At 49.5% G+C, this 66,228-nt stretch overlaps 1 protein-coding gene across 1 annotated transcript; it reads left to right on the top strand.

Moving 5' to 3' along the window:
* Positions 1–5,983: 5,983 nt before the first annotated feature.
* On the top strand, positions 5,984–35,384 carry LRRC74A (leucine rich repeat containing 74A). The gene is made up of 14 exons (XM_070378576.1): positions 5,984–6,020; positions 7,519–7,647; positions 10,502–10,674; positions 13,751–13,858; positions 14,893–14,989; positions 18,294–18,343; positions 18,698–18,779; positions 23,054–23,139; positions 23,608–23,802; positions 26,541–26,636; positions 29,100–29,246; positions 32,981–33,088; positions 33,962–34,185; positions 35,372–35,384. The coding sequence occupies exons 1-14, from the start codon at positions 5,984–5,986 to the stop codon at positions 35,382–35,384; spliced, it is 1,545 nt and encodes a 514-aa protein (XP_070234677.1).
* The last annotated feature ends 30,844 nt before the right edge of the window (positions 35,385–66,228 follow it).

The following is a 66,228-nucleotide window of genomic DNA, read 5'->3' as shown; positions in this document are numbered from 1 at the left end:
GTAGAGCCAGTTTACTGCCTACCCACTGAGTGCCTTAGACCCACCTCCCAGCACCATAGCGGCTTATCTCACAAACTAGTAGCTTAAAGTACATTCTGGTTAGATGCTGATTATGTGGTTTTGGTTTGTCAATTGATTTTTGACAGTGGTATAAAGATAATAAATCCTTGCCGGGGTTGGAAAGGATTGAGGGGAGGAATAGTTAGGGAGTTTGGGGTGGACATGTACACACGGCTATATTTAAAATGGATAACCAACAAGGACCTACTGTATAGCACATGGAACTCTGCTCAGTGGAATCCTAGATGGGAGGGAGCTTGGGGGAAAATGGATACATGTATATGCATGACTGAGCCCCTTTGCTGTCCATCTGAAACCATCACATTATTAACTGGCTATACGCCAATACCAGTAATGCTGAAGAAGCTGAAGTTGAACGGTTCTATAAAGACCTACAAGACCTTTTAGAACTAACACCCAAAAAAGATGTCCTTTTCATTATAGGGGACTGGAATGCAAAAGTAGGAAGTCAAGAAACACCTGGAGTAACAGGCAAATTTGGCCTTGGAATACGGAATGAAGCAGGGCAAAGACTAATAGAGTTTTGCCAAGAAAATGCACTGGTCATAGCAAACACCCTCTTCCAATAACACAAGAGAAGACTCTACACATGGACATCACCAGATGGTCAACACCGAAATCAGATTGATTATATTCTTTGCAGCCAAAGATGGAGAAGATCTATACAGTCAACAAAAACAGGACCAGGAGCTGACTGTGGCTCAGATCATAAACTCCTTATTGCCAAATTCAGACTTAAATTGAAGAAAGTGGGGAAAACCACTAGACCATTCAGGGTATGACCTAAATCAAATCCCTTATGATTATACAGTGGAAGTGAGAAATAGATTTAAGGGACTAGATCTGATAGATAGAGTGCCTGATGAACTATGAAATGAGGTTCGTGACATTATACAGGAGACAGGGATCAAGACCGTCCCCATGGAAAAGAAATGCAAAAAAGCAAAATGGCTGAGGAGGCCTTACAAATAGCTATGAAAAGAAGAGAAGTGAAAAGCAAAGGAGAAAAGGAAAGATATAAGCATCTGAATGCAGAGTTCCAAAGAAGAGCAAGGAGAGATAAGAAAGCCTTCCTCAGCGACCAATGCAAATAAAGAGGAAAACAACAAAATGGGAAAGACTAGAGATCTCTTCAAGAAAATTAGAGATACCAAGGGAAGATTTCATGCAAAGATGGGCTCAATAAAGGACAGAGATGGTATGGACCTAACAGAAGCAGAAGATATTAAGAAGAGGTGGCAGGAATACGCAGAAGAACTGTACAAAAAAGATCTTCACGACCCAGATAATCATGATGGTGTGATCACTGACCTAGAGCCAGACATCCTGGAATGTGAAGTCAAGTGGGCCTTAGAAAGCATCACTACGAACAAAGCTAGTGGAGGTGATAGAATTCCAGTTGAGCTATTCCAAATCCTGAAAGATGATACTGTGAAAGTGCTGCACTCAATATGCCAGAAAATTTGGAAAACTCAGCAGTGGCCACAGGACTGGAAAAGGTCCGTTTTCATTCCAATCCCAAAGAAAGGCAATGCCAAAGAATGCTCAAACTACCGCACAATTGCACTCATCTTACACGCTAGTAAAGTAATGCTCAAAATTCTCCAAGCCAGGTTTCAGCAACATGTGAACTGTGAACTTCCTGATGTGCAAGCTGGTTTTAGAAAAGGCAGAGGAACCAGAGATCAAATTGCCAACATCCGCTGGATCATGGAAAAAGCAAGAGAGTTCCAGAAAAACATCTATTTCTGCTTTATTGACTATGCCAAAGCCTTTGACTGTGTGGATCACAATAAACTGTAGAAAATTCTGAAAGAGATGGAAATACCAGACCACCTGACCTGCCTCTTGAGAAACCTGTATGTAGGTCAGGAAGCAACAGTTAGAACTGGACATTGAACAACAGACTGGTTCCAAATAGGAAAAGGAGTAAGTCAAGGCTGTATATTGTCACCTTGCTTATTTAACTTATATGCAGAGTACACCATGAGAAACACTGGGCTGGAAGAAGCACAAGCTGGAATTAAGATTGCCGGGAGAAGTATCAATAACCTCAGATATGCAGATGACACCACCCTTATGGCAGAAAGTGAAGAGGAACTAAAAAGCCTCTTGATGAATGTGAAAGAGAAGAGTGAAAAAGTTGGCTTAAAGCTCAACATTCAGCAAACGAAGATCATGGCATCTGGTCCCATCACTTCATGGGAAATAGATGGGGAAACAGTGGAAACAGTGTCAGACTTTATCTTTTTGGGCTCCAAAATCACTGCAGATGGTGACTGCAGCCATGAAATTAAAAGATGCTTACTCCTTGGAAGAAAAGTATAACCAACCTAGATAGCATATTGAAAAGCAGAGACATTACTTTGCCAACAAAGGTCCATCTAGTCAAGGCTATGGTTTTTCCAGTAGTCATGTATGGATGTGAGAGTTGGACTGTGAAGAAAGCTGAGCGCTGAAGAATTGATGCTTTTGGACTGTGGTGTTGGAGAAGACTCTTGAGAGTCCCTTGGACTGCAAAGAGATCCAACCAGTCCATTTTAAAGGAGATCAGCCCTGGGTGTTCTTTGGAAGGAATGATGCTAAAGCTGAAACTCCAGTACTTTGGCCACCTCATGCGAAGAGTTGACTCATTGGAAAAGACTGTGATGCTGGGAGGGATTGGGGGCAGGAGGAGAAGGGGATGGCAGAGGATGAGAAGGCTGGATGGCATCACTGACTCGATGGACATGAGTCTGAGTGAACTTCAGGAGTTGGTGATGGACAGGGAGGCCTGGCATGCTGCTATTCATGGAGTCGAAAAAAGTTGGACACAACTGAGTGACTGAACTGAACTGAACTGATACGCCAATACAAAATAAACAGGGTTTTTTTGGTTAAAAAAAAATTCTCCAATAAATGGAAAAAGGACAGGCTTTTCAACAAATAGTGCTGGGACATGTAACATCCGCATGCATTTATATGTATATTGTATACTTCACACCTTATCTAAAGATTAACTCAAAGTGGATCATAGAAAAAGTTCTGGAAATGGATAGTGGTGATGGTTATGAAACATTGTAAGTAAAATTAATGTCTCTGGATTGTACACTTAAAAGTGTTAAAATGGCAAATTTTATGTTAGTATATTTTATCATGATAAAAAAATTAATGAATCATAGGCCTAAATGTAAAAGCTAAAACTATAAAACTAATAACAGGAAACAGGAAAAAATCTACTTGAACTTGAGCTAGGTAGAGAGTTTAGATATGACACTGAAAGCATGATCCATAAAAGAAAAAAATTGATAATTTTGATACGATTTGACTTCATCAAAATTAAAATTTGTATACTCTGTGAAAGACACTGTTAAGAGTAAGAAACTAAACCACAGACTGAGAGAAAAAATATTTGCAAATCGCATTTCTGACAAAGCACTTATATCTAGAACACATTGACACTCAATGAAAAATTAAACAGTCCAATCTTAAATGGGCGAAAGATCTGAACAAATAGCAAGAAGATAAAGGAATGGCCAATAAACATATGAAAGGATGCTCAACGTCATTAGTCATTAAGGAAATGCAAATGAAAACCACCGTGAAATGCCACTACACACTTCTTAGAATGACACTCAAAAGCAAAACTGGCAATATCAAGTATTGGTGCAAATTTGAAGCAAGTGATGCTCATATATTCCTTGTGGGAATTCAAAATGATACAGCTGCTTTGAATGACAACTTGACTCACCCAGTGCCCTTTCCCTCCCCTCTGTTTGCTCAGAGCCCATGAATAATATGGGCTTGTAGATGTTTATTTTATCCTTTGGGTCACAGCACAATACTATCATTTATTTTGCTCTTCAAATTCCAATTCTGGCTATGGGAGCTCGTTCAGGTTGGCTCCTGTGCGCTTTCTACATGCCCCTTTTTTTTTACTTTTGTTTTTGATCCCTTCCTTCTTTGCTGGCACCACAGAAATTACCCACCTTTCCAAGAAAAATAGAAACCTAGATCTGGGCACTGGCATGCTCGTCACTGCTAAGCTGTCTCTGCTTCTGGTCCCTTCCAGTGCGTAAAGTTAGAAAATATATGTATGTATAATAATCTCGGCATAACACATGTCTATATTTATATCCATCTATCTGTATACATATATTAGGCAAAACCCCTGAATCCACTTGTAAACCTCTGACCCCATTCCAGCATCACTCTTTGTGAGGCCATGATGCCCCCCAGCACAACCTTTATCAATTGCCAGTACTACCTTTAGAGTCAGATAAGTGGTGTCTCTGTTCAGTTGCTATTTGAGATGCCTTCCTTCAAATTTTCTAATTCACCTGTGGTACCTTAGACCACATGGCACCGTTCAGGCAGAGCACCCAGAGCTTAGACCAGGATCTAAATACTTTCTGGTCACCATTTTTCTCTTTTAAGAGAGAAATACCTCACTTTCTTATCCTCTGCTCCAGTATGGGGGTTGACCAGATATCCCTAGGGTCTTCTGGACTCATGCCTACCAAGTTATCCTAGGAGGTGCCCATTTCTTCTGGCCTGTTCAGTTTCTTTCACAGAACCACAGGAGATTGGACCGCTAGAAATGTTGTCATGCTGATTTAGGATGACTCAAGTTGTTTATTTGAACAGAAGCTCTGCCAAAAGTATTTGCCCAGGACCCTCACAACCTAGGAGAGGCCATGTTGATTTCTATCTTGTATTATACACGCGCTGGAAGACCCAAGTCTTAATCATGTCTGCATTCCCCTCCCCACTGTGGTGCTTATCTTAGTGCCTTGTATGTAACAGATGCTCCATAAATTTTCAGAATGAATGCCTGGAGGAATGAGTCATGTCTCAGATTTACATATTTCTTTTGATTCAAGGTTCTAACTATGTTTTCCCTACATGCATCCCCAGATCTTCATCATTCTTCTGAGTGGCAAAGAGGGATTCTCACATCCCCAAGCCCTCCAGTCACTGACCTGCCCGTTGATGTGCTGATAGTTTATCAAGAAGGAACAAACACGCCTCCAGATTCTCTTGACAGTAAAACGCAAGTGAGCTTCAACTCCAAGGCATGTGAAAACAGCCAGGCGTGGGAATGATGGTTGAATGGTTTCAAGTTAGGCAGCCCAGCAGTTTGAACAGTGCTTTGGCTGCACCCAATTGTAGTGATAGAACATATGTTTGTCGTGCTTTGCTTTTGATCTTCTGCTCCAAGGTTGAGGATACTCTCCCAAGGGGGAAAGAAAAAAGCAAGAAGAACTGAGAAGAAGAAAACTGACCTCACCCATCACTGAAATATTTCGTACCTGAAGCACAACCACCTTGAGAGAAGAACATGGCGGTGGCTCTTCACGGTCACTTTTTTAAGGGGCTTGGGTTTGGTCCTGACTCAGAGGGAAATACAACTCCACTGAGAGGCACCTCCCCACACCTGCACACTTACAACCAAGCCTGGGCTTGGCCCCAGTGGACATAAAAGATGACTGCCAGGGTCACCAAGAGGTGGGAGGCTCGCTGTTACCAGGTCTACCCACATGGATCACAATGACTGCATGAGGTCATGGAATGCTGAAGATGAAATGAAAGTGGGTCCTAAGTCATAAAGTTGCAGGTGGTGGGCATCCTTTCAACAGGGCTCCCAGGAATAGAGCTATATCTCTCTCCCTGATGATCCTAGGAAGTAGCTCCCTCTCCCAGACAGAGTTGGGGTCAAATCCAGGCACATCCCACCAAACCCCACTCTCCCCAGGGCTTGCTGGGATGGAACGATAACTACAGGCTCCCTGCCTAAGATCTGTCTGGGTGAGGGCAGAGTACATAAATTTTGAGACAGAGGTGGATGGACCGGTAGCTTCTTAGGGAAGCAGAAGAAGGGTGGCAAGAAGCTGGCAGCAGCCCCCGAGAGGGCCCTGGCACCATGGACAATGACGAACCTCTTGAGCCTGAGACAAAAGGTGAAAATGCGTCCCATGTCTCACCACTCAGGCCCTTCCGGCTGCCTCAAGTGTAATGCCTAGTGACCGTGCAGACCCAGAAGCCCTCTTCCCTCTTCTCCTGGGACCCTATAGATTTGGGATAATGTGTGATGACTGCAGGGCTGGCCAAACAGGGAGCGAGAGAGTTTCATGCAATGCTGGGCTAGAACTAGCTCATACCAGCTCTGGATGACTTTAATTTTCATTCTGTGAGCTGGTTAATATCATGTTGGTAGTTGGGAATCTGCCATGTTGGGAATATTTACATCACTACATTGGCTAACAAATCAGGATTTTCTTTTTTTCTGGATAGCCAGTTCAACAGTTAGCAACATTCCACTGGTTGGATGGAATTCCAACATTGTGTAATGAAGAAATTAGGACACCATCACTTTTCGATGGCTATGTTTGATGGCTAAGCTGCTGTATGTCTTCTAAGTGTCAGACCACTGCTATTAATATTTCTACCCCTTGTCACACAGACCTTGACTTACAGACTGGGAAATAAATGTTGGAGCTTGGGTCTGTGGACATGGGCTGAGAAAGACACAGATCTCCATTGAGCTTATTTGGAACCCTACTCTCTAAGAACCTGGGTGGCCAAAACTTGCGACCCCTGCCATGAATGCTCAGCCCACCTAAAAGAGTAGATTGGTTGAGTTCTGACAGGGCACCTGGTGGTGCAACCTGGCTTCCCTAGACCTTTGCATCCTGCTGACATGGCATGACTAGCCCTACCTTTGTGTGTGGCTTGTAGGAAAGAGCCCAGGACTGGTTTCAGATCAGAGGCCCAGTGACAGAAAAGTCCCATCTAGCAAGTGCAGGGGCCTGGTGTGAGGAAATCCCAGGACTCATGTATTTAATCATAGCAATTAGTCTCAACCCCTCAACCCAGGGAGAGTGGCAAGCTCTTCCTTCTGCATGGTCATAAATTTGGATTGGAAGGAAGAGAAACTTTAGGTCAAATCCTTAGGAATCAAGTTAGCCCTCTGGTTCCCTGAGACTGCTTCTGTTCCATTTTATTTTACATTTGACCCAAGTCACCTGCCCTGCCCCTTGCCCTCTGTGCCTGCCAATGAGGAAGCCTCTGCATCCATACATGTCCTTTCTCTGAACGAGTAAAGCAGACCCTGAACCCCACCCAAGCCACAAAGAAGGAAAAGAGGAAGCAAGTAGTCGACATCCAAGGCTGGCCCAACCCAGGGGCTGGGACAGGGGCAAGCCTCCTGGAAACACGGAGGGCAGTTAGCACAGGAGGCTGCCCGGTGTCAGCGAAGGGAGGGCTCATAGGGTGAGGACCCCCCAAGAGGGCTGAGGGCACGCTTGAGCCATATAAGGCTGGGGTCAGTGGCTGCAGCCAAGACCCAGGTCGTTGACTAGTGAAACAGAGGGGCAGGAACGCCAGTTCTGGCCTCCATGGGAAAGGCCGGTTGATGGCTTTTGTTTCCAGAATTTAGGAGCTGAGTTTTTCTTCCAGATGAGAGCGACAGTGTGTCTGCACTGCAGAGCAGTAACGAAACACTCTACTGTGAGGCTGAAGCCCCCGTGGCTGTTGAGAAAGAGAAACCAGCCCGGGAGAGCTCAGAGACAGATCTTGAGATCGAAGGTGAGTGTAGGCCTTTGAGGGGTGAGGAGTGGCTCGCCTGCCTGCTCAGAAGCTGCAGAAATCGGTCCCTGCTGTCGACCCAGGGTCTGCCTGGAGGGACATGCTGTGGAGGGAATGTGGCTGTGCTCCGTGTTATCCCTCATCCTCCTCGAGACCGGCCTGGGGGTGGCGGTCGCCGCTACCCCATGCCCATTGCATCAGCTTGTCGAAAGCTGGACCAATAAAAGGGCAGGGGCTTCCGGTTTTCTGAATGTTTCCGCAAGTGGCCTCTATACCACCTTTGTACCAGTTCCAGGAGGTAGGCATTATTTACCTGCCTTTTATAGGGGAGGAAACTGAGGTTTAGAAAGACTGTGCAAGTGGCCGAGAAGTCTGCCAGCGTCTGCTGACTCCATGTTCACCCCACCTGGTCCATCTGCCCTCCGTATGCCATATCCCAGGGGCCCCTGGAGGATTTGGGGCCCATCTGGCATGCTGGCGACTTTCCTCTTCTCACAGGAGAGTTCTTGTTACCCCCGGTCGAGGGCCCCATATTTTCCTTCAACAAATCCAAGGGTGTCTGGGCAATGGGAGGGGGCTCTGGCTGAGGGTTATTGCAAACGTCACCTCCACCCTTTCCTCCCTCCCGGTCCCCTCAAGGAAGGAGGTGCGGAAAAAGGACACAGGAAGCAGAGCCAGAACAATGCTGGCCCCGCCTGATGCACTGGCCTTAGACTCCCCAGACTGAACCCCTTCCTCTCCTGTGTTCTGGAGCTGGGGGGGTGCAGTGTGATCAGTGGCTGCAGACACATGGGCGAGGCTGTTCTGCCGAATTCAGCTGTGTGGCTCCCCTGCGCAGTCACCTCCCCCTCATAGTCAACCTGCAACCTCACCCTCGACACAGACCTCCTCCTGCCACCCCCCGGGAATCCTGCTGTCCCTTTTCTAACTTCTTTCCCACTTCAAGGTTGCTGCTGACGCTGATCGCAACACCCAATTTTACAAGGTCAGAGGGGTGTCAGATAGAAACAATGGAGGTTGTATCCCAGTTTCCGGCTTCTATCTCTTTCCCCCTCCCCACACCCATGGCCGGCAAGTGATAAGACTGTTGCAAACGGCCTCGAAAATATAACTAAAGTGAATACAGCTAGAAGTGGTCAGCGGACTGCAAACAGAGTGAGTTCCAAGGACAAAGCTGGGGGTTACCTATCCTGCTTGGGCAAACAGGAACCTCTAAGGAGTGAATCTGGGCCCCACAGTTCTGTGTTGGATGGAAACTCAGGGCTCAGCTCCTCCAGTTTCTAGCGCCCCAGCAGCGGTGCTGAGATACTGAGGATGGTGCGGGAAGTCTCCCATGATGGCCCGAGACAGGAGCCTGGGCAGGAATAGCAAGCTGGTGGAGAGGCAACAGAAGCGAGAGAAGACGGATGTTACTTCTGCTCTTTCTGTACACCAGGCTATTTTGCACCCCAAGGGCCACTTGGCAAACTGGAGGTGGGGTGAGGGGGCAGATGCTACTTGAATCTCACGGGTAGAGACCAAGAATCTTGCTCAGGGATTTCCCTGGTGGTCCAGTGGTTAAGACTCCACGCTCCCTGACCAGGGTTCGATCCCCGGTTGGGAAAGATCCCCCAAGTTGCATGGCATAGCCAAAAAGAAATATATGAAGAAAAGCATCCTGCTAAATATTTTACATTGCACGTAACAGTCCCTCACAGAAGAGAATGATCCAATTCAAAATGTCCATAGTGCTGAAGCTCGAAAAACCCCCTGGTCTACAATCATCTGGAAAAGAAGGCCAATTTGTAGCTGTGCCTATAAAATCAACTTGCTTGCAAAGACTTTGTCTTTCCACCAACAAAGCTTTCGTTGTCCGTCTTAGAAATGTTTAGGGTGGGTTGGCCAAAGGCCCAGGGATGTGAAGGGAAAACAGATGCTGGCTTAGACCCCAGGTGGCCCTGGGAAGCTCAGCATCAGTGGAGCTTGTTCAATGAGGACAGGGTCGTGGGGCATCCCCACCGCCTGCTGCCCACTAGCCAGGCTAGTCTAAAGTCCAAGGAACTGAGCCCCCAGCCCCCAAGTGTATTTGTTTCCAATGGATTTGGGAGTCTTTTCATTCTTGCACATATAGAAGCCCACTGCATCCTACTTGGGCTTTTCCTAGTTGGGAGTTCTCTAAATCTTTCATAAATCTTTGTGGCTCACATTTTAACAGTGGCAATGAAACTAAAGGCTTTCCAGGTGGCACTAGTGGTAAAGAATCCACCTGCCGATACAGGAGACACAGAGATGCAGGTTTGATCCCTGGGTCGGGACGATCCCCTGGAGGAGGAAATGGCAACCCACTCCAGTGTTCTTGCCTGGAAAATTCCATGGACAGAGGACCTTGGTGGGCTACAGCCCATGGGGTCACAGAAGAGTCGGACACGACTGAGCACAGTGAAACTAAAACTGCGGTGGAAACTCCCTCAACTGTCAACAAACCACCAGCTTTTTGTCTGGCTGGCCTTTCAAAGGTGTCCCCAGGTGGGCACAGACGGGCTCACACATCCTTAAGGTCACCCTTACACACCCTTTCGCAGTCAACCTGGGAAGATGGGAGTGAAGCACATCGTTTCTTCCAGGTAGTTTGGAATCTAAAACCAGGGACCTTCTCTCTTACCAAAGGGAAACGTCCCCACGGGGTTTTCTGGAGTCAGAGTCTCCCACCACAGGCTGACCTTCCAGTTGGAGGAACATACACGCATAGGATCAGACCCTCAGGCAGAGAGGACACCAGTCAGAATCAAATGTGGTCTGGGTTAGCAGGAAGATAAGGCAAAGGAAGAAGAGAAACTCCGCTTCTTCCTCTGGCATCTTTTTTTTTTTTTTGCAGATACCGAGAAATTTTTCACCACTGGACAAAAGGAGCTGTACCTGGAGGCCTGCAAACTGGTGGGCGTAGTGCCCGTCTCCTACTTCATCCGGAACATGGAGGAGTCCTACATAAACCTCAACCACCATGGGCTGGGCCCCAACGGAACCAAGGCTATTGCTATAGCCCTGGTGGTGAGCATGCCAGTGCGGGCACATGAAGCCTGGCAGAGTTGGGGCTTGACAGGGTGGTGGGCCCAAGAGTCAGAGAGCCCTACTGTGGGACCTGAGTTGCCACCTCCTTGCCCACCTTGCCCTAGGCTCTGCATGGTATTGTTTAGCTGCTTAGTCATCTCCAACTCATTTATGACCCCATGGACTTCAGCCTGCCAGGCTCCTCTGTCCATGGAATTTTCTAGCAAGAATACAGGAGTGGGTTCCATTTCCTTCTCCAGGGGATCTTCCCAATCCAGGGATCAAACCTTCATTTCCTGCAGGGCAGGCCAGTTGTTTACCACTGAACCACCTGGAATCCCAGACTCTGCATCACTATCAGCTGTTTCCCCAATAGGCATGGATGCCCATTAGCTCCTAAGAAAGAGGTTACTAGAGACCCAGACCTTGAAAGTCTGTGTTCTTTCATATCCAGGAAGCAAAGGCACAAGGCTGTGGACACTGGAAAAGCAACTGATCTGGGCAAGGGCCCAAATGCTAGTGCGAAAACACAAGACAAAATATCAGCCAGGTCTCCATTCCAAGACCTCCATCTCCATTATCCTTTTCGATAAATGAGTTCACTACTGAGCCATTCAATTCTATGTCTGCCTTTGGCAACATTAGGTGTAATTCTTCAAGATCACACTGCAGAGTGAATCCTGTTTTCCCACAGGAATAATGTTCTCACTCAGCCCGGCATGAGTGAACAAGGACTTGACCTTGAACTTACTATATAGCGTTCCGCACGCACAACTGACTCCACCTCAGGAAAACAGACAATGTAGCAGGTGTATGTCAGTATAACGCTGTTGGTTCACTTAGGACAGTAAAGAAAAAGTTTGATTTAAAAAAAAACACTCATTTTTGAATCTATAACAGCATTTACACTTAGTGCGTGCTCGTTAAGAAGTCACTGAACGTGACCCTCAGAAGGAGGAGGGAAGGGAGGGAAGAGCAGAGAAAGAACAAAGCCATCTTGAAATTTATGGAGCGTTGAAAGACTGATTAATGAAGTGTTAGGAATGCACCATTACCTCATGAGCTTCATGGGGAAAAAAAAATAGAATATAATGAAATCCACTCAGGACTTGGGCCGCTTGGCTCTCAGGAACAGCAGTTTCTGTTTAGGGGGAGTTTTTCTTCTCTCTGTATCACCCCTTTGACAATTAATCATTGTGACATTCCCATGGACTGAACGTTTAATTATTACTGATATCTCTGGTACAGTTGAACTTCTCACATGTCATGCTCTCCCCTGGCTGAGATGAAGAGCGCCCCGATAGGAGGGGTCATTTTCATACTTCCTGGGATCTATCCCTCCTCCGCCGATCTCCATGCCCCTGGACTTAGTGGGCTGTGGACCCCCTGCAGAGGAGGGATGATTTCTGTTTATCCCTGTTTCCTGGGCAGCTGGCACAGAGGGTGACAAATAGATACTCGTCCTTGTGAAATGAATGTGGATGGACTTGGCGATCGGGCCCACCCGCCGCACCACACGCTGTGCTGGCCCCCAGGACGACTCTGAAAGTGGCCCTTCAGTCCCAGTTTCTGCTAAATGACGCCTAGACTGGGAGGGCCCCTGAGCTTTGCCACCACCACCCCCTCCCCGCAGAGAGCTGAGGCCAGAGGACACTTCCTGAAGGCCCCGGAGGACCTCCCTGCGTGGCTGTAATTCGCTCTGTGACACTCTCCCTTTGCTTGAGACGAGAGCTCCTACCACATTCTACTTCTCTCGTGGCTTTGTGGGCTTCGAAAGTGCTCAGATCCAAAGATTAATCTGTTCTCTCTGCCTTTCTGCACAGGGAACGAGGTGGGGAAGGGAAGGACAGAAGTTGTGGTTAGAGCTAACCCCAGTCCCTCTTGCTGCAATGCTAGTCATTTCCACTTGCCTTGTTCCCTATGGAAATGCAGACTAGCTTGCATGTAGATATTGATTTAAGATTTAGGTTCTAATACGTATCAGTACCAAAGGAGAAGGGCGGGCAAGAATTGGGAGATTGGCATTGCAATACATACACTATTGATACCATGTGTAAAATAGATAGCTAATGAGACCATATGCTATTGCACAGGGGGTCTACTGAATGCTCTGTAGTGACCTGCATGGGAAGGAACTCCAAAAAAGAGGGGGTATTGCTGACTCACTTTGCTGTACAGCACGCACTAACACAACATTGTAAAGCAATTATACTCCCATAAAAATCAATTAGGAAAGTATTTAAGCTCCAGTTCCCTCCAAACAGCCTTGAGGCAACATCCTGACTGTCAGAGAGTCCAGATAAACCTTAAGCCTAGACTAGAAGAGACGCCTCTGAGCAAGATGGCACAGGAGATGCGTTAGGCTTGAATACCGTTCTTAAATGTATCAGAGAGGCCCTGCGAGCTACGGTCCATGGGGTCACAAAGAGTCGGACACGACTGAGTGACTGAACTGAACTGAAATGTATCACTTTCTCCTTAATCCTGGAGTAGGTCACAGGCCTCTCTCCTCAAGGCTAAATGGTTAAAATCTGTTCCCCTCACCCTTGCGCCTTCCCCTTTGCAGGACTCTGTTGTCATGTCCCCCTTCTAAATCCCCTCTGGGAATCCCTTGTTGGGAAAGGAGGTGCCCAGAAGAAGCATGTCCTAGCAAAACTTCCCTGGTGGGTCAGTGGTGAAGAACCACCTGCCAATGCAGGAGACACGGGTTCAATCCCTGGGTTGAGAAGATCCCCTGCAGTAGGGAAATGGCAACCCACTCCAGTACTCTTACCTGGGAAATCCCGTGGACAGAGGAGCCTGGCAGGCTGCGGTCCACCAGGGGTCTCAAAGAGTCGGACGTGACTTAGTGACGAAGCAACAACCACGAAACAAAACTCATGGGGATGGCAGTAGCCCTGCCTTATTCCCCTGTTGCTAGCCACTCCTCCACTCCAGAACTGCTAGCCCGCACCTCCATACCCTCTGACACAGCCAGGATGTTCAAGAGGGCTGATGGGTTCTGGGCAAAGGCAGGGAACTGACTCTGTCACCATCCATCTTTCTCTCTCTCCCCCTCCCCTTGTGGTGGCTGAAGTCTAACACGACCGTCCTCACGCTGGAGCTGGCGGACAACTGCATCACGGAGGAGGGCATCCTGAGCCTGGTGGAGATGCTGCAGGAAAACTACTACCTTCAGGAGATGGTGCTGTGCCCGGTCCTGCCTGTTCCTACCTCCACACTCAGGGCCTCAGAATCCACTCGAGACAAGCCAGAGACCCCTACCCGAGCCCAGCCTCCAGGCTTTCTGCTCTCAATCTGGGGGCTCCTCCCCACTAGAAGTGACTTCTCAGAGGAAGTTCCACCCCTAAGAGGCTGACCAGGTTCCCCATGGGCATAGGAAACCCTGAGAACCTATTTCCATCTGACCTCACAAGTCCCTAAATGGACAAACTTCTTTAGAGTTGCCTTAACGTGAACTTTCTTAAAGAAAATAAAGTCACGAGATAATTTCATAAAATACAATGCATCCAGAGATAGATGATTGGCGATGGTTGGACACCAGCATGAGTGTACTTCAGCCCACTGAGCTGTACCCTTCAAAATGGTTAGGATGGCAAACGTGTGTACGTCTATTTTACTACAGTTTTAAAACTTGGAAAAAGAAGGGGGAAAAACGACCAAGATCATAATGGCAAAGTTATGTAAAGTCCCTCCCATTCGCCTGAATGGACTGTGTCCATTTATACCCCAGTTTCTTCCGAGCACAGTAATTCATGCTTCAGGAACCAGTGAAGGGAATTACAATAATTGCTTACTCTTAATTTGTTTATCAGTTGTTTCATACTAAACCCTCCAAATAGTTATCTTGGGTTTCCAAAAAAAAAATGCAATGTGCTTATCTAAAATACCAGGGTGAAACTGGGGAGGGTGGGGGGAGTCTTTGAGGTCAGCTTCAGAGAATTGAGACCAGCCTAGGGCCTCGCCATGAAACATCAGAAAAACCAGGGGTCCTCTCCTCCTCCTCTACCTCTTTCTCCTCCTCGTCCTCCTCTTTCTCTTCCTCCTCCTCTTTTTAATCTCCCTAACCCTTCCAGTCCTTCGACCTAACACCTGCTCTCTCTACCCCAACCTTATGTCCTTAGGACAGGCCTCAAGTAAGCCCCCACCCCCCATCATTTGTTAACCAGGGCCCTTTGGTGGGATTTTTACGTACAGAAGTGTTCTCTTGCCTTTTAGAATGTTTCCGACAATGATCTCGGCTTGGAGGGGGCCAGAATCCTCTCCGAGTTCCTCCAGAATAACACCTCCTCGCTTTTCAGTCTTCAGCTTTCAGGTGAGCCTATGAAGGGCTTCCCACGTGGTACTAGTGGTTAAGAAACTGCCTGCCAATACAGGAGACTCAAGAGACACAGGTTCAGTCCCAGAGTGGGGAAGACCCCCTGGAGAAGGAAATGGCAACCCCCTCCAGTATTTTTGCCTGGAGAATTCCATGGACAGAGGAGCCTGGTGGGCTGCAGTCCCTGGGGCAGCAAAGACTCAGACTCCACAGAAGCGACTTAGCACTCACGCCTGGCGCTTTCTTATATAAAAGTTTGTATATTTACTGTTGTCAAGTTCATCAGTCTTTTCTTTTACGGTTTTGATTTTTGTAGTCTTGCTTAAAAACTGTTTCCTACTTCAGATTTTAAAGTATTTTATTTTATTTTCTTCAAATATTTTTGTAATTTTTCCCACATAGATCTTTAATATATCTGGAATTTATTTTTGTTCATGGCATTAGGTAGAAATCCTATGTGTTATTTTCACCTGGCTAAAATTCATAGCCAAGTGCCCAGCTTCGTTAATTGAATAACTTATCCTTTACTGACTAACTTGAATGCCATTTTAACATATATTAAAGTGTGTGTTAGTCAGTTATGTGTGACTCTTTGCGACCCCATGGACTGTAACCCACCATGCTCCTGTGACCATGGAATTCTCCAGGCAAGAATACTAGAGTGGGCTGCCATTCCCTTCTCCAGGGGAGCTTCCCGACCCAGAGATCGATCCTGGGTCTCCTGCGTTACGGGTGGATTCCTTACCATCTGAGCCACCAGAGAAGTCCATCATATGTTAAATTGCCATATAAATATAGATTCCTTTCTAGAATCTCTATCCCATTTCATTTAGCTATTTCTATGTCAACATTGTACTGTTTTAGTATTTGTTTAAAATATTAAAATTATAATATGTTATAATTAGTTGAAATTTATAAAATATATCAAGTATGTAACATTCAATATATTAGTTTTATACTTATATGCTTATATTAGATATTTTAATATGTTTGAGCTTCCCCAGCGGCTCTGCAGTGCAAGAATCCACCTGCAATGCAGGAGACACAGGTTCTGATCCCTGGGTTGAGAAAATACCCTGGAGAAGGAAACAGCAACCCACTCCAGTATTCCAACCTGGGAAATCCCACTGACAGAACCTGGCAGGCTGCAGTCCATGGGATTGCAAAAGAGTCATACATGACTTAGTGACTAAACAACAACAATAATGTGTTTAATATTTGAGTGGACAAAGTTTGACCTTTTTCAAAGTAATCTTGGCTATTCCTGGACAGTTTCTCCTCCAGGTGAATTTTTAAATCATTTTGTCAAGTTCTATTAAAAAAACTTATTGGGATTTTGGTTGGAGTTATATTTAATATTCTAGGTTAATTCAGGAAATATCAGACATATTCAAAATATTGAATAGCTTCATTTAAGAACTTGGTTTCATCAGGTTTTTTTATGTTCTTCAATAAATTGTTATAGTTTTATTTCATTATTAGTCATGCATATTTCATATTAGCTTTATGTCTAGGTCTTTATCATTTCATTCTTATGAGAATAGAATGTTTTTTCTACCACTTTTTCTAATTACTTTATTCTTGGTATCAGAGAAGGCAATGGCACCCCACTCCAGTACTCTTGCCTGGAAAATCCCATGAACAGAGGAGCCTGGTGGGCTACAGTCCATGGGGTTGCTAAGAGTCGGACACAACTGAGGGACTTCCCTTTCACTTTTCACTTTCATGCATTGAAGGAAATGGCAACCCACTCCAGTACTCTTGCCTGGAGAATCCTAGGGACGGGGAAGCCTGGTGGGCTGCCGTCTATGGGGTCGCACAGAGTTGGATACAACTGAAGCGACTTAGCAGCAGCAGCATGAGAGCTATTAATTTTTGTACATTGAGCCTATTGTCAATCATTTTATTGAACTATCTTACTAGTTCTGACATTTTGTTAATATTCTTGATTATTTATGTAGGTGATAATGTCTGCAAACAATGGAAGTTTTTGTCTCTTCTTTCCAGTATTTATGGCTCCTGGAGAGTTTTTTGGTTGTATTGGCTAAGACCTCTAATATAACATTAATCCAGAATGTTATTTGCAAAAACACGAACTTCCCAGTCCTATCCCAGGCTGCTAAGTCAGAATCTTTAGGGGAAAAGGCTAAGAATCTGTATTTTTCATCTATCTTCCAAATAATTTCTTACAGCCAATGCAGGACAGGTAACAAATAGTATAAATACAACAATTTGAGTAACAGATCACATAAGTTTCTACACTGACTAGATTCTCATCTCATTTCATTGTACTGGTGCCAGAAACAACCAAGGAAGTATTTGTGTTTCAATGGATTCATTCATTCATTCATTCATTCAGGATTAACTGAGCACCTGCTATGTGCCAAGCGCTTTCTCAGTGCTAGAGACATACGGTTTATTAAACTTTCAAGGAGAAATTTGGGGATAAGAATTTGTGTCATCTATTCCCCGCAAATCACCAGTGTTTTATCAATGGATTCCTTAGCAGGGCCAGGGCTAGGATAAGACAAGGAAGGCACTCGCCTCAGCCGCAGAACTTAAGGGGCAACAAAAAACTCAGTAACCAAGTAAATAACATCTTAAAGCAACATTTTTAAAAGCCAAAATTAATACAAAGATAAATCCATGGGTGAAGAAAAATATCAACACTTTAAATAAACCACAGAATCCCACAGGGACAGATTGGAATGAAGTACAGGGTCAGATCCTGCTTTTATTTAAACTCTGGTTCATCATAGATGTTTTTACATTGATTTGCATTTTAAACTATTAAGATCTTATTCATCGCAATTGCTGAGATTTTTGGCACCCTTCGATTTTGCACGCATGGTAAGTGACTCATTCATCTCTCCAGGCCCACCTCTGCTGCTTAGACTTGAATTAGCATTTTTAGAACATCACAGAGTTTAGGCACAAGGCCAGAGGTTGATGCTATCAGTGGAGGCTCAGGGCATGGTGTACCAACTCCTGAAACTCCCTGCACAGTCAGGGCAGAGAGAGAAGGGAAGGAGCACTAAAGAGATGGTAATGAGCTGCCTTTCTCCCCGTGTGTGCCTCTGTGCCCAAACACTGCTTTAAGCATTTGCGCAAACCCACCGCGCATCCAGGCTGCCACGTAACACTGAGAAGAGTTCCACATGCTATACAGTCCGTCCTTGCTGAACTTGCCACCTTTTCTATGTCCGATTGTTCCAAAGGCAAGACACTAGCAGGACTAAGATATGGAGGGTTAGGGAGCCTTAGTCTGAAGAACGTTGCTAACGCACCCCCTTCACTGCAGGGAATAACTTCAAGGAAGAATCTGCAGAGCTGTTCTGTCAAGCCTTGTCGGTAAGAAGGCAGGGGTGCGGGTGCGGCCAGCCCTGTGAGCGATGCTGCTGGGACATGGGTGGCTCTGAGCGTCAGGAAGGAGTGAGACCACTTGCCTGGTGTAGGGAGCTGCTGAGTGTTCAGACTCCAGTCCTATCAAAAGCCTCAGCAATTGGTAGGACTGTTTGGATGGTGCTAAATTCTCCTAGCAGTCATCAACAGTTCTACAGGAAATGAACGGTCCTCCGTCTAAGAACACTAGCCTACTTAATTTTCGGCATACGCGGGCCCCCATCGCAGTGTTCCAAGTGAGGCATTTGCAGAGAAGACAGAGAAGACAAAAATCACCTTTCTCTGCCCTGTTTCTTTCTCTAGAACAATTACAGAATTAAATCACTGGATCTCAGTCACAACAAATTCTGTGACAAGGCAGGCGAGTACCTGGGGCAGATGCTAGGTGAGTCCTGCTGCGAAGGGAGGGGCCCAGGAAAGGGAGGGACATAGGGTAGGATGGCTTGTCAGAGCTCGTCTCCTGTTTCTTTATTGTTATTGACAGTTCTGATTATAAAAAGCAATGTAAACGATACCCCAAATTCATTTTGAAGGGAGCAAACATCTGAATGTGGGAAGTAAAAAAACTTCAAAATAATTAGATTAGAATAACATAAAAGTAACTCGTTTCTATGAGAAATAATACAGAGAGATGACCTCAGGGAGGCTAAAGATTATTAAACAGAAATGGGCACACACTGTAACAAAACAGTGGGCAGAAACTGCAGCAAAAACGAGTCATACATTTGGCAACAGTGAAGTGAAAACTTTCAGATGATAAAAGAAATCATGGGGCAGTGATAGAAGACACGCACTCGTTAGGGAGTAGAAATGTAGAACATTTGTAAAATATACAAGATTACTGTTCAGAATACTGACGAAAATTTCTCTAGCTCAATTAGGCAGTGATAAATACTCCCAGTAAAAAAAATAAAACAACTGGCCAAAGCATATGGACAGTGACCAAAGAAAACCAAGTGTCCGCACTCTTCAGTAATTAAAAACATCCAAAAGAAAACCACAAACAGATTTCCTTTGTCATCTAGCAGAGCTGTAACAGTTTCCCATCAGAGAATATCAATTGCGGTGAAAATGAACAAAAAATAGGGACACTCACAAGTCTGCTAGATAAAGGCACTTTGGAGAACAATTTGACTACATTTAGTAATATATATTACGGAGAAGGCAATGGCAACCCACTCCAGTACTCTTGCCTGGAAAATCCCATGGACAGAGGAGCCTGGTGGGCTGTAGTCCATGGGGTCGCGAAGAGTCGGACACGACTGAAGCGACTTAGCAGCAGCAGCAGTAATATATTGGAAATGTATATATTCTATGACGCAGTTCACCTCTATAGGTGTCTCAGAGAAGGTCTCGTGCATACAGAGAGAGCTGTCCGAGGAGGTTCATTATAACAAAAGTGTTATAAAGGGGGGAAAACAAACTAAACGTTCTCTCCTGGGGAAATGAATAGAAGCAGAGAGGACTCCTAGCAGTGGGGACCGAGTGCTCATCTAGATGGGGAGGGGAGAGGAAACCGCCCAGGGAAGGCGGCTCTTTGTTGAAAACTGAATATAAAAGAAGAAACAGCCGTGCTATATAGCTTTCCAGGAAGAAAGCCTGTTTGAGGAACTTGGGGAGACAGTGTGGCTGAAGTACAGGGAACAGGGGAGGAGAATGGAAGGGAGAGAGGTCGTTGAGGTGGCGGGCAGCCCGTCACGTCGGGCTGTTGGAGCTATGACACCCACAGAGCCTGGGCTTCATTCAACGCATGGCGTATCATGAAGGATGTGAGCGTGGGAATGATGAGGGACAGCTGGGAGGCTCAGACCCACTCCGTGACTCCTGCATCCGAGGAGGATGGGAGGGGAAGAGGGAGGCGTGGTGACTGGGGGACAGAATCACAGCGTGAGCTCAACCAGGGGGCTCTCGGAGGGGATGGATTCAGAATATGCTCCAGAAGTAAAGCCAAAAGGGCTTGCTGATGTGAAGAGGGAGGGAAAGGGAGAGATAAAGATAGATTCGTGATTCTTTTGTTTCAGTTCCTGGTGAGATGGAGGTGGTGTTTACTCAGTGAGGGGAACTCAGGGAGTCACAGTACAGAGGGGCAGGAGTTAGGAGTCAAGGTGTCTGCTTTTGGCCAGGAAGGGCTTTCAATGCCCATTTGACGCCGACACGGAGACGTCAGGAAGGTGGTTTGCTGGGTCAGTTTAGAGTGTGGAGAACAGGTCAGAACTGGAAACATATTTGCGAGGTATTTAAAGCCACGGCCATGTGTCCAGATGAGGTCGTCCAGGCGAAGAGTGCAGACAGAGTTGAGTAGGGGGCCATCCTACTGCCCCCGGGGTCACTCCAACATTTTAAGGGGTCACAGAGGAGGAGGAGCTGGAGTGGGAGTGATGAGTCAAACAGCAGGGAAAGTGAGGTACCAAGGAGCCACGCGATGGGGAGCATTTTCAAGAAGGGGGAGGTGGTCAGCGGGGTGAAGTACTGCTTAGAGATCAAATAAGAAGACAGAAAAGTGACCACAGGACTTGCCAGCGTGGAGATAACTAGTGAGGGGGTATGCAAACCCAACTGGAGTGGGTTGAGTTGAAAATGAGATGCAAAGAAGTGAAAATGGCCCTGTAAGCAACTCCAGGCGCTCCACTGAGACGTGGCTGGAAAAGAAAGATGGGTGGCATAGAGTCCAGGAAGGTTTGCAAGGATGGGAAGTGCTGATAGGAAGAAGAGAAACAGAAACATGCTGGAGAAGGAGGAGGACATAATTATAGGAGCGAAGTCCTTGAAAAGACAGGAGGCGATAATATCTATAACAAACATGGAGGGGTGGCCTGAGAGCAGTAGGGACCCATCATTCACTGAAAAGAGTGGGGAGCCCAAGAGTGGGTGTGGGGGGCAGTGGGGCTGGGAGATAGCACTTTAGGAGGGCGAAGCTCTCTCACCCCATTGCTGCCGCTTCCTCAGCGAAGCAATGAGGCAAGATCTTCAGCTGGAGCGGAAGGGACGGAAGAGCAAAGTGTAAATGAACTATTGGGTATTTTGAGTCTCCCTTTGAAAACTAACTGTCAAACATTTTAAAATTAAATTTTAAAACATAAATTTAAGATGAGACAGACTAACTTCTGTTTTAATATGGTTGTCACCATACTATATTGCAGCTTTCAAAAATTTTTGTGTACTAAAGCCACCAAATATTAGATGATTGCTATGTGACAGACATCATGCTAGGCTCTTTACATCAATCTTTACAAAAAAAAACTTTTGTAAAGGTTAACATTCCCATGTTATAGATAAGAAAACAGAAGTAAGGGAAGGATAAGTAAGCCAAAGAATCCGCCTCAATGTGGGAGAACCAGGTTTGAGCCCTAGATCGGGAAGATCCCCTGGAGAAGGGCATGGCAGCCCACTCCAGTATTCTTGCCTGGAGAATCCCATGGACAGAGGAGCCTGGCAGGCTACAGTCTGTGGGGCCGCAAAGCGTCAGACATGACTGAGCGAATCTCTGCCTTCTGTCTAAGGTCACATAGCTAGGAAGTGGTGAGAACAGAATTAAACTTTTAACTTTGTGGTCATTTAAGAGGAACAGGAGTGCAAAATATAACTTAAGTGGGGGACATGGCACAAAAGAGCAAAGAAGGGTAGGAAGAGATTGAGGGAGACAGCCAGGGAGAGAATGAAAGCAGGAGAAAAGTTTGTTCTCAATACAACAGAAGGTGGTGTGCATTTTCCTAAAAGTGTGTCCTGGTGGTTGACACAAGAGAAAGACATGATCAGTACAGAGCACTCTGTGCATAAAAAAGTAAAACAGAAAAACATATTTTCCTGGGCCTGAAGGCGGTTCCTCCCACTCAGTGTCCTTCAAGAGCACTTTAGTCTCTCTTCCCAATAGTGTCCTCAGCACATCCGCCCTCCCCATATAAAAATGACAAAGCTGACGTGTTTACATAGAATGCTCTCCCAGCCCTATGTAGGCTGTAATCAAAAGCACCTTTAAGTTTTTTAAAAATTGCAATTTCAGTGCAAACCCAACTCCTAGACAAGCCTGATGTCGCCCCGCTTCCACCTGGCTATATCCCTAAAGTTCTGGATGGACATTCTGTGGCCCCATTGCTCCCATAGGTCTCCATGAAAATACCACGTGATAGACCTCGCCATGCCCACCGCAGTCTCGCTATGTAAACTACCCCTGTTTCCCATGCTGTCTCCATCTATGTTAACGACTGTGTGATTTTCCACCAGGTGGATATTTGTGTTATGCTTTACCCCTCCCCTGTGAGTCACAAACCTCACTTTTGTGAGGGATGCCATGGGAAACATCTGCAAGTGTCACTCACCTTACATACTATACTGTCTACCTAGGAAGAGTCTCAGGGGTGATATTGCCCTGAGATGGAGCAAACAGATTTTAGTAGGAAAACATCTCTGACCAGACAGTTCAGAGTGTATCCCACGTTTGCCACCTGCAATGTACAAGTATCTTACCACGATTCTGTGGCGTTGGGAATCCCCTTGTCATTTTGTGTTTAAATGGATAACTAACAAGTTATTGCCTCAGTGTTCTGCTTTGCATGAGGACTGAGCCATTCTTACCCCCAATTTCATGGATCTCAGGCCAACCCAGAGCCTGGGTTCTCCGGGAGGTGGGGGAGGCTGAGATGACGCCCTCCCCTCCCTCAGCCATCAATGTAGGGCTCCAGTCGCTGGATCTGAGCTGGAACCACCTCTACATCCGGGGAGTGGTGGCCTTGTGCAATGGTCTCCGGGTAAGCCTGCGGGAGTGGAGCCAGGGTTGAGCCCAGGTGAGGATGACCAGGCCCTCTGTCCACCATCTTGAACCCCTTCTCCATGGTCACCATTGAGGACAGTGATCTGAGACCTCCTCAGGCGCTCTTCACAGTCAGTCTGCCTCCCACAACTCCTGAATGCATGTCCTCCTTTAGTACAAATCCCTCCCAGGGAAACTTGCCCTACTGGGGCCTCATACGCACCTCTGGGGGTAACTTCAAAGGGGCAGTTTAACTCAGGGCGAAGGGAATGACCTTCACCCAAAGAGAATGAGCTCTGAGACTCTGAGCCCAGCTGGGAGGGATCTGGAAAGATCTGGCCGTCTGTCTCCCGGGGACCACTGAGCACTCTGTCTGGAAGCCGGCCAGGGACAAAAATGGGGGCACGTTGGCTGGATGAGTTGCCTGCAGCCTTGATGCTGGCGCTATTTTCCCTTCTCCCTGCAGTCTAACGTGTCGCTGAAGAAACTCGATCTCTCCATGAACAGCTTTGGGAACGAGGGGGCTGCAGCCCTAGGGGAGGTCCTCAGACTCAACAGCTACCTGACCTACCTAGACCTCAGCAGCAATAACATCACCAACGACGGGCTCTCCAAAATCAGCAGAGCCCTGGAGTTGAATGAAAGCCTCAAAGTTCTGAAGGTAGGCTTCACCCGGGCAGGAGACAGGACAGCTTGTGTGTGCATGTGTGTGTGTGTGCCTCCACGTGTGTGTAACTGCATGTCTGTGTGTCTCTGCACCCATGCATGTGTGCGTCAGTGGGTGTGCATCTGTGTATGTGTCCCTGCATCCCTGTGTGTGCATGCACATGTGTATCTGTGTGTGTGGGGACAGGGAGGGGAGCGGGAGTGGGTTGGGATGTTGCTGGAGAGAAAAATCTACATTCTTGGCTGGCTTTATTCTGTAAACTCAGTGTCACACTCTCCACTCTCACCTGGCACAGGGTAGCAGTTTGTCTCTTAACTGGTTTTCCTTTCTCCCATCTGGGTCTCCTCCAGGTTTTTTTTCTTCACAAAGTGGCTTTCGGGATCTCCGTTCCCCAACCAGGGATTGAACCCGGGCCCGGGCAGTGAAAGCGCCAAGTCCTAACCGCTAGACTGCCAGGGAATCCCCTCCTCCAGTTTCTCTCCACACTGCAGCCAGAGTTTGCCTTTTGAGTGTAAATCTGGCTTCTAACCCCACCCTACCTACTCTACTCCAGCTTAAGCCCCCCATCCCCCAGGGCCTCCATGGCTCAAACCCAGTCCTCTCCCTCAGTGTGTTTCAAGTTTACCCTCCCCCCAACTCCTATGCTCCAGCCAATGCCTCAGGGTCTTTTTATTTTTTTTAATTTTTTGGCTGCCCTGGGTCTTCATTATAGTGCACAGGCTTCTCATTACGGTGCCTTCTCGGTGCAGAGCACAGGCTCTAGGCACTCGGGCTTCGGTAGTTGTGGTGCAAGGGTCTAGGAGCTCCATGACATGTGGGATCATCCCGGACCAGGGATCAAACCCGCACCCCCTACCTTGGCAGGCAGCTTCTTAACCATGGGCTTCCCTGGTAGCTCAGCTGGTAAAGAATCCACCCGCAATGCAGGAGACCCCGGTTCGATCCCTGGGTTGAGAAGTCTATCCCTGGAGAAGGGATAGACTACCCACTCCAGTATTCTTGGGCTTCCTTGGTGGCCCAGCTGGTAAAAAAAACCGCCTGCCGTGTGGGAGACCTGGATTCAATCCCTGGGTCAGGAAGATCCCCTGGAGAAGGGAAAGGCTACCCACTCCAGTAGTCTGGCCTGGAGAATTCCATGGACTGTACAGGCCATGGGGTTGCTAAGAGTCCTGAGCGACTTTCACTTTCACTTCTTAACCACTGGACCACCAGGGGAGACCGCAGGGGCTTTTTCACCTCCCTCCCTGCAGGACCTTGCCCACACTGCTTCCTTAGCCCACAGTGCTCCCCTGACTGGCCTCAGTTGCTATTCTGCCTCAGAACACAGTGGGAGCCCCAGTACCCTAGGCACCCCCAGGGAACCCTCAGATCCTGTTCACCCCTTCTCCTAGAACTCCCCAGAGTTCCTCTTTATATTCTCGTTCTGAGTGACTTGTCTGTCACGCACTAGCCTGAGAGCTTCCTGAGGACAAAGACGTATTCGGGTTTGCCCATTAATATCACCTGTACCTAGCAGAGTCCTGGGTACGGGGGATATAATACTCCGCTAGGACTCAGGACTACAGGAGTCTACAGGATAGTAGTCCTGAGTCTACAGGACTTACTAAGTCATGTCCAAGTCTTGTGATCTCATGGACTGTAGCCCACCAGGCTCCTCTGTCCATGGGATGCCCAATGAATATTTATTAAGTAAATGAATGAATATGTATTTCATTTTAAATTAATTTGCTTATAGATGCTAATTTATAACAGAGAAGCTCCTCGGAAGTTGGCAATTGATGAAAAATGAGGCCTTGTATTAACAGGTCCCCTTTCTGGGGCTCCTACTTTGAGCCAAGATCTGTTTCAAGTGATTTGTCTCCTTATTCCTGGCCCAGCCCCATCAAGTGGGCTCCAGTAACCCCACTTGTCAGATGAGAAGACTGAGGCTGTGTGACCTGTCAGCTAGCAAGAGGCAGAGGGAAGTCAGCTCTACCTGGCTTTCTACTGCAGTTCCAACTCCCGCAAGATATGTAGGTGACTCAGGGGGACCACAGACGTGGGAGTGCTGGTGGAAGAACGGGAGTTAGGAATCAGTGGAGATGAGCTGCCGTTCAAGAGGGCAGTCACCCTAGAGCTGTTGCGGTGACAAGAGGGAGTCAGGTTCTGACCAGTGGAAGTAGCCTGGTGATGGCAGACCACTCCAGGTGGCCGCCTAGTGACTGGGGAAGCTGAGAGGCTGGCCTGCCTGGATGGGCACCGAGTGTGATTCAGACAGAAGAACGGACTCAGCCTGCCAAGGACTCAGCCTTGGGGGCCGACGAAGCCAAGGCAAGTTCAGAGAATCTGACTTCTAAAAGACTAAAAAACTAGCTCAGCAAAATGGCCACGAAGATTTTTTTCTGGTTAGTGAAATATAGGTGATTTTAACATTTTTTTCTACTGCTTTTAAATTTTTTCTACAGTGACCAAATATTTTCATTTTAGATCCTTGTCATGCTTGCCTGTGCTTATCCCAGTGACTGGCGTGTTGCAGGGCCCCAGTCGATGTTTGTTGGATGGATGGATGGATGAGCAGTGAGATGGACAAGTGGATGGATGACAGACAGACAGACAGGGAGATGGGTGCTTACAGAGAAATCTGGAAGGAAGACATAGACTGTGGTTTGACGGGGATATATGGAAACCGTGCTCTGAACCAGCCTTTTCTGCCCCCATCTCTGCCTCCTTCTGCCTTTCCCTTCCTCCCACAGCTTTTCCTGAACCCCATAAGTATGGATGGGGCTGTGTTACTTATCCTGTCCATCAAGAGGAACCCCAAATCCAGGATGGAGGATATTGACATTTCTGTAAGTCATCTGATGGTTCGCTCACACTCAGGGAGCATGCCAGTTGCCATGGCCACCGTGCCAGGTGCCAACAGCTCTGGCCCTCAGGGCCTACATGCTCCAGGAGAAGAAAAGACAAAACACTCCTTTTAGGGTACAACTCTGCCCTCCTCCAGAGGTCCTTTCCATTGGAGTAGCCAGTCAGTCAGTAACATCATGGTATAAAATTATTTGCCCGATCCTGAGAACCCAGGACCTGCACCCCCAAGAGCAGGCCTGAGGGCAGAGAGGAGGAACACCAGAATCAAAGGTGGGGGACCCCAGAACAGACCTGTCTGCAGTCAGCTTTGTTGATGGATGGCTCTGGGCCTTAGAATGCTTCCACAATCACAGGATTTTTAGAATCTGAGTATGAAAACACGTCCAAATCTGTGTTTTCATTTCATGACTCAGCCTACTCTAATCAGAGTAGTATTTGAGTGTAAAAAAAAAAACCTAGATGGAGGCGGGAAGCTTGCGGAGGTGACTCCACTCTGTGGGTACTCTGGCCTGAATCATCCCAGAGGTAGGAGCTGTTGCCAACAATATCCTATACTTGTCTATCAGTTTATACTCTTTTTTTTAAGCCCCAAAGCCATTTTATAGGTGCCAACTCGTTTAGTTCTACTCTGGGAAGTAGGTAGAATGTATTCGTGACCTAGGGCTGCCAAGGCAAAGTACACAAAGCAAGTGACTCAAGTGATAGAAATGTCTTGTCTCACAGTCCTGGAGGCTAGAAGTTCAAGGTCAAGGTGTTGGTCAGGTCGGTTCCTCCAGAGGACTGTGAGGAAGAATCTGCTCCCTGCTTCTCTTCTAGCTCCTGGTAGTTTGCAGGCAATCTTCGCTGTTCCTTGGCTTGTAGAGACCTCACCCTGGATCTCTGCCTTCAGCCTCAGGTGTCACGCTCCGTCTCTGTATCCCAGTGTTCCCTTGTTACAGGGACACCAGTCGTATCGGGTTAGGGCCCACCCTAGCGACCTCATTTTTAACTTGATCATCTGCAAAGATCTTATTTCTTAATAAGGTCATATTCACAGATACTGGGGTCAGGATTTCAGCATCTTTTTTTGTGGGGATACGATTCAACCCATGACTAGTACTCGTCCTCATTGTCCTGCTTTACACGTAAAGAACCTGAAACAGAGAGGTTAGGCCACTCACCCAGGACCACGCAGCAGGTGTGAAACGCAGCGAGGAGTAAACCAGGGCTTCTGCCTCCCACTCTAGAGTTCTGTAAAGGTGAAGTGTGAAAAGTCCTTTCACATTTGCTTAATGCCACACTAATTGGGGTTTTGTTAAGACTTTAATACCTTGCAAGTCTATCAGGGATGATGTTTTGCGTTTGAAATCCAAGCTTCTTAGAACTGAATAATGAGTAAAAATTGGGTTTATATTTGCCACAGATTATAAAGTGTCATAAAAACACACCTGCTGTCCTTTTCACTTTGTTCCCTTGTCTCCTCCTCCCCAGCCCTGGCTCCTCCTTGTGCTCCTGGTTTTCCTCCTCAGAGGCCTGCTCTCTGCTTGTCCCACAGCTCTGACCTGCACCCTGTGTTGCTGCCTCTGACCTCAGCCCCTGGGTCCAGAGTTCATTAGAGTTCGGCTCCTCCCACCCCCTGCAGTGCAGGTTGGAAGGTGTGAACCCGAGCACTATCTTGGGGTGTCTGAGGGAATGTCGGAAGTGATGCTGTTTAGACCCTAAGGCGGCATATAAACCCCTGAGCTGGAGTTTCTCTTGCCACTCCACATGATGCCACCATAACTCTAAGTAGTGTTGGAATCCCTTCATTGTAGATGCTTCTAGAACTTTCTCTAGAATACCTACAAAGGAGAGGGAGTAAGTCTTCAGCCCTTAGCACGAATTGAGTTCTTTGAAAAGGCAAAAGATACTGAGAGCCGCAGCTGAGGGATGAAGCCGGTGGAGCACACCCACGGAGGCCAGGTTTCATCAAACACCATCACACAGAGCACGTGCTCTCCTGCAGCCTCTAAGAGGGCATGGAGGCCCTTCCACAAGGCGGGGGCTCCCCATGTGCAACCAGATGGCTGGAATGAGGGGCTCTCTGCTAGGGCTTCAGCTCTGAAGACCAACACTGGGGTAGAAATGGGCTTTTCAGGGCCTTTGGGGGCCAGTCATGTAACCCCACAGCCGTGCCCGTCTGTCACACACAGACACTAGGCTCACCTTCTGAGAGCAGAGTGAGTTGACAGGCGGTGACAGGCCACCAGCGCCCAGCTAGGACACCTGATCCAGATCACGTGGGAAACTCACAAGCCAAACTGCCAGTGCTAGCAAAGGACAGCCGTGTCCCAGTCTGGGAGCAGCACTGCAGAACAAACTAGAAAAGACAACACGTGGCTTTGCTTGGGGGGAGCCCGCCGGTCTGGGAGATGGCATGACGGCAGCACCCGCTGCCCGACAGGTCCCCTCTCTCCCTGCTGCAGAATGTGCTGGTGTCTGAGCAGTTCGTGAAAATCCTGGATGGGGTGTGTGCCATCCACCCCCAGCTGGATGTGATATACAAGTCAGTGCAAGCCCCCTCGGCCAAGAAAACCCACTTCACATGGACGAACCCCGTGAAACTGATCCAGGTGAGCCCTGCTTCCCTCAAAGAGCCCCCAGAGGCCCCGGAAAACGTTAACCTTTGGCTCAGCTCCCAGAATTTCTCCTCCCCCGGAGCGTGTTCATGGTCCTGTCTGACAAGGGATTCTCAGCTGCAGGATATCCCCTCTGACTCTCAGATCCATCAGCAATGCTTCCTGATTCCCAGAGGAAAGGAAGTGCATGGAACTGGCTAAAGAGGGAGGGCCGTGGAACAGGATGGTTTCTACCAGCTAGGCTCCTCCATTACAACCAGAGACAAGTCACTGAATTGCTCTGTGCCTCAGTCTCTTCACCTGTAAAATGGGCATAATAATAGTACCCACCCCAGCAGGGCTGCTGTGAAGGTTAAATTCTATACTCCACATGATGGACTTAGAACAATACTTGGCATGTGACCAGCACACAATTCACAGAGGCTCTTTCCAATAGCTGGTAAGGATGCAAAGACATCCTGACCCTGTGGTCAGCATGGGTATTTGGTGGCTTCAACTAATGAGAAATCTGTAAGTCTTTTATATCTAGAGGTCACCTGCTCCTGGCTCCAGTCTTAAATTGTGTCTGGCAGTGAGAGGAAAAAGATGTAACAGTGGAAATAAAACTCAGAGAGTGTTAGAGCTGGAAGGGATGTTATAGCTCCTCTGGTCCAATGACCTCACAGAGCAGTGACTGCCCAGGCCTGGGGTTTTCACTCCCGGCTCCGCCCTGGACGTGCAGGCGAGGGGTGTGCTGCTGGGGGCAGGACTGTTACCACCCGGGGCAGCAGGAGCTGGGAGAGTGCCCTGCAAAGGCAATTCTGCATGGCATGTGCCACAGGACCTCTGTGCCTTAGTTTCAGAACCAAATAGAAGAGCTCTTGCATGAAAATTCTCACTGTAGGAAAAGTTCTAGAAAGCAAAGCAGTATCAAGTATCTTTATATCTTTATCAGTGAATCGATGTCAGGTGAATAGAGGAGAAATTTGTTTTGCAAGTAGAGTGGGAATGGAGTTTTCTAGTGCAAAGTGCCCTTGCTCCTCGTTTTAAAACAATATAGAAAAGGAATCCCAGAGGAGAGACCCAACCACACATACAATGTAAACCATAGGCCTTCCCCTCAGGGGCCCAACAATCTGGCTGGGAAGATGGGATACAGTCATTTCCAATAGAAAATGTCAGATGATAAATAATAAACAAGTGACCAAGGTAGCAAGTGTCAGTACAATCCAAACTAGAGGTCACTGCAGGACTGGGCAAGCAGGGAAGGATGCCTCCTGGCAGAGGTGGGTTGGGGCAAGGGCCCTGACATGCAGAAAGGGTGCAGGTGAGCCCCAGAGGGAGGGATGGAGGGAGAGGGACTCCCACCAGAAAGGAGTGAACAGGGAGTCACTTGCAGTGTGTCTGGAGGGGTGGGAACAGAACCACTTGGCTCCAGTCTCACAGGGAAGCCTGGGAACCAAGGCTGCAAAGGGAGGCTGGGGCTGGACGCAGCAGTCCTCAGACTGTAGGCTCAGAGTTGGGTTTGAAGTCAGGGAGCAGGGAGCCAGGGAGAGTTGTTGAGCAGAGGGTGTGATGTGAATCCAGCAGGACTGAGGGAGAGTATTTTTGGCAACAGGGAGAGAAAAGAACTGAAGGGGGTAAATATGAGAATGGGAAAATCAATGAGGACACGCTTGTAGTATTCTAGATATAGAACGGCAACTTGGCTGAAAAGGACGATGGGAGTGGAGATATCCTTACGGAACATCTCCAGGACCTGGTGAGTGGTTGTGTCTGCGTGTGTGGGTGTGGGTGTGGGTATGTGTGTGTTGGGAGAAGAGAGACCTGTGGGAAGAGGAGAGAGGTGAAGATAACTACAAATTTCAAGCCCAATGGACTAAAAGAATGATGGTAATGTTGCCAGCATAGGGAAGTCCAGTGGGGAAAAGAAGCTGCCCCTGCCCTCTCTACCCACTCTGACTTCATCCCTCCCATCTCCCCACCCTCCCATTTCAGCCCCACTGGATCTCTCCCCATTGTTTTTTGCATCCCTTAAAGTCAGCTCTGGGTCCCTCTGCCTGGAACACTGCTCCTCCTGCCCTCTGTGTCTCACCCCCTCCTCCGCACTCCCTCGGTCTGCACTTGAGTGTCCCTTCCTCGGGCAACCCTTCTCAGGTTCCCTGGTCAAGAGTCAATGCCCTTGGTACACACTACCACAGCCCTCTGCTTCACCTTTTACCACAAAACTGAACTCTTCCAGGGCAGGAACTATGTTGGGTCTTGCCAAAACACCTCCCAAAGTGACAGGCCCATCCGCCAGTCAAGCTCTAAGTTGCAGACCACAGAATCCACTCCACTAGGTTAAGCAAAGAGGAATGAATTACCAGAAAGAGACCCCAGAGACATGAGAGGGCTGAAGAAAAGCCTCCACGTTTAGATTCCAGAAAAGGTTGCCAGACACCCCAACTGGGTTACCAGGAGGGCTGTCCCTTCTGCCTCGGGCAGGAAGACACCCAACCAGGAATCACCTGCAGAATCGGGAAGCCACCCCCCCAAGCTGCCAAAGCACTCGGGTCACACATGCATCTCACCAAAGGGCTTGGTGAAACCATCTCGTTCCTACCCATAGCCTCAAGGGGGCTTAGGGAAGGCTGGTCTTTGGTTTTCCAGCCTCTGTAACACACTATAGAGGTGGGTAAGAAGGAACTGGAGTGGGTGTAGCTGCTGCAGCCCTCAGTAACAGGGATCACAGAATCCAGCTGACTCAGGCTCACTTCAGACCTGTTGGATTGAGGTGTCAGTGGGGTTCGGTATGGACTGGCAAGCAGCTGCTGGGGATGTGGAATTAGAGATGGGGGTCCGGGATTTATCCCGGGGTGGGGTCAGCGGAGTACAGCTGAGAGGGAGGTACAGGGAGAGGAGAGTGATCCCTGAGGAATTCCTCTGTGAGCAAGGGTGTCTGCAAAAATACCTGTCAGCGCAGCTGCGCCTTGCCTTCGGCTTTTGAGAGTCAGAGGGAAAGATAAACCAGAAGATACTAAAAAGAAACCAAAAGAACACTTAATGATACTGGAAAGGAGCTCACAATATATAATACAGTGCATTTTATTAAACAGTATGTATGGTAGAAAGATGTTAGATAGATAGGCAGGCAGATGAAAAAAAATGTACGTCAAGATGTTACCTCTGGGCGGTGGGATTGGACTATGGGTAATTTTTCATTTTTTTCTTTCTATTAATCTAAAATTACCTTAAAATGTGAGTAGCTACTATCTTTGAATGGAAAACAATGACATATCATTTTTAAAATACTCTAACACAGTACATCTCCATATGAGGATGTTCGAATGAAATAATGAGAATCCTATGAATTCCAGGAGCCTGCTCCGCCCGTCCCACTACATGGTTCTGGTTTGGTCTTTGGGTCTCTGAGCTGACAACAGCCCTCTCACATCCACAGAGCACCGTCTCCACTAGTCTTAGCAGGGGCGACCTCAAAGCTAAATAGTGCACATACATATGATCACCGCCCTATTCCCTCCATGCTGTGGAAGCTTAACAGCCTCGGCAACTATCCTTCCGCCCTTGGGATGTGGACCGGCAGGACAGCCTGCTCCATCCGGGTGGGACAGACACGTGGGAAGCATCATGTGTGGTTCTGCCGGACCTCAGTCTGGGCAGGTGGAGGGTCGGAGGTGGGGCGGGAGATGGGGGTAGGGGGTTCGTACAGATGTTACAAAGCTCGTGGTGTCTCCTGCTTCTCCCAGAGCTACGCAGACCAAAACAAAATCTCCGTCCTGGACTTCTTCAGGAGCCTGAACCCTAGTGGAGAGATGATGATGCCTGTGGGCGAGTTCCGGAAAGCCATGATACAGGTAGGTGGATGCCTCGTGGCCGCAGGCACTAGGTGTGCGTGTGTGCACGGTGTGTGACAGACAGAGACACGCACGAGCATTTCACAGAGCTTCCCCGCTGGCTGTGAGGAGCCAGCTGGTCCACCTCCTCTATCGAGACCCAGAGGGACAGCTAAACCTCCCTCCATCACCCCCTGACGTCATTCTCTACTGCATGGCTGGGTGCCACTGATGACCCACGATGCTGCCCAAAGACACACGTGCTTCATCTTCAAGGTCTTTCTCCCCATTGCATTTGGCTACTGGGCAGATTCCACACGGGTGTAGGATAAGAGACCACATCCCAGTGCCCCGGTATTTTACCTCAGGCTGTATCGTCTTGGCTGAAATCCCACACCTTCAAGTGCAGGATATGATGGAGGTGCTGAGGAACCCTTGAAATGCAAATGTGAACAGGTCTGGCTCCAGAGCACCCCTAGGAAGGATGGGCCCTGCAAGAATAGGACTCTGTGGGGTCCAGAGTGGGGATAGGACCCTCGGAGCTGGGCCTGAAGAGGGCTGGCTAGACTCGGTACCAGGGAGGGAAGGATGAACTTCCCACACTGCAAAGTCACTGCCGCCCACTCCACCTGGACTGCCACCTCTTTCCCCCACAGGGCCCCCCAGATTGAAAGGAGAGGCTCGGGGGTCTGGGCAGTGACCCCCGGGTGTCGGGGGCACTTCTTCCTGCCCTGCAGGGTGTGTGGGTTCAGCTCCCTCGGATCTCTCAGTTGCCAGCTGTGGGCCCAAGGCGAGTGAGTGAAGCACTGTGGTGTGTGTGTGTATGTGATGGGGAGGTCGGGGGCGGGGAGCAGAGAGCTCCACTGACCTTGCATGTTCTGTCCACCTCCTCAGCAGAACAAGGTCCCCATAAACCGGTACCAAGTCAGGGAGCTGATAAAGAAGCTGGGCGAGAAGACAGGCATGGTGGACTTCAGGTCAGCCCGGCCCCACTGCCCAGACCTCTCTAGGCTGCCCCTCTACCCCCCGGAAGGCCCCCAGTTCCGTCTAAGGCACCCTGGCTCCAGGGGCCATGCTGGAGCGATGGGGATGCATGGAGCAGAGGGCGAGGCCCTGGGGTGGGGACGGGGTGTCAGACAGACAGACGAGAGGACAGAGGCACCATGGGGAACCACGGGTCATTCAACTCTCCTGGAGCGTAGGCAGCCAGGCAGGTGAGGAACTCCTTGAAGAGACCAACAAGGACCTTGACAATGATCATAACAGTGACCAACATCCATGGGCCCTTACCACATGCCAAGTACTCCACCAGTCAGCAGACAGGTGCCCGGATTCTCACAGTACCCAACAGGCACTAGCGTGCTCCCCACCCTACTGTGAAGGATGAAACGGAACTTCAGCGAAGGAAGGCATGGAGCCAAGTGCTTGCAGCCAGAAAGGGGCAGCTGCAGCCTTAGGACCCAGGTCTACATGGTCCGGGCACCTGCTTCCCTATGCCAGACCTCCGGGCTGAGGCTGCAGGACCCACTGGTCTGCACATGGCCCTGCAGCTGCGTGTCTTGAGGAAGCCCTAAGGAGACTGCCGGAGGAGGCCCCTGTCTGATCCTGCCCCACGGCCCTCCCCCAGAACCTCTGTCCCTGCCTCTGTCAGAGTCCCTCATTCGTGGAGGAGCCGCTGCCTCTGCTGTAATTCGGCTCTAATAGTAAGGGTGAGGCTGTGTGCAGGGCTCTCAGTCTCCAAGTGTTTAGAATGGGGTGATAACCACAGCACCCGAGAGCGTTTCTTAACAATAGAGTGGAGACAATGCGCATGAGGGGCTGGCACGTGATGCTCTTGGTCAGGAGCAACACCATCATCCAGCAAGCATCGCCCCAGCAGGGTGGTTCAGGCGTGCACCCCACCTCGAGGGCCCCCCACCCCAACCCGCCCTCTCTAAAGCACCACCTCCTGTTCCTTGGGACTGGTGGGAGGAGCCCAAGGCAGAGGGCTGAAGATCAGGTCGGGTCCAGCAACCCTCCAGTTTTCATCTGAGGCCGTGTGGCCATCAAGAGGCGGAGCTGGGGCCTCAGGACCCAAGTGGGGAGCTCTAGCGGGCACCTCGAATTCCCCTGCGGTCACACACACTGCAGCTCTGTTACTTCCGATTGAAGAGCAGAGTTATCTTTCTTTTTTATTGTTGCTTGAAATTATCATTTTTTGTTACAAATCATATCTATTTGTAAAAGGCCTAAGTCCACAGAAGTGCCGTAGGGAGAAAATGAAGGCACTCTTTCACCTGCCCCCACAGCTCCTGCTGCCCCCAGAGTGCGCTTGTGAGCAAGCCCAGATGCATGCTTCGGGAACTTTTCCCACATACTTGCAATCAAGTGTGTGTCTGTGTGTGTGTGTGCGTGTGCGTGCGTGTGCGTGCGTGTGTTCTCCAAGTGTTAAAAACATGGACTCTGGGACCGGGCCACCTTGGTTCCAACCCCAGCTCCACTCCTGTGGAACTGGGCAGTTTACCCAACCTCCCGGTGCCTCAGTCTCGCCATCTGTATATAGGGCTGGGAGCTTTCAAGGATTAAATGAGTTAAAGCCTATGAAGCACATAGAACACTAGCTGGCATGTGGTAGACTCACAGTATTTTACTATACATTATTTGACCCTCACACACACACACACACACACACACACACACACACACACAGAGTCTCTTATCATAAATAGAAGCATACCAGGGCTTCCCTGGTGGCTCAGATGGTAAAGAATCCACCTGCAATGCAGGATACCTGGGTTCAATCCCTGGGTTGGGAAGATCCCCTGGAGAAGGAAATGGCAACCCACTCCAGTATTCTTCCCGGGAGAATCCCACGGACAGGGGAGCCTGGTGGGCTACGTCCATGGGGTCACAGTCAGACACGACTGACCAACTAACACACATGCACAGAACCATACTGTCACAGTCCTCTGACCTTGCTCTGCCTTACAGTATGGTTGGGCGAACTGTCCACGTTAGTATCTTTAGATCTATCTCAGCCTTTTCAACCACCGCGTGGTATATCACCGTGCAGAAAGAGACTCTCTTACCGACTGTTAGGTTATTTCCAAAGTTTTGCTGCCACAAGTAACAGTCACCAACTTTCTTTCGTATGTCGTGTCTACACACCTGTTTGTCTAACGTGGGTTGGGTGGCTCGGACCCAGGAGGAGCACGTCCACATTCTAAAATTAAATCTGCTGCCAAAGCTGACAACGTAAACCCACCCTCATCCCTGTCCGGACGCTGAAGCTCACCTCGGGCATTGCTTTGCCAAGACGAGAGAGGGGTTTACACATGGTCTCACTGGGGTTCGAGCCTGTCTAAACACTCTCGGCAATCAGCCACTACTAGGCTGCATTGGCACTCAGCGTTATCCCCTTACCTTTCAATCCAGTTTCTTGAAAATGACGAGGTCATAGCAACACGTCCAGTCTGGAAAGACGTCTCGGCGACAGAGAACTCCTGGCACGTCGGCTGGTGGCAGGGGAGGAGGCGGAGAGCTGGCTGAAACCTCGGTGGACAAACCCCAAGGCCAGGGCTGTGAGCCAGCCAATAAAGTCTGGCTTGGGTCTCCGGGCTGCTGGTGGCCTGCCCTTCCCCTGGGAGCACCCTCTGGTTTTAGGGGGCCCATCCTTGGCGGCCTCATCAAGAGCCATGAGACAGATTGGGAGTGTGTGGGGTTGCTGGGCGACAGAATGAGAGCAGTGGGGGAAAGGTCAGCGCACGCAAGCAGTTGCCACCGTGCTTGTAAACTGTGTCTGGGGGCATGGCTGAGACTCGGGAGGAAGTGGCAGAGGGAGCAGGTGCTCAGGAAGTGAGGACGGGGCCTCTGGACGCACAGGCCAGGGTGTCACCTGGAGAGAGTCCGGGCGGGAGACGGAGCGAGCTGGCATCCAGTGTAGCCTGGCACAGCCTGGCCACCTGACCTTGGAGCCTCGTGGTTCCACCTGAAAAGTGGGACAGCTGAAACCAAAGATCCCCCGCCTGTTCTAGGGATCTGCCATCCTGCATTTCTTTGTAAAATTCCTTGGGAAACTGGGGAGGCATGAGGAGCTTAGCAAAAGAAGAGCAGGTGTAGCCAAGAACAGCATACGTTGAGCCGGCGGGGGGAATGGGTGCCTTCAGGGGTTTTGATTAAGCCCGCCAGCCGCCTCTGGGACGAACAAGGGCAGGAACTGTCCTTTGTACCTGTTCAGTGCCTGCTTATAGTAGGTGCTCAATAAAAACAAGAGGGTGAGATGAAAAAACTCATGCACCTGGCAATTGCTTTGGGCAATCGAGGGAAAGCTGGGAGAGTTTGGGGGTGCCCAGGGGCCACACTTTGGAGCACCAGGGAAGTGCTGGGATGGCACCTGGGAATCAAGGCACCAGCCCTCGGGGTTCACTTTACTTCTTCATCAAGGGTGGAGGTGATGTTAAGCCCTTTCTGCACATGTGGTGGAATCATGATCTGAAAATCTGTCCCCCTCCCCACAGCTTATTTTCCCTCCCTTCCCTCATTCAGAGTCTTAGCCTAAAGTTGAATTTCTGTTAATTAGACTGTTGTATGGGCTCAGACGGAGAAGGCAATGGCACCCCACTCCAGTACTCTTGCCTGGAAAATCCCATGGATGGAGGAGCCTGGTAGGCTGCAGTCCATGGGGTTGCTAAGAGTCAGACACGACTGAGCAACTTCGCTTTCACTTTTCACTTTCATGCATTGGAGAAGGAAATGGCAACCCACTCCAGTGTTCTTGCCTGGAGAATCCCAGGGATGGGGGAGCCTGGTGGCTGCTGTCTATGGGGTCGCACAGAGTCGGACACGACTGAAGTGACTTAGCATAGCATAGCATAGCATATGGGCTCAGAGTCAAAATTAGGATGATGAAAAGAAAAGAAGGCAATAGAAGGAGTTTTTGAGCTGAAACTCACATCTACCCCACCCATCAGGGTATGTAGATATATTTGACTCCCCAAATAAATCGGATCCCCTTGAAGTCGAGGAGCTTGCCTTTTAAGACTATTATAACCCTTGAAATTCTCCATCAAGTCCATGCTCATAACTGAGCATCCAATAATTACTGGTGTCTGGGTGGAACCCAGAGGATTATGAGGCTATTACATCAAAATTTGTTACGGACTGTAGACTGTTGTTCATTCATTGTTTGGTCACTCAGTCGTGTCCAGCTCTTTGCAACCCAATGGACAGCAGCACGCCAGGCTTCCCTGTCCTTCACTATCTCCTGGAGTTTGCTCAAACTCATGTCCATTGAGTCGGCAATGCCATCCAACCATCTCATCCTCTGTCGTCCCCTTCTCCTCTCGCCTTCAATCTTTCCCAGCATCAGAGTCTTTTCCAATGAGTCAGTTCTTCACATCAGGTGGCCTAAGTACTGGAGCTTCATCTTCAGCATCAGTCCTTCCAGTGAACATTTTGGGCTTATTTCCTTTAGGTTGGACTGGTTGGATCTCCTTGCTGTCTAAGGGACTCTCAAGGGATCAATGAAAACAGCAAAGTAAGCCAGAAGGAAAAACACCAATACAGTATACTAACGCGCATATATGGAATTTAGAAAGATGGTAACAATAACCCTGTGTACGAGACAGCAAAAGAGCCACTGATGTATAGAACAGTCTTATGGACTCTGTGGGAGAGGGAGAGGGTGGGAAGATTTGGGAGAATGGCATTGAAACATGTAAAATAGCATGTATGAAACGAGATGCCAGTCCAGGTTCGATGCGCGATACTGGATGCTTGGGGCTGGTGCACTGGGACGACCCAGAGGGATGGTATGGGGAGGGAGGAGGGAGGAGGGTTCAGGATGGGGAACACATGTATACCTGTGGTGGATTCATTTTGATATTTGGCAAAACTAATACAATTATGTAAAGTTTAAAAATAAAATAAAGTTAAAAAAAATTTAAAAAGAAAATAGCAAAGTTTTCTCAAAATGTTTTTATTCACCTTTTGCCTAAAAGAGAAAAGGCAGCACATTTTATTATCAAAGTTATTTCTGCGTGTGTAGTTTTGGAGGAACGATGGACATATGGAGAAGCCACCATCCGAGACCCTCCGGCCCACCCCTTGACACACACCCCCATCACGGAGGCCCAGCTGAAACCCTGCCTGCAGCAACTCTGGAACCTGCCCAGGTGTGGTGTAGTTCCTACTTATGGCCACTAGGTGTCAGGTCAGCTTCAAAAGTCCACCTGAGGACTGTTGAATCAGCTTGCTTTGTGGTCCTTGCTCTGCCCTTTCTCTGACTTCCCAAACTTCTGCCCCCAGGAGCCTGGCATGATGTCAGAGCCCCAAAGCGTCCAGCAGCCTGATGCTTGGACAGACCTGTCCTCATTATGAAGCAAAGTCACTCACATCGACCATGAACCCTTGTGTGTGTGTGTGTGTGTTAGTCGCTCAGTCATGTCCGACTCTGCAACCCCACGGACTATAGCCTCCCAGGCTTCACTGTCCATGGGATTCTCCAGGCAAAAATACTGGAGCAGATTGCCATTCCCTTCTCCAGAGGAACTTCCCAACCCAGGGATTGAACCCTGCATCGCAGGCAGATTCTTTACCATTTGAGCTACAGGAAGTCTTGTAGTGAGGAAGAAAATCAGGTGCTCAGTACAAGCTCCAGAAACATTCAGGCCCCCACCCCCAGCCAGCCCACCTCGGAGCTGGACAAGACCTGAGAAAGAGCCCTGCTCCCTTTAGGGAGCACTACACAAGGAACCCACCCACTGACGAGGGACTGACTCGCGCTTTAGCAGCTTGCCATGTCAGGAGGCTGCCGGCAGGAGGACCCCAGCAGAAGCTGAGGACCAAGGTAGAAGGAGAGGGGCCAGGCAGGAGTAAGAGAGGCTGGCTGGTCAAAGATGGCCAGGCAGCAAAGGGGGTTAGCTGAAGTGCAGGTACCCAGGGCATGCCCTCCTTCCATGACTAACTTCAGTTCAGTTCAGTTCAGTCGCTCAGTCATGTCCGACTCTTTGCGACCCCATGAACCGCAGCATGCCAGGCTTCCCTGTCCATCACGAACTCCCGAATTCACCCGAACCCATGTCCATTGAGTCAGTGATGCCATCCAACCATCTTATCCTCTGTCCTCCCCTTCTCCTCCTGCCCCCAATCCCTCCCAGCATCAAAGTCTTTTCCAATGAGTCAACTCTTCACATGAGGTGGTCAAAGTATTGGAGTTTCAGCTTTAGCATCAGTCCTTCCAAAGAACACCCAGGACTGATCTCCTTTAGAATGGACTGGTTGGATCTCCTTGCAGTCCAAGGGACTCTCAAGAGTCTTCTCCAACACCACAGTTCAAAAGCATCAATTCTTTGGTGCTTAGCTTTCTTTATAGTCCAACTCTCACATCCATACATGACCACTGGAAAAACCATAGCCTTGACTAGACGGACCTTTGTTGACAAAGTAATGTCTCTGCTTTTTAATATGCTATCTAGGTTGGTCATAACTTTCCTTCCAAGGAGTAAGCATCTTTTAATTTCATGGGTGCAATCACCATCTGCAGTGATTTGGGAGCCCAAGAAAATAAAGTGAGCCACTGTTTCCCCATCTATTTGCCATGAATTGATGGGACCGGATGCCATGATCTTAGGTTTCTGAATGTTGAGCTTTAAGCCAACTTTTCCACTCTCCTCTTTCACTTTCATCAAAAGGCCCTTAAGTTCTTCTTCACTTTCTGCCATAAGGGTGGTGTCATCTGCATATCTGAGGTTATTGATATTTCTCCTGGCAATCTTGATTCCAGCTTGTGCTTCCTCCAGCCCAGCATTTCTCATGATGTATTCTGCATAACTTAGCTTTGCTATTTTTTTTATTATGAAAGTATGATAATACATTTACTGGAGACTTGGAAAATACAGGACAAAGTTACATACAGTTCCACTATATATTACAACTATTTTTTAAGTAGATAAATTAAGATTTTTAGTTGGAACTTCAATATCAAACTCTCAAAAATTAATAGAATGAAAATATAGAAAAGTAGGATATAGTAGACCTGAAAAGCACCATGAACCAATTCAACATAATTAAGATTTATACAATTTTCACACAACAGTAGGATACAAATTCCATTCAAGTTTCCATAGACTATAAACTAGGAGACACTGGAACACATCCAGGGATATGAAACGAGGTGCAAAAATTTCATGGTCTAAAGGTATTGCAATCATACAGCCTGTTATCACTGTGGAATTATGTTCGAAATCAATATCAAAAGATATTTGAAAATAACACATATTTTCAAGTACGATGTGACATTTACCAAGAGAAGTCTTTGATTTAGCCATTGAAAGCCTCGAGAAAGTCAGAAGACCGAAAAACCAGCGAGGGTGATTGCAGAGAAGAAAAACACCTAAGTGAGAAAGTAATATCAAACATACTGTTTAAAAAACCATGTATTTGAAAATTACATGTCAACTTTTTAATGATGGGTGTATCTTAGAAACTGTAACAAGGAAAATTAGAAAATATTTGTAAAAATGAAAAGAATTTACCAGAATTTGCTGCATGCAGCTGAAGCAGCTCAATGCAACTGAATACAATGTGGAATTTTGAATAAGATTCATAAAGCAAATAGTGGACGCCAGCATAAAATTTTATGAAGTTTGAACAAAATTTGTGCTTTAGTAATAATTGTGTGTGTGTGTGTGTGTGTGTGTTAGTCACTCAGTCATGTCCAACTCTTTGCAACCCAATGGATTGTACCCTACCAGGCTCCTCTGCCCATGGGATTCTCCAAGCAAGAATACTGGAGTGGGCTGCCATTTCCTTCTCCAAGGGACCTTACCGATCCAGGGATTGAACCCTGGTCTCCCTCATTGCTGACAGATTCTTTACCATCTGAGCCACCAGGGAAGCCCATCACATGCTAATATCCTGGTTTTTTTGTTTGTTTTGGCTTGTTTTTGTACAACATAGTATTTCTTTATATTCTCAGAATTGGATTAGAAGTTTCAAGCCTCATATAATTTTTTAAATCACTAAGATAATAAGCTTTCCAGACTTTCAGCAGTAACACTAAATGCCAAAACACAGGGAACTATATCAAAGTTTTGAGTGAATATAAATTAGCAATTGAGCATTCTATTCATACTAAGTAAGACAAGTAGAATCAAAATGTCATAAATTTTTTAGCTAGGCAAAAACTAATATATTTTCTAAAATATATGTTTATATTATATACACTATATATATATACGTACACACAAAAGCCTTTCTACCATGCTTGATAAAGGCTTGAGAAAGAACAACAACCAAAAAAGAGATGGAGGATCTTTTACTTTTATCCAGTTTGTTTCACTTTTTCTATTTCATATTCAGTGCCCCCATTTCATCAAGTTTACATTTTTCAGTTTCTCCAACTCAGTTTGGTTTTGTGCATTAACTCTTTATTTTGTTTTAATTTGTATTGGAGTTTAGTTGATTTGTACTGCTGAGATAGTTTTGAGTGTACAGCAAAGTGAATGAGTTATACATATACATATATCTACTCTTTTTTAGATTCTTTTCCCATATGGATCATTACAGGGTACTGAGTAGAGTTCCCTGTGCTAAACTGTAGGTCCTTGTTAGTTATCTGTTGGAGGAAGAAAAATTGGGAGTTATATCAATCCCAAACTCCCAAATATAAATCCCAACTTTTCTTCCTCCTTTTTTCCCCCGTGGTAACCATAAGTTTGTTTTCTACATCTGTGACTCTACTTCTGATTTTAAATGAGTTCATTTGTTCAATTTTTTTAAGATTCCACATATAAGCAATATCATATGGTATTTGTCTTGTCTGACTTACTTCGCTCAGTACGACAATCTCTAGTTCCATCCATGTTGCTGCAAATGTCATTATTTTGTCCACTTTTATGGCTGAGTAATACTTCAGTGTATATATACCATACCTTCTTTATCCACTCTTCTGTCAATGGACATTTAGGTTGCTTCCATGTCTTCGTTATTGTAAATAGTCCTGCAATGAACATTGGGGTGCATGCATGCTTTTGAATTATGGTTTTCTCCAGACATATGTGCACTAACTACATCCTCTCAGGAACCCTGTGCGGTGAGATCTGTGATCATCCGCATTTTATAGCTGAGGGAATACAGACATGGAGAAGTTGAGCATCTCACCCAAAGTCTTCTGCTAGTAAGAAGCAAGGCTGAGATTCAGACCTACATCAGCTCTGTAACCTTGAGCTGGTCACTCATCCTCCCTGAGTCTCCATCTCCTTATCTGTTAATAGCATGATAATGGTACCCACTCCCCCACAGAGTTGCGTGTGAAACACTGAACCCCCGGCCTGGCACAGGAAGTCCTTAATATAAGCATGCCCTCATCACAGAGGAGTTCCTCTCCTCTGAGGGAGGTCTGCAGGGAGCTGAAGGTCCTGCAGGCACCTTAGGGGCCAAACTGAGCAGCCATCTTTGAAACACCCAAGTACTGGGTCTTTGAAACACGGCGGGAAGCATTCCAGTCTCGGGCTTTGGTTTAACTCTTGAGTGAAATCAAAGGAATATGTCCAGAATCTTAAGAACTAGGGGGAGACAGGAGGGCCAGGGACCAGGAGCGTGCTGTGGGCAACACGGGATGAGGTGGACATCTGGCCTTTTTCTTGGTTCCTAAGATCTGAAGCCCCTTCCTGGGCTGGGAGAGTCCCACCTTACAGGCTCTGGGAGGGGCAGCTGGGATTTGTAGCTTGGACCTACACCAGACACACGCACTCTGGGCTCGATTCAGGAGCTGGCAGCCGAAGAAGCTAAGGCCACAGAGACCTCCCTCTGGCATCTGTGTCTGTGTGGTTGGATGGAGCCTCTGAGCTGTGGTGGGGAGGAGGGGATAGTTCTGAGTGCCACCCACGGGTCAGCGGTGCTCGTGGTGGCAAGCTGTGATGTCCTCAGGGGACCAGGCTGCCCTGCCAAGCGGGGACCTGGCTTGGGATTGGTTTTGTCTGGTAGTTTTTAAACAAAAGAAAGCAATGATTGGCAAGGCAAGCCTGTGTCCTAAACACTGACCTTGAACTAAAGGGAAACGGTGACCTTGAACTAGAGGAAAGGGACAGTGCTCCTTCAGGAAGGAGACATTCTGGAGAAGAAGAGAAACTGAGGGCACTGGGGTGGGGTAGGGGAGCGGCTTCCGGGGCTCAGCGGGGCCTTTTAAGGAGGGACAGTGTTGTGATCCTGGGAGACCTCTCTGCTGTTTTCCCAGCTCTTAGGGAGTCTGTCTTAGAGAGTCTCTTGGACGGCAAGGAGATCAATCAATCCTAAAGGAAATCAGTCCTGAATATTCATTGGAAGGACTGATGCTGAAGCTGAAGCTCCAGTACTTTGGCCACCTGATGTGAAAAACTGACTCCTTACAAAAAGATTCTGATGCTGGGAAGGCAGGAGGAGAAGGGGACGACAGAGTATGAGATGGTCGGATGGCATCACCGACTCAATGGACATGATTTTGAGTAAACTCTGGGAGTTGGTGATGGACAGGGAGGCCTGGCGTGCAGCAGTTCATCCGGTTGCAGAGTCAGACAGGACTGAGCGACTGAACTGAAGCTGACTGGCTGGATGTGCCTGGGATGAATGAAACCAGCCCCCATATGCTATGGTATAATGTGAAAAGAACTGGTCTTTTCCCCAGTTCCTAGCATGTGCTTCAAAAAGCCCTTGAAATTTCCTGAGTGAGGGGAGTGCCTTTGTTATGCTAATGAGGGGTCTCAGGGTGGGCCCCACCTAGATAGCTTCCTAGACAGACCACAGGTGTGAGCTGACCGGTTGTTCAGCCAATAGAAGGACAGGGAGCTGGAGACTGAGTCACTCATTAGGCAGTGTTCAATCAGGCCCGCCTACACCGTGAGAAGTAATGAAACCCCAATGAAAACGCTGGACACGGGGGTGGGGGGGGTGGGGGATTCTGGGGAGCGTCCTGGGAGGTGACGTGCCCCAACTCCACACCCTCTCCCCCAGGTCTTGCCCTGCAGGCCTCTTCATCTGGCTGCTCCTGAGTTGTAACCTTTATAAAATAAATGAAACTGCCATCAACAGAACAGCACTTAAACAGTGAGTTCTGAGGGTTTAGGGTAGTGAATTACCAAACCTGAAGGGTCATGGGAACTCACTACTTTGTTTCTGGCTGGTCAGACATGCTGGTCCTGGAGAACCCCGCTTGTGGCTGGAAGCACAGTGGAGTAGTGTGTGGGGACCCAGTGCTTAACCTGTGGAGTTGACGCTAACTCCATTAACTGCATTGCGGCAGACCCCAGGTGATGTCATCCCAGGCGCAGCAGAAATGGAAGATGTGTACGCAAAGACACGCTCGCATCTGAATTACAGGGCATGGTATGTGTCCTTGAATGTGTCCACGCCCAGCAGGAAAGGCTTGCCTGTGTACTAACCCCTAGACCCACCTGCCAGCATCCTAACAGCAGGGTTTCAATGCAGCTGCTCCTGAGGGTGTACCACTCTCCCGGCTGTACCTCGATCTTGCCAGCAGAGGGCGCTCCAATCCCACAAGTCCTCTGACTCAGGACCGCGGTCTCAGCTCTATGGCAGGGTTGGGGGAAAACACAAAAAGAAAACAGGATTCCAGACTGGCTCAGGGAAATCAAATCCTTACTGTTGTTTAGTCTCTAAGTCGGGTCCAGCTCTTTTGAGATCCCATCGACTGTAGCCTGCCAGGCTCCCCTGTCCTTGGATTTTCGCAGGCAAAAATACTGGAGTGGGTTGCCGTTTCCTTCTCCAGGGCATCTTTTTGACCCAGGGATCAAACCCATGTCTCCTGCATTGCAGGTGGATTCTTTACCACTGAGCCACCTGGGAATTCTTACTGGGTGCCTGCAAAAAGGCAGCAATGCAGCCGGCTTCAGCAACACAGGAGTGGCCTGGGTCAGAACCCTCAGTCTGCCCCCTCACCGTCGATGCAGCTTCTTGAAGCCTGAGCTTACAAAACAGGGGCCCTCTTTTTTTTTTTTTTAGGGGCCCTCTTTAAAAAAAAAATACAAATTTACAAATATGATGTCAGGCATAGTACACTCATCCCAGACTGGACCGTGAGCCCCTGGAGTCTGGGCTGAACTGTCCACACATAGACCCCCACGCCGAGCACCATTCCTGGGGCAGAGCAGGGGGGAAACGCAGAGATACTCAGTGGATACAGTCAAAGATGGGAGAACGAGCAAAGCGGTCCCTGCTCTCAGCAGCCCCGCTGTGGGGTTTCCTGAGAACTGTTCCTGCAGACACGCTCCCGGGCACCCTGGCAGTGCCCGCTGCAGATGCGTTTGGGGTGAACACCCACAGAGGCTCCCAACAGCAGGACGACTGGCCCCGAGCTGTGGCTCTGGCCAATCGGTGGAAGCAGATGCTGCAAGGGCACCAGAAAATCGGGGGACTGGACACCCGTTGGGAGATCCCCAGGGCGGATCCGCAGGGAAGAATCCACATGGGTGTTTCTTCCAAAAGAGGCCCCCCTGGTGACACACTCCCTGGCCCCCCAACCTCACAGGGACAGACTTCCCAACTGCCGCAACCCCCGCCTCACAGAGCTGGGGAGGCGATAAATCAGCCAGGAACCAGCCAGCTCGGGGTGGGGGGGTGTCTCCAGTGAAGGAGCCTCAGTGGTGGACACCCTGACAGAGTGGTGAAGAGGGTGACCCCACACTCAGTTCTGCCCCCTTCCCAGCCCCTGGCCGATGCAGAGCCCCACCTGGCCCTACTCTGGTTCAGCAGGGGTGAGGGGCAGGCCAGCGGGTAGGGGTGCAGGCTGGGCGTCCTGCCGACCCGTGTGGCACTCCTGACGCAACCCCTTCCCACCTTCCCTTGTTCTTTATGGGGGGTCTTACCACATGCCAGGCCCTGTGGGTGGCACCAGGGTCAGAACCTTGAGCGTCGCCATAGGCCAGATGTGAATTCAAGGGGCAGCTCCACTCAGGGACACGGGGCTTAAGCCCAATCAGAGAGGCGGACATTGATCAGACAGGCACGCCAACAGGGCCACTCTGATGACTGCTGCAGAAGGGCAGCATGGGGACAGCGAGGCAGCCCTTTGGCCTAGAACCAGCTTCCAGCTAATCTGACTCTCACTGTGACAGTAACAGTGAGACCTGCCGCCTACAGCTTTGTGAGAGTCGATGGGACCCCGCACACAGACCGCCCAGGACCCCTGGCCAGGTCCTCGGTGCACCCTAAGCGGAGGGTGGCGAGCTTTCTCATCCCTAGGCCGGTGGGAGCCTGGGGGTGCGGCTGCAGTCAGAACGAGCTCACCCAGGCTGTGGCGGCCAGGGCAGAGGAGCCGGGTCAGGCCCACCTTCCCTCCGGACTCAGCCTTTCCCTGCAACTGGAGGGCCGGCTTCCCGCCTGCTCCCTGACCTTGGCCAGGCGCCGCTGCCAGAGCCCAGCACAATTTCCAGGTCAGTACACTCCTGGATCGGGCCCCACCATCCCCCAGGGGCAGTCATCCTGCCAGGGGGCGGCTGAGCCAGCCGCTGTGCTGGGGAGACCAAGAAAAAAGCGACCGGGCTTGGCCCGGCGGATGCCGGGTCTGCAGCTGGTAAAGCCACACTGAACACCCCCCTCGCTCCCGGCTCCACCTCCCATGCAGAGGGGACGGTCCTGATGGAGATCTGAAGTCTAGGGCGGCAACCGCCCCACCACCGAGTCCTGCCCAGAGCCCTGGGCCGCTGAGGGGAGCCTGGGCTCAGCCACCCCCACCATCCCTCCTCCCACCATCAGGGGTGGGGGAGTCCCCAGGCCCTTCTTGCTGCCTCAGTTTCCCCGGTGGGGGAGGTCAGGGTGGGGCATCACTGATGACACTGATCACAGCATGAGATGTGAAGGAGCAGAGGTGGCGGTTGGGGGGGGTCTGGGGTTTCCTGGTCAGATCTGCCTTCCAGCCAAGGTCCAAGAGACAGACAGGGTGGGGCCTCGAGGGCCCAGGACTTTCTGGGAGCAGGGCTGGTTTTATGGGTGTGGCCTGTGCGGTCACAAGGGGTGGGGGGGTTCCATAATTAGGAAGCCCTGGGGCTTGGTTTCCTGCTCTGCTGTCACTGTCGTCAGACTCTTAATAATTTTCTAACAGATATAGCCCCACAGACTCTTTGTCCGGTCCTGCCTGACATTGGCACACCGAGAGCCGTCCCATCTCGGGGACAGAATTGGGGGGTGCTGGAGCGACCAACCACCACCCCCCACCCCCTAAACACTCCAGTGATGATGAAGACACCAGAGGCCTCCTCTCGACTTTGGCCAGGTGGAACCTGTGATTCTGGAGGGCAGGGGAGATGCAGAGCAGCCCTGAGCTCACCAGGGGCAGGAGAGGCCAAGGTCAGGGGAGAACTCACCCCTCCCTCTTTGCCCCCTCCACCCCCTCACAATAGGGGAGGGGGAGCCCTGACCACCTCCTTCGAGCTGAGTTCTCACCCGTCCATCAGAGGATGCTGCGATGCCTAGGCAGGCGGGCAGAGACACCGGCCCGAGGCGGGAAGGCTGCAGCCAGCAAGACCAGCCCAGGGCCCCCGCTCTGGCCTCCAGTCTCCAGCCAGGAGGTAATTCAGAAATTCCTCCAGAATGCTGCCCAGGCCTGCTGGCCTCACTGCCCCAGTCTAAACCCGCCCGCCTCGGCTGCCTGACTCCTGGTTTCCACTTCCCAGAGGCCAGCGGCTGCTCCCGCCCCCTCGCTCACAGCTGGTCCAGGGTCCGGGAAACCAGCTGGCAGGCAGGGAACTGGCCCTGGGTTCCTCGGCTCCACAAAAGAGGGCAGAGAGGAGGCCCAGCCCGGTCTGCGGGGTGGGGAAAGAGGCGAGACTGAGCCTTGGGGATCTGCCCGAGGCTCAGCCTGGAGCCTGGCCCAGTTTTCAGAAGCCAGCCCGGCGGAGTCTTGCCCTTCCTGGCAGAGGGCTCCAGGCAGGAGCCAGAAACCCTGGGCGGGCCCTAACCCAGCACCCCAACCTTCTGTGCCCAGAGGGTGAGAACTGGGCTACCCCACCCCCACCCCCACCCCAGGCTCCTTCCCCAGCATCTCCCAGGATCCCAGAATCGCTCACCCGCTCCCCATCAAGATGCAGATTTTCTCAGGGAGGCTGGGAGAGGCCGGAACCCCTGGCAGCATTTCCCTTCTTCGTGTCTGCGGGAAGCTGGGCCAGCCAACCTCAAGAAAGACCCAGAGGAAAGGGTGAGGGAGGCAATTCGGTCAAACTGGCAGTGAGACTTCTGCAGGGGAGGAAGTGAAGGGAAAGTCGCTCAGTCGTGTCCGACTCTCTCTGTGACCCTGTGAACTATACAATCCATGGAATTCTCCAGGTCAGAACACTGGAGTGGGTAGCCATTCCCTCCTCCAGGGGATCTTCCTGGCCCAGGGATCGAACCTAGGTCTCCTACCTCGCAGGCGGATTCTTTACCAGCTGAGCTACGAGGGAAGACTTTAAGGAAGGGGACAAAAGGGTCGATGAGTTTACCGGTTTCAAAACCACGTCCAGGGCAGGTTTTGCTACCAGGGCCACTAGCATCACGAAGGCCCCTCCTGGGCTGGATGCTGAGGGCGCAGAGCAGGTCAGAGCTCCGAAGTAAGAGCCCAGCTTTGCCACTGACCGGCCACAGGAGCCTGGGCGGAAGGCGACAGCTCTCGTCTGCTGCTTCCTTACCTGTAAGGGGGGAAATGGTCGCCCCCTTCCCGGGGGCGCTGTGGGTGTCACTAGGCATCCTGGGGGGCTGGGCGCCGTGCCTGGCTCAGAGGGTGCCCCCGCGGCCAGCATCGCCCTTTTCCACGGCGGTAACTCTGCTTGGCCCTGGCCCGAGCTGCGTCCCCCACATTCCCATGGCCCAGCAGCACTTCTGGGCCTGGTTCTCAGACTCAGGGTGTCAGCAAGCTGGAAGTGGACACGGCCGTCCTGGGAAAGGGCTCCTGAGGCCCCCCCAGGAACACTTGGCCCCCAGCGTGGTGGAGCCTGTCTCCGCTCCTCACCTTCCCCCATACCACGGCTAGCACCAATTCCCAGTGGCCGGGCGAACCTTCCCGAAGGACCCCCATGGTAAAGCGTCTGCCTGCAATGGAGGAGACCCAGGTTCGATCCTTGGCCCAGGAAGATCCCCTGGAGAGGGGAATGGCAACCCACTCCAATATTTTTTGCCTCGAGAATCCCATGGACAGAGGAGCCTGGTGGGCTGGCTACACAGTCCATGGGGTCGCAAAGAGTCAGACACAACTGAGTGACTGAACAATAACAACATTGAAAGAATCCAGAAATACCCTGGCTCACGTCCAGGTTTCCCGAGTCTACAAAGCTGCAGAACACACGTCTTCACTCCTCATCTCCTTGGAGAGTAAGAGGGCCCCCCCCTCTACACCCGCAGGGCCTTGAAGTTCTGAAAGTCAAGCACGGCCCTCATGGCCGACCCTGGAAGGGGTCCCTGCCAAATGCTCCTGCATAACCAGACGCCCCTCCGCCCTCCACTTCCTGCTTCTCAGAAACCCCTGAGCAGAGCTTCCCCACAACCGTATTCCCCTCCTGCCTTGACTTCTCTGTTCCTGCCTGAGGCCTGACTCTTGGCCCCCGACCTTTAGCCATGACCTCTAGGCCTCTACACCTCTGACCCCTCCCACCTGTCCCCCTCAGTCTCCCTGACATCAGACAGCGCCGCTGGCTTTGCGTGTAAAGCTTGGAAACAGCCGATAGAATGGGCATTGTCATCCCCTCGGAGGTTACAGCATTCACATTTGGCTGCTGGAAAGTACAGAGGGACGGGGTGCTGGCTCCTGGCTCCCCAACTCTGCAGGGCCTCCCCAGGGGCTGGGCAGGAGGGAAACCGGCTCAGCCTCGGAGGTCCTGAGGTCTCACCAGGCTCTGTGATTCAAGGACAGCCAGCACCTGGGAGCCGGGTGAGTCTACGGCCCTACAAAGGACAAGAGCACTTAACTCAGCAGCTCCACGACCTTGACCTCACTGGTATTCGTTTCTTCCTCTATAAACCGGGATCAATCCCACCTCGCAGGCGGAGGTGAAGAGTGAGTACTGTGTGTAGTCTTTGAGCCATGATGGGTTCGTGTGTGGTCAGTTGTCAATTACGCTTCATCAGGTTTGCGTGCACATGACATCTATTCTTCGTGCAGAATTGAGTTGATGTGTTCTTGTCTGACAAGATTTGGAAACATAGATGCTCAATATGTGCTCGGTTTCCCTGAGCTGGGCACCATGAAAACACACATTCCCCATGGACTTCTCTCTCTCCTTTGCCCAGAACGAGCCCCCCTGCACTTTGCAGGCAAGCACCACGAGGATGAATCTTCGCTTGGCACCCCCACACAGTCCCTTTGCTCCAGGAGATCCGTGGAGATCCCAGGGTGGTCACCCTGGGGTGGACTGGAAGGCTGAGCCTCCTGGGATCCCCAGGGCAGGAATTCCTGGGCAAGGCTGGACTCAATTTCTGGACTCAATTCCACATTCCTTACCCTCTGACATGCAAACATGTAAATTTTCTTTTTCCCATTACTAAGCTTGATTTTTGTCATAAACCACATTCATCCTTCTATCATCTCAAAGAACACAGAATTTAATTTGATAACTTCCAGAGAAACTTAGTCACTGCAGTGGTTTCTAAATTGTTTCATGATTAAACTCCATTACAATCAGGATTTCGCTCATTAACCTCCTCCTCTCTGGGGCTGATTCTAACTTTGGGGGTCCAGGCAGTTTCCCAGGATTGGTGCATTGGAGTCCGTGGCTCAATCTTGATCTACCCTGTGTAGCTCATACGCTGTCCTTGGGCCTGACACCCGCACCAGATCCCTCCAGCCCCTAGCCCGGCCTCTGCATCATCCTTGCCCCTGCAGAAAGACGTAGGGGTACATTCCCATCGAGGGGTCTGGGGACTCCCGATGGGGTTGCCCAGGACTCCATGTTGTTGTCACTAAATTCTGTCCTACTCTTTGCAACCCCGTGGACTGCAGCACTCCCGGCTCCTTTGTCCTCCACTATCTACCGGAGTTTGCTCAAATTCATGTCCACTGAGTTGATGATGCTAGCTAACGATCTCATCCTCTGCTGCCTCCTCCTCCTCCTGCCTTCAATCTTTCTCTGCATCAGGGTCTTTTCCAATAAGTTGGCTCTTCGCATCAGGTGGCCAAACTATTGGAGCTTCAGCTTTAGCATCATTCCTTCCAAGGAATATTCAGGGTTGATTTCCTTTAGGATGGACTGGTTTGATCTCCTTGCAGGTGTTTCTCCTCCCAGCCATCTTGGTTCCTGCTTGTGATTCATTCATCCCAGCATTTCGTGTGATGTACTCTGCATAGAAGTTAAATAAGCAGGGAGATAACATGCAGCCTTGTCGCACTCCTTTCCCAATTTTGAACCAGTCAGTTGTTCCATGGACTGACTGTCTTCCCAGAGCTACAGCCAGAAATCAGCCACTGGTCCCTTTACTCTTAGTTACTCAAATATAACCAGGGCTTCTAGAGTCTGGCCCCGAGGATTCACCCAGCCAGGGCGGAGGTGAGAAGATGCACACTGAGTTCCCCACCCAATGCCCAGCTGTCTTCCTCCCTGGGTGATGGGGAAGGGGAACAAAGGAAGGTGGCAATTAGTCTCGCCTGATCTATGTCCCATCTGTAACCGTTAAGCAAAGTAGAAGCTTCAAGTCTGCGTCCAGATTCATCATCTCGCAGTTTCAAGCCTGAGGGGGGTCTTAGGCTTCCTGGTCAGCTAGGACTTGCCTGTTGTCTCACTGCTTCAGGGAGAGGAAGGAATATAAAGCCCTCCCACAAGAACCACTGCTGAGGTCATAACCTACAGTGTCCTCTGCTGGGAGCTGGGGCCCAGAACCACGGACAGGAGGGCCCGAGAGCCACCTCCTTCCTCTTCCAAGGAAACAGAGATGATGGTCGATCTCGCCCCCTCCCCCCCGCCAACCCCGCCATAGACCAGAAAGGGCTCCCCTGCAGGCTGGCTTTCTGTACCGTCCCTGGTCCAGCTCCTTTCAGAGAAACTCAGCTTCAGCCTGCTCTGGCTCTTCCTGCTCCCCACTCACTCCTGCCTGCACACCCTGGTCCAGAATACAAGCTTCCAGTCAGAAAGACTAGGCTGTACCTGCCTCTAGCACCCACCACCAGTGTGAGTTTGTTGGCCACATACAACTTTCGGCTTCAGCTTGCTTGTCTGTAAAATGGGAATAATAGTCACACTTCCTTCCTCGGGATGTGAGAATGAGACGAGAGGATGAGTGTCAAGTGCTGAGTTCAGCGTCTGAAGTCAAGAGTCAAGAGAGGGCAGTAATTTTTATTTCGGTTTTATTTATCATCGTGCCCATCATAGCAGGGAAACGAGTTGATGCACCGCCCCCTAACAGAGCCCACTGGTCAGGCACTAACCCAGGAGAAGGTGCAAACGCTGGGTCCAATGACCGGTCTGGGTGGCTGTGCTTTCCGGCACTTCCCAGGAAGAGGACCCATTTTGCCAAGCTGTTTTAGGGGCTGGAGAGAGAGGCCTTCACCAACGAATAAGCTCAGTACAAGAGCTGTTTACTGAAGCACCTTCCAAAGAGGACGGGCTGGTCCTGCAGGTGTTCATTGTTAGAGAGGGGTCAGCAGCTCAGGTCAGGCCAAATTCCCGGAAGAGTAAAGAAGAAACAGGCTCATTCCTCTACCCTGCCCCGCCTCCCGCCTCAACCCCCGATCAGTCTCGCCTTCAAACTGATGTCAAACAAATAACTTAAATAACACAGTGTGAAGGCATTCTGAATTATTAATGGGCCAGGACGCTGCACATCCCTGCCTGGGCCTCCTGCCTCCCCAGGGGCTACTCTGAGCAGAAGCGTAGTCAGAGAAAAAGTTGGGGGAGAAGCCCAGAAGTGGTAGGGGCGGGGTGGGGCTGGGAAGCCATGTCTCCAAGGCATCCCCTGTGGCCATCTTTTCTGCGGTTCGCCTCTTGCCTTCTAAGGCTCTCTCTGGAACGGGGGCTACTCAAAGTGCCGTCAAGGGCCCTTCTGCAAACCGCTTGCTCAGGTCCAGGGTGGGACAAGCACAGAAAGTGTCTGCAAACATTTAGATGCTTTCCCATCATTTCGGCAAAGTTAACTTACGACAGCTGAATCTAATAATAATACAAAAATTTTACTTGTATTTTGTATGTCCCTTGTCCATTTCATTTTTTTCCCAATTCTTTTGTGTTATGTTTTACAATAGAAGCCGGCCATTTTAAAAAATTTTATTGAAGTCTAGTTGATTTACAATTTAAGTTCTGCTGTACAGCAACAGGACTCAGTTATAACATATATGTATATGTTCTTTTTCATAGTCTATTCTATTGTGGTTTATCACAGAATCCCCAGTGGCTCGTTGGTAAAGAATTTGCCTGAAATGCAGGAGACGTGGGTTTGATCCTTGGGTTGGGAAGATCCCCTGGAGAAGGAAATGGCAACCCACTTCAGTATCCTTGCCTGGGAAATTCCATGGACAGAGGAGCCTGGCGGGCTACCATCCATGGGGCTGTGAAAGAGTTGGACACGACTTAGCCACTAAACAACACTGAACACAGTTCTCTGTGCTATACAGTAGGAACTTGGTTTTATCCACCTGATGCGTAACAGTCTCTGCAAACCCCAAACTCGCGGTCCTTCTCTCCCTCATCTCTCCTCCCCCTTGGCAACCACAAGTGTGTTCTCCATGTCTGTAAGCCTGTTTTTGTCTCGTATCTCAGATTCCACATATCAGCAATAGCATATATTTGTCTCTTTCTGGCTTACTTCTCTTAGTATGATAATCTCTAGATCCATCCATGTTGCTGCACATGGCATTATTCCACTCTTTTTTATGGCTGAGTAATATTCCATTGTAAATATGCACCACGTATTTTTTAATCATTCATCTGTCTATAAACATTTAGGTTGCTTCCATGTCTTGACTGCTGTGAATAGTGCTGTTGTGAACATAGGGGGACGTATGTGGATTTTATCTGGGTATATGCATAGGAGGAGAATTGTTGGATCATAGGGAAACTCTATTTTTAGTGTTTTGAGGAACCCCCATACCGTTTTCCATAATGGCTGCAACAAGTTACATTCCTACCAATGGTGTAGGAGGGTTCTCTTTTTTCCACACCTTCTCCGAGCACTTGTAGACTTCTTAATGGTGGTCATTCTGACTAGGGCCCGCCATTGATTAGAAATGACAAAGAAAACAATTGGCCCAGAGAGCTGGAGAAGCACCGCTCCAGACGCCTCTTCATCTTGGTCTTAGCAACCCTCGCATCACCAAATTACATTAAAACGCGCTGCTTAGAAAGACTGTGCGTAGGAGGCGCCAAACACCCCTTCCCAGGTCAGGTCTCCTACCTTAGTTATCCAGCTGGAAGCGTCCCTCCTCCATCAAGCCCTCCCTGCCATCAAATTCGGAGAAGGCAATGGCACCCCACTCCAGTACTCCTGCCTGGAAAATCCCATGGACGGGGAGCCTGGAAGGCTGCAGTCCATGGTATCGCTGAGGGTCAGACACAACTGAGCGACTTCACTTTCACTTTTCACTTTCATGCGTTGGAGAAGGAAATGGCAGCCCACTCCAGTGTTCTTGCCTGGAGAATCCCAGGGATGGGGGAGCCTGGTGGGCTGCCATCTATGGGGTCGCACAGAGTCGGACACGACTGAAGCAACTTAGCAGCAGCAGCAGCCATCAAATTCTTAGCCCTCTCTCCTTCCCCGGAACCCACAGGATTTACTGTCTGCACCACTCACTTGATAATTTAGCTAATAAAATATAATAATAACAATTGACTGCAAGGCTTTGTACTGTCACAGTACACACCCGTCCTTTGCGTCTTGCCTCTCGAGGCTACTTTGCAGCCTCTGTTGCAGACACTTGATTGCTGTGTGTGGACTCCTCCACTCCCAGCTGTGAGGCTCCTGGGCACCAAGCCTACCATCCACCCTCCTAGGGCCCTCCATCCTTGCTGGGCACCGCAGACGGCAGCAGACAGACAAATAGACAAATACACCAGTAGACCCAGTGGCCAGATTTGCTGGAGGAGACTTGGCAGCGGGTGGGGCAAGGGAGGAGCAAAGGAACTCCCTTCTCTTTGTTCAATATTTATTTCCAAGCACAGGGCTGTTTTCTTTTTGTTTTAAAACATGCTGATTTTTTTTTTTTTAAGCCATAGAGTAAAAAATGGGAAACCTCAGACAGCAGACAGCCACCAGCCTTGGGACCCCCTCTTCAGAGCCAACCACTCCTCCCCTCCCATCAAAGATGTGCGTGTATCTGCAGGCTCTTTTGTGTCCTTCTCTCCTATAATTCCAGGAATGTCCGTATGGAGCCTCAGGTGCAGGCGCCGACCTGCTGGGTCAGACTCACCTGACATGGATCTGGGGCCAGGCCCTGGCAGGGTTTATGGAAGGACACCTGGGAACTGGCCTGTCTCTAATTAAACTGAATAAACTAAGCTTGGGACTCTTCGGTGAGCCTAGTGCTCCAGCAGTTTGTTGACTCCTCTCTAGTTACAAGGGAGGAAACTGAGGCTCAGGGAGGGGAACTAATTGAAGTGAGTGGCAGGGATGGGGTAGGTAGAGGGTGTGGGGCTATGTTTCCCACGGCAACAGGCCTTAGGGCTTGTATTAGTTTCCAAGGGCTACCCTAATTACCACAAACTGGGTGGCCTAGGATAACAGAAATTTCTTCTGTCCAAGTGCAGGAGAATTTTATGGAATTGAATTTTATGGTGGCTCAGAGGTTAAAGCGTCTGCCTGCAATGCGGGAGACCTGCGTTCGATCTCTGGGTTGGGAAGATGCCCTGGAGAAGGAAATGGCAACCCAAGTCCAGTATTCTTGCCTGGAGAATCCCATGGATGGAGGAGCCTGGTGGGCTACAGTCCATGGGGTCGAAGAGTCGGACACAACTGAGCGACTTCACTTTCACTTTCAATGTAGGAAGCTGGAAGTCTGTAATCAAGGTGCCCGCAGGGCCCTGCCCCTCTGAAGGCTCTAGGGGAGGATCTTTCCTTGCCTCTTTCAGCCTCCGGAGGCTCCCAGTGTTCCTTGCTTTGAGGACACATCCCTCCAGCCCGAGCCTCTGTCATCACAGTGTCTCTGCCCCATGTTTCTGTGCGTCCTCTTCTCTTCTTAGGACACCGTGTGCTGTGCTTGGTCAGTCATGTCCGACTCTCTGCGACCACATGGACTGTTGCCCGCCAGGCTCCTCTGTCCATGGGGATTCTCCGGGCAAGAATACTGGAGTAATCTTTCTGACCCAGGGATCAAACCCACGTCTCCGGCATTACTGGAGGATTCTTTATCTTCTGAGCCACGAGGGAAGCCCCATGAGGACACGAGAGTGGATTTAGCCCCACCTTCCCAAATCTGCATGCTAAGTCACTTCAGTCATGTCTGACTCTTTGCAACTCTATGGACTGTGGCCCACCAGGCTCCTCTGTCCATGGGATTCTCCAGGCAAGAATACTGGAGTGGGTTGGCATGATCTTCCCGACCCACGGACTTAAACCTGTGTCTCTTACATCTCATGCTTAGCAGGCATGTTCTTTACCACTGGTGCCACGTGGGAAGCCAAATCTAGGATAGTTATACCTTGAGATCCTTAACTTAATGCATCTGCAAAGCCTCTATGTCCAAATACGGTCACCTTCTCAGGTTCCGGGTGGACATGAATGGGGTGGGTGGTTATCCCACCCTCTACCAGGCCTTCCTTCATAAACAGCTCCACAGGCAGACCAAAGGGCTGCTTTGGGCCCCCAGCCTCAGAGGCTCCAGGCAGCCTTAAACCTGGGGGTCGGTGGATGCAGAGGGGCAGCTTCAGGCCAGGAGCTGCATATCCAAGTTGCTTCCCTGTGCCAGGTTGGCACCCACCTCCTCCACCCCACCACCCCACCCCAACCCCAGCTGCTGTGAGTGTGAGCTGCTCTCAACTGACTCCTGAGAATTGCCCTAGCCTACTGGAGCTGTCTGGCCAGAAATGCTGATTGTTTCCAGACAGGAGCAATGATCGGATGATACCGGAATACATCAGGCCAGTCTCTGTGCTTCAGGAAGGGACAAACTCCTGGTGCCATTCATACTCCCGAGCTCCTCGTGGGACCAGCTGATGTGAGACCTCTGCCGAGCCCACCTGTTTGCCAAGCATCCTCCCTAGCCCCTTACTTCCCTTCCCTGCTTACATTTTCGCCTGACCGCCTCAGGCTCTGCTTCTAGGCAACCTGCCCTAAAAGAATGGGGGAGCGAGGCTGCCTGTAACAGCGAGGGGAACAGACCAGAAGGCTCTACTGCCTTCCTGAGCCAGCAAACCACCCAGCCGTCCCCCTCATTCAGCCCTCCCTGGCATTCACGGGGCGAGTACACCGTGGGCACCGAGCACCCCCAGGGGAGTGGGGAGCGGTGGAATGGGACTGACAGAGGAGGAAGGAATAAGGTAAACAGGTATCACCATGGAGCTTGTATTGTGGAAATAAGACACATAGGCATGAGCCAACTTGAGAGTAATTACAGAGGACATGTCAGCATTGCCAAAACCTGCCAGCAGCTCTTGGTTAGCTCACTCAGGGACAACTTGTGAAGGGTTTCCAAGCAGGAATTCACTTCTAGGTACTCCCCACCCGTGTCTCGGCCATAGTCTTTTGGCTAAAATACCAGGATGTGAAGGTCAACAGGACCAACTAGAGCCCATGCGCCACAGACCTCAAGGGCTGCTTAGGCGCTTGTTCATTCATTGGTTGGTGGGTTACTTAGCTAAAGAAAGAGAAAAAATGGGGCAACCCAGGCAGAAAGACAACATTGACTAGGCCTAAAGAGAGCCTGGCCTGGTTAAGGAAGTGCCAACAGTTCTATACGAAGGTGGGTGAAGAGGATGCCTGGAAATGAAGCCTGGGTGCTGGGCAGAGAGACACCGGGGTGGGGGCGTGTGTGCTAAGCTTTAAATTAGGGCTTTACCTTGAAAGTTGTGGATAGCTACAGGATTATAAAAGGAAAATTACTTGAGTAGATTTTCATTTTCAAAGGATATCTTCGACATTGGTTTGGACAGTAATTTGGGATGCGGCGTATACATTATCTACTGCCGTATAACGGTGGTGGTGGTTTAGTCGCTCAGTCGGGTCTGACTCTTTCAATCCCAAGGACTGGAGCCTGCCAGGCTTCTCTGTTCATAGGATTTCCCAGGCAAGAATACTAGAGTGGGTTGCCATTTCCTTCTCCAGCCTCCACATAATATATTACTCTAAAACTTAGTGGCCTAAAAAAAACAAACACTTATCATCTGACATGATAAGAAGGCCAGGAATCTGGGAGCAGACTAAGTGGTGGTTCTTGGATCAGGGTCTCTCCTGAGGTTACAGTCAAGCTGTCTGTAGGGCTGAAAGATCTGCTCCAAGATGGCTCACTCACACGATGCTGACAGAAGGCCTCACTTCCTCCCCACGTGGGCCTCTCCTTGTGTGTGTGTGTGCTCAGTCACTCAGTCGTGTCTGACTCTTTGCGACCCTATGAACTGTTAGCCTGCCAGGTCCTCTGTCCTTGGGATTTCCCAGGCAAGAGTACTGGAGTGAGTTGACATTCCCTTCTCCGGGGGAATCTTCCCAGCCCAGGGATTGAACCCAGGTCTCCTGCACTGGCAGGCGGATTCTTTACCACTGAGCCACCTGGGAAGCCGTGAACCTTTCCTTAGGGCTGCTTATAAAGTAGCAGCCAACATCAGAGCCAGAGACCCAAGATGGGATGAGAAGGAAGCTGCAGGGACTTAATCACATCACTTATGCCATATGCTGCCTAATTCATTCTAACAGATATAGACACCTCGTCCTTCTCCATGAAGAGAATGGTGACTGGGCCTGAAGAGGACAGTAGAGTTAGAAGCCTTCTTGGCAGAGTCACAACAAATCCAGATGTCAAACGGCCTAGCACCTTTACTTCGGATCTGTGCCCTCTAGGTAGCAGCAGGTGAAGAATAAGAGCAAAGGAAGCTAAGCCAGGTAGGGATCTTACAAAGCAGTAGCCAATCCCAGTTGAAATGAACACTGAAGTCATAAGCTTTTACTTGGTAAGCTAAACTGAGTTTATACTTCCTAAAGAGCCCAAAAATGTTCCCCCTTTTCTCCAGGAGAGGTAGAATGGTCTTGGAAAGACTTAGGTTTTTACCAGGTGACTAGGCTCCAACATCAGAGTGTAGCCTTCAGTCAGAGAGTGAAAGGGAGAGAAACACCCCTAACATAGAGACTGTATGTTGCTTTAGCCCATCCAGCATCTAATTCTTTTTCCTGGTGGGACTCCACCCCTTCTCTCAGCCCTGGAAAGACTGAGCAGTCTGCCAGGCTCCAAAGAGGAGCACATGATCCAGGTCTAACCAAGGAGAACACCGGGTATCCTTGACCACCATGATTGGTCAGAAGCAGGCATGTGACCCAAGCTGGGCCAATCACAGCCCTCCTCAGCAATTTTCCTTGGAGAAAAAACTGCTGTCTCACCAGCATGGGTTGCTATGATGTAAGTCTAAGGTTGCTGATAGCTGTCTGGCCACCACCAGGCAAAAATTGGCTGAGAATGAAGCTTGCTCAAGGATAAGCAGCAGAAAGTGAAGGAAGGAACAGGCTCTTGATGACATCAATCTGTGCACCTGATCCAAACAGACCTGAAAATAGCAACCTCTAAGACTTTGAGTTAACTGAGTCAAGAAATTCCCTTTTGGGGGTTGTATGGCACTTATAATTGAGAAACTTTTGAAGGGTACACCTCTTGGGAGACAACATGATAGAAGTGGGAGATCTGGAGGGAAAAGTAAAACACAAAGTCAGCATAACCAGATTATCTAATTCAGCCATCTCATCACAGCCAACCTCTGCAATTCTCCTTCTGAGGCTATCCCAGTCCTGGGAATTGTTTTATCAGGGGAGGCTTATTCCCTTCCCCATGCATGTGGGAAAGAGCCCACTGCACGATCCTGCAAAGACTCATAATTAGGAGGGTCAGGTGATGGTGTAACGGGGTTTCTCGAATGCTCAGCTATGCAGACCTCATCTGGTTCAGCCCTGTTCAAATCCAAACATTGTCCCTTCAGTTGGCCCCACTTAGTATCATTCAGTTCCTGCTCAAACTCTCCCATGGTAAGATCTGCCCCACCTCCTCGTCAGCTTTTCCACTGAGGCCAAGAACTAAGAGCATAGCTCAAAGCTTCTCCATCTTGCTAAGCCAGTTTCTGTTTCCCTGAAACTTCCACAGTCCCTGGCAACACAAGAAAATTCTAAACCCTCTTCCAAAGGCAGGTATGGAGAGTGCTGTGTCCCATTTTACTAACAGGGATTGGGTTCAGCTGTGTGAAATGGAAAGAGACCGCAGCAGCTTAAGCGAATGCAGAGGTAGCTGCTACTTCTTCACGTTATACTAGGGCCAGGCCACCCCGAGTCACTGTGACAACTCTGTGAGGTTCTTGATGTCCTCCTTCTATCCCTCTGCTCCACCACCCTTCACTAGTAGTTCCCATCCTTGTGGTTGCCTCACAGTTGCAAGGTGGCTGCTGCATCTCCAGACGCCAATCCACACTCCAGGCAGGAAGAAAGAAATGGAAAGCAATGAGAAAACAAAGCTTTTCCAGAAGCATCCAGCAGACTTCTCCTTTCGTCACATCGGCTGAAATTGTGTTGCATGGACTACACTAGCTGCAAAGAACTATAGGATATGTCTTGTTTGTTGAAATCTGGACTCATTGCGGCCGCAGCTAAAATGACAGTGCTGTTGGTACAGGAAAAAGCAAGAATGACCATTCGGTAGGCAACTAGAAGTTGCTTCAAAGGCTTTCTCTGGACAAAATTCTTCTATCGAGAAGCAACATTGGAATAAGGTCGATGCCTTGACTTGAGGGGGTGGGGTCAGATAGACCCCCCAACTCCAAGTCCTGCCTGACCCCTTCCTTTCCCAAATGACTCTAGAAGATATTCTTAAGCAATCTGAGCTCCTGTTTGCTTGTTTCTTAAAGAGGATAAATGTGCTTTTCTCAAGGGTTTATGGAGTGATTAGAGCATCTCCATGTGAAGTATCTTAATACTGAGACACTCAACAAATGGTAATTCTTCTCCTACTTCCTGTCATTGCTCATCATGTGACATGTTTCTAGTCCTTTCCTCCTGAACATGCTCCCAGGATCTGCTTTAATGTCTTTTCCGAAATGTAACCCCAGTGTAGAATGTAAAACTCTACTACGCCTCCATGTGCAGCACAATGGGGATGCTTACCCTCCTTGCTTTGGGCATCGTACTTCTTACTCACGCTCCCTCATGTCTCTGGTGGTCTTGTGAGCACATGGTTAACAGCAGACGGGGGGAGCTTTGCATTCACGTCTCCCACCTTGGGCTCTTGGCCCATCAGCAGTAGACCAGAAGGAGCTAATCAGGGACCTGCATTAAGAGTCAGCTTTATTAAAGCAGAGCCGGATGCAGAACTGGCAGGACCTCCAACTCCCTTCCTCAACCCTGTAGAACCCTGATGAAACCTCCAGTCACAGGCAGAAAATCTGGAACCCAGGGATTGAGGGCCTGGCTGGACCCAGCCACGGAAGAGGACCTGCTTAAGCAGACTTAATCCAGAAAGCCCAAAGCTGGAGCTGCTCCCCCACCGCAGCTGACCATTGCCCATCCCAGGAGTGTCATGCCATCCCCAGACTATCCAATCACTTTGGAGGAAAGCAAGAAGGGTGGTGAAGGAGGCTGCGGGAAGCCAGATTATGTTTCCCCAAAGATGTCTGCCTACCCACTCCAGTATTTTTGCTTGGAGAATTCCATGGACAGAGGAGCCTGATGGGCCATAGTCCATGGGGTCTCAAAGAGTCAGATATGACTAAGTGATGAACATTTCACTTTCAAGAATGTCCACATCCTAATCCTTGGAACCTGTGAATGTGTTACTTTATGTAGCAAAAGGGACTCTGCTGATGTGATAAAAAGATCTTGGAATGAGAAGATTATACTGGATAATACATGGGCCCCTATGTGTTAATAATCATAAGAGTCCTTCTAAGAGGGAGACAAGAAGGTCAAAGCCTGAAGAAAGAAAGAAGGTCAAAGACTGAAAGGAGGTAATCCCATTATTCCATGGGATGGTGGCAGCAGAGGTTGGAGTAATGTGCTTTGAAGATGGAGGAAGGGGCCATGAGCCGAGGAATGCTGCTGTCTCTGGCACATACAGGGCACTCTGTCTGCATCATCTTTCTCGACATTCCAGCTCGGTGTGCAGTTTTCTATCTGCGTGTCTGTCTGACTCTGTCATCAGATGGACTGCTCCTTGGGGATTGAGGCTATCATAATTCCTCCTAAAAGTCTGAGTAGAATTAAGCCAGACCCTCCCCATCCAAGACTAGCACTACTGAGTGTCTCTGCTTTCATTTCATCCCAGCCCAGCTATTCACAGCTCATCACTCCAAATGGGAGGTCTCCCACTGCATCTGTGACAAGCTCTGGTTCAGTGTCCTGTCTTGGCCACCAATATAAGCGTCACCCTGGATACCTAGGGTTTTATTTGCATACCTACAATCCAAGTCCTTCCCTCGGAGTTTTGAATCAGAACCAAGAGGTTCCTGCCCAGATTAGTTGCTCCTTTGAAGAGAAGCCATGTTGTTTTCACTTTGCCTTTTCTACCCTGTGTTCTGTACATCCTAGAAAAACAGGCTATAGGTGGAGAGTGAGAGGCAGGAAACAGAGATGGGAGGAGAAACTCTCTGCGCTTCCACAGTGCCCCATTCCTGGTTTCAGTACATCCTTGAGGCCTAGAAGCAGGCCTGCCCTGGAATTTTTGAGACACCTCTGGGGTCTTTCCAATAGATTTCCTGTTTTGCTTAGCTCAGCCAGTGTTCATTTCCATCCATCATAAGCAAAGAAGTCCTGAAAAATTTGGAACAGAGCGTTGGCACATCATCCATGTGGTACGTTCCCAAACCAAATACGGTAAAGCCTCACTTACCCAGAGGTCACGAGTGTGTCCCCTTGCCCACGCAGAACACTATGGAAAACCCAGACAGAAGAAAGAGGGCCTGTTGTTCTGTCTTCCTGGCTGTGAGGTGAGGCCAGGAGGAGACAAATCATGGAGCAGGGTGGAGCTTGGGAAATGGCCATGGATTGGAATGTTGGGAACAGAAACCAGAGATGCCAGGATCCAGCAGTCAAAGAGAATGGGCAAAAGTCAAAGAGGAGCGGAGCGGGCCAAGGTCCAAGCTGGTGGGAGGAAGCCATCCTTCCGGCACCAGAGAGCCCTGACGAATGCGCTCTGTGAATGGACACTCCTCTTGAAGGCCCAGGACCACTGTCCCTGGCATCTCCCATCTTTGCTAGAGTCACTGAGTCCTGCAGTGAGTCTCCAAGGCCCAGCCAGGCTTGAGTCAGGCTCCCGAAGCTCATGCGCTGGCCCCATGTGTTGTCCAAGGGGCTGGATTCCACACTTCCTTTTTATTTAGGAAGCACTTAGTGTTACCAACTAGGGTTCTTGACCTTGGTCAATCAATAGAAATTGACTACAGGCCAGACAAGAAATTCAAGCAAGGCTTTATTGGGGCCCCAACTGCAGCAGGAAGAAAGAACAAATGACAGGTTCCCTTGCTTGCTTACGCCCTGTTCCCCAAGGTGAGGGGAGGCAAGCTTGTTCCTTATATGGGTTAAGTGTAGGACTGGGCCCAGGGATCAGGCCAAAGGGCTGGCTTAGATATTCTGCCCACCCCTCTGGTGCTGCTGAGTGCAGGGGACATGCTCAGTACCCTGCTTTTGTTCCTGACACCCTGTTTTTTGCTCCAGGCGCCTCAAAAGTGGCCAGTTGGGTTTTTTGATCTCTTTGTATCTTTTGGATCCAGAATTTGCCCCAACTGAGGTGCATGGAGTTATTTTTAGTCCCATACAGTTTTTTTGTATATCATTGCTCCAGGAGAGGTGTGTCCAGGTACAAGCTCTGCAGCACAGCAGCAAAGGGTCCCGGGCCCCAGCCTGTCCCACTAGCAAGCTTGATTAACCAGTTTCCCAGCCCACGGTGGACTGGAAATCCCGAGTTGGAAATGGGGAGAGATGCTATTAGAGAAATCACAGAGACAGTGGCCAGAACCAATAAGCCACAGCAGGGCTTCTCCACCGCATCGCAAATCATGAGCTGCCCTGTGCATCGCACGGCGTTTACCAGCATCCTCTGCCCACGAGATGCCAGTAGCACTCCCTCTATCTGTGTCAACGAAAAATGTCCCCAACGTTGCCACATGTCTCTGGGGGACAAACTCATGCCAGGCAGAGAACCATTGTGCTACAAGAAGAGAGTAAGAAACCATTTTAAAATATTCACAAGAACGACAACAAGGCCAATTAGTTAAAGGGGCAGAGCCCAGCATCTTTCCAGGCCCTTAAGGGTGAGTCCCTTATGGCAGATAGTCACACCATGCTTGCCACTGACCCAGAGCTGTCCTGGCCGGCTCTCCTGCCTCTACCATGCTGATGGAAATCCCCCCAAAGTGCCAGAGGGGAGCTGACCATCCCATTTAAGAAGGCCAGTTCTCGGAAAATGAGGGGTATTTACCCTCAAAGGGTGACAGCACTCCCTGTGGAGGACAGAACGTGGGATTCTTCTCTTCTCTTTAGCATCCTTTGCCAGTGCTTAGCAAGCACATAGTAGGCCCTCACTAAACTGAAATGAGTTACATTCAGTTTTAAAGGTTTCTACACTGACTGTAAAGAAAGCTGAGCACTGAAGAATTGATGCTTTTGAACTATGGTGCTGGAGAAGACTCTTGAGAGTCCCTTGGACTCCAAGGAGATCCAACCAGTCCATCCTAAAGGAGATCAGTCCTGAATATTCACTGGAAGGACTGAAGCCGAAACTCCAATACTTTGGCCACCTAATGCGAAGAGCTGACTCATTTGAAAAGACCCTGATGCTGGGAATGCTTGAAGGCAGGAGGAGAAGGGGACAACTGAGGATGAGATGGCTGGATGGCATCACCAACTCAATGAACATGAGTTTGGGTAAACTCCAGGAGTTGGTGATAGGCAGGGAGGCCTGGCGGGCTGCGGTTCATGGGGTCGCAAAGAGTCGGACACGACTGAGCGACTGAACTGACTGACGGACACTGACTCCATATGGCTTTGGGACTCTGGAAAGGATAAGATCCTCTCAATACTTGGAGGCCTATCTGCGATTCTGCCTCCCTGCCCGCACCCTCCCTGCTCTC

This window comes from Bos mutus, chromosome 10, assembly GCF_027580195.1.
Source record: "Bos mutus isolate GX-2022 chromosome 10, NWIPB_WYAK_1.1, whole genome shotgun sequence".
Lineage (NCBI taxonomy): Eukaryota > Metazoa > Chordata > Mammalia > Artiodactyla > Bovidae > Bos > Bos mutus.
Note: the sequence above shows the minus strand (reverse complement) of the source record. Positions and strands in the feature narration are given on the sequence as shown.

What these genes read in the sequence shown, in the direction of transcription:
- LRRC74A (XM_070378576.1), top strand. Translation starts at nt 5,984, where the DNA reads ATGGACAATGACGAACCTCTTGAGCCTGAGACAAAAG. An exon ending in TTTCAGTCTTCAGCTTTCAG is followed by an intron (nt 14,990 to 18,293) that starts GTGAGCCTATGA and finishes CCTTCACTGCAG; the next exon opens with GGAATAACTTCAAGGAAGAA. An exon ending in ACCCCGTGAAACTGATCCAG is followed by an intron (nt 29,247 to 32,980) that starts GTGAGCCCTGCT and finishes TGCTTCTCCCAG; the next exon opens with AGCTACGCAGACCAAAACAA.